This window comes from Lupinus angustifolius, unplaced genomic scaffold, assembly GCF_001865875.1.
Source record: "Lupinus angustifolius cultivar Tanjil unplaced genomic scaffold, LupAngTanjil_v1.0 Scaffold_1_499, whole genome shotgun sequence".
NCBI classification, from domain to species: Eukaryota; Viridiplantae; Streptophyta; class Magnoliopsida; order Fabales; family Fabaceae; genus Lupinus; species Lupinus angustifolius.
Genome location: NW_017715822.1, coordinates 1 through 61,948, shown reverse-complemented (window position 1 = coordinate 61,948; position 61,948 = coordinate 1). Strand labels below are relative to the sequence as shown.

The 61,948-nt window shown below is 34.5% G+C and overlaps 3 protein-coding genes across 6 annotated transcripts; 2 read left to right on the top strand and 1 right to left on the bottom strand.

Annotated features, from left to right (window-relative positions):
- Positions 1-11,411: 11,411 nt before the first annotated feature.
- On the top strand, positions 11,412-14,046 carry LOC109336950. Of its 2 annotated transcripts, XM_019573795.1 has the most exons (3): positions 11,412-11,535; positions 11,658-11,860; positions 13,578-14,046. In XM_019573795.1, exons 2-3 carry the CDS (start codon positions 11,693-11,695, stop codon positions 13,776-13,778), a joined length of 369 nt encoding a protein of 122 aa, XP_019429340.1. In that variant the 5' UTR covers positions 11,412-11,535; positions 11,658-11,692; the 3' UTR covers positions 13,779-14,046. The 2 variants fall into 2 exon arrangements, with proteins under 2 accessions (XP_019429340.1, XP_019429339.1); XM_019573794.1 differs by lacking the exon at positions 11,412-11,535 and having other exon boundaries at positions 11,548-11,860.
- Positions 14,047-31,493: 17,447 nt separating this feature from the next.
- On the bottom strand, positions 31,494-54,280 carry LOC109336951 (ABC transporter A family member 7-like). Its single transcript, XM_019573796.1, has 18 exons — positions 53,959-54,280; positions 52,789-53,173; positions 52,010-52,092; positions 51,702-51,846; positions 50,815-50,934; positions 50,615-50,739; positions 41,903-42,061; positions 41,102-41,264; positions 40,881-41,006; positions 40,715-40,798; positions 39,421-39,782; positions 38,676-38,876; positions 38,043-38,152; positions 37,862-37,946; positions 37,232-37,360; positions 37,017-37,122; positions 32,692-32,780; positions 31,494-31,890 (listed from the first exon to the last, which is right to left on the bottom strand). Exons 1-18 carry the CDS (start codon positions 54,034-54,036, stop codon positions 31,591-31,593), a joined length of 2,850 nt encoding a protein of 949 aa, XP_019429341.1. The 5' UTR covers positions 54,037-54,280; the 3' UTR covers positions 31,494-31,590.
- Positions 33,271-37,126, top strand: LOC109336952. 3 transcript variants are annotated; one of them, XM_019573799.1, is made up of 7 exons: positions 33,271-33,617; positions 33,859-33,936; positions 34,932-35,103; positions 35,458-35,669; positions 35,835-35,937; positions 36,606-36,706; positions 36,826-37,126. In XM_019573799.1, exons 1-7 carry the CDS (start codon positions 33,366-33,368, stop codon positions 36,952-36,954), a joined length of 1,047 nt encoding a protein of 348 aa, XP_019429344.1. In that variant the 5' UTR covers positions 33,271-33,365; the 3' UTR covers positions 36,955-37,126. The 3 variants fall into 3 exon arrangements, with proteins under 3 accessions (XP_019429344.1, XP_019429342.1, XP_019429343.1); XM_019573797.1 differs by having other exon boundaries at positions 33,272-33,617; positions 34,932-35,259; XM_019573798.1 differs by having other exon boundaries at positions 33,272-33,617; positions 34,932-35,259; positions 36,606-36,732; positions 36,826-36,906.
- Positions 54,281-61,948: the final 7,668 nt, after the last annotated feature.

The window sequence follows — 61,948 nt, the reverse complement described above, 5'->3', positions numbered from 1 at the left end:
ATTTATTTCAACAAAGCCGAGATGGCGAACAAAGAATAAAACCGAGTTCTCTTACTTACAAAAGGAACATAACGAAAATGAGAGTATTAATCTTTCAACAAATTGACACTGCTGTCAGGACGATTTGTTGAGAGGAGAAAACTCCCAACTAAAATAAACACCGATCAACGCTTTCAACAGAAATAGAAATATGAAAGCAGCATGGCTTTGGTGAGACAGTTAAAAGTAGAGATATCCTATTTGTTGGATATCTCAAACTTGAATATCGTTTGCTCAATTATTTTCTGAGCTATGTCATTTTACCGAAATTTTCAAACCATTCTTAAATTATTGACATAGAACTCCAATTGATGTATGCTATGAAGTTTAACATCAAAATCAATCGGACGCATATGATAATGAGACAAATGTGGAATGTTCGAGGAACTCAAAGCCCCTTTCCCTATGCAATTTTCATAACCAATATTCTTGAACATTTTGGTGTTTCTACTAATGGTGAAACCAAGGTCGCTCTAAATCTTTGCAAAAGCAAGAATGATGTGGAAGTTGTCCACAAAATGGGTTTCTCCATAGATCCCCATGATCGCCGCACCTATAAGCATCGATCTGATAGTCTGAATGCACATGCTGATCAACTAGAACCTACCAATCCTAACCCTCCTGAACCTCAACCTTCTGAGTTTCATGCTCAATCTTCCTTATCTGTTGTCATGCCTACCAATCAAATGATTATGGACGAGTTGCTTTCTCTTTGAGGCTACATCACTAGCCGGATGGATGCATTTGATACTCAGAATCAACAAATCCAGTTTGAACTTCATCGTCTCTCTTCTAAGCCGAGTAGCATGGACGTTGATCAAGACAGCTCTAAGCCTGAGTCTTAGATTGTGTCTAAGATTTCTATTTGTTTTGATGCATGTCTCTGAACATTTACTGATTTTCTGGTAGTAATCATTTCATATTGTCGGACAAAATTTGCTTTATGTTATTTTGTTGTTGTTCCTTGTGAACAAATATATGAACATCTATGTTTTATGATATGCATTGTGATGTTTATTTGATATCTTATGAATATGTATGCTATATATTGTCTTGGAATCTTGGCTTTTCTACTTTTTGATGAAGTCAAAAGGGGGAGAAAAGGTGAGAGAAGTGTATTTTCTTTCAAATTTCTTTCAAGCACAAAACTCCAAATGAAAGGGGGGAACATACAAAATAGGGGGAGCATACTCAAGTCATCTTAAAATATCTCACAATATGCTATTCTCAGAAAACTACAATGTTAAAGAAGATATTGGTTTGTAATCATCAAAAAGGGGGAGATTGTGAAGAAGATCTTTGCTCCTAACCTTGGCACGATTTTGATGAAGACACCAACATCACCAAAAAGAAGAAAAGGAAGAACACTTATGAAGACAAAGAAGACAAAGCTTCAAGACAAATTAGTCTAAGTCTAAATAGGTACTTCTATCCTATACTCTTGAATATACAATAGTAGTAATGCTCAAACTATTTTAAAAACACTTCAATTTATTCAAAACAATTTTCAAAAATAGTGTGTAACAGGTTACTACATCTAAGTAACAGGTTACGTATGTGAGAAACGAGTTATCCAACATAAAACTGATCAGAGTAATTTATTACTGTCCTTGAGTAACGGCTTACCAGTTTTAATGATGTTAAGTAACCGATTACCCACTTGCTATAATCGATTACTCTAAATCGAATTTAAATGACCAGTGGACAGAATGTTTGGGTAATCGATTACCCGCTGGTTGTAAATGATTACTGAGTGTTGTTGCACCAGATTTCCTATTTCAAAATGAAAGGTCTTCATCCCAAATGAAATATCTTCACTCCAATCAATTCCTACCTTTTCGTAGAGGCACTATGAGTGATTGGAAAGTCTATTTAAAGGCATTAAATCTCACCCCAAAAAAACACAACTCTTGTACAAATTTTAAAAGCTCTTACACACATTCTGAAATTATTTTCTACACTTTTGGCAACTAGTTCTTAAACTTTCAAAGTTGATTTTTTTGAAGTTGCTTAAAGTAAAGTGTTTCAAAGTTTACAAACTTATAAAGAGAATTATTACTAAGTATACAAAAGAGTTGATTGGATTGCAAGTTATATTACTTTCAAACTTGTAAAGGCAATCTGCCATTGTTGTACATTCTTTATTATTATTACATAATACTTTTTTTCATAAGGGTGTGATAAGAAAGGGGATTAAAATCACTTGGAAAGGTGTTTTTCCAAAAGTGAATAAGGATTAGTGAGTGTGTAAGGTACATAGAGATCTCGGGGTGAGATATTGTAATTGCAACTCATAATCTTTAGTGAATAAATCTCTTGTGCTGCAAGAGTACTAGAGGTAACCTTTGGTTGACAAGAATGTGAACCAATATAAAAATCCTTGTGTATTCTCTTCTCCCTTATCTCTTTGATTATTTATTTGTTTAATTTTTGCATATATTTTCCATTACACTTTAACTCTTGATTTTGCAGAAAAAGGATTTTGCAGAAAAAGTAACCATAATTTTAAGTCAACTAATTCACCCCCCCCCCTCTTAGTTGCAATCTCTTTCTTACAACTAAGACACTTAACCTAAGAATCTATTCTAGACAAAATTAAACACTTCTAGCACATAATCATAGAATCATGAATACAATTTATAAGAACGAAGGAATCATGCATTCAACATATATTACAAAGATAACCATATTGATCATGCAAAGGCACACAATACCATTAACCAAACTAGTTGAGATATTGTTCATCAAGAATTCCAAGTTCTCTTCTAAGAACAAAAGAATATATTTCGTGGAAGGGGCTTGGTGAAAATATCCGCTAGTTGTTTAGTGGTTTCAACAAATTCAAGTACACAGTCACCTTTTTGAACATGATCACGCAAGAAATGATGTATTATTTCTATATGCTTGGTTCTTGAATGCAAAACGAGATTCTTTGATAGTTTTATGGCACTTGTATTATCGCATTTAATTAGTATCTTTTCTAGCTTCAAACCAAAATCCATAAGTTGCTGCTTCATCCAAAGGATTTGAGCATAACACACACCAGCAGCAATGTATTCCGCTTCAGTGGTGGATAAAGCAACACAAGCTTGTTTTTTGTTGTCCCATGCCACTAAGGAGCTGCCTAAAAGGTGGCAAGCTCCACTAGTAATTTTCTTATCCAATTTGCAACCAGCAAAATCAGAATCGGAATATCCTACCAAGGATAGTGAGGCATTCCTAGGATACCATAACCCCATATTTAGGGTTCCCTTGAGATATCTCATGATTCGTTTAACATAACTAAAGTGCGATTCTTTAGGCATAGATTGATATTTCGCACACATGCAAACACAAAACATTATATTAGGGTAACTCGCATTTAAATATAGTAATGAGCCTTACCTCCACCGCTTTTCCATTTTCGTCTTTATCTAAGTAACATGAGGATGCCATCGGAGTAGACACTTCTTTGAACTTTTCCATCTCAAACTTGCGAAGTAGTTCTTTATAATATTTCGACTGGTGGACAAATAATCTGCTTTTCATTTGCTTAATTTGTAATTTGAGGAAGAAAGTAAGCTCCCACATCATTGACAATTCAAATTCTCCCTGCATCAAATCAGAAAACTCCTTACACAAGAAGTCGTTAGTAGTTCCAAAGATAATATCGTCAACATATATTTGCATTAACAAAACATGATTATCTGATTTTTGGATAAAGAGCATTGTGTCAACCTTGCCCCTTACGAATCCTTTTTATAAAAGAAAGGTACTCAGTCTATCATACCAAGCTCGAGGAGCTTGTTTCAGACCATAAAGTACCTTTTTGAGTTTATAAACATGATTCAAGGATTTTTAGTTTTCAAAATCGGGCAGTTTCTCAACATAAACATCATCTTGAATGAGTCCATTCAAGAAGGCACTCTTGAGATCCATTTGGAACAATTTAAAGTTTATGATCGATGCAAATGCCAATAGCATTCTAATGGCCTCTAACCTCATAATAGGGGCGTAGGTCTCATCATAATCAATACCTTTCTCATGTTTGTATACCTTTCTCATGTTTGTATCCCTTGGCCACTAGGCATGCTTTTTTTCGTATTATTAAGCCAGATTCATTGATTTTGTTTCCGAAGACCCATTTGGTGCTAATTATGGGATGGTCTTTTAGTTTAGGGACCAAGTCCAACACATTATTTCGTTCAAACTGGTTTAGCTCTTCTTGTATAGTTATACCCTAGTGCTCATCCTATATGGCCTCATCTACGGTCTTAGGCTCTATTTGCAATATGAAAGCTACAAAAATACAAAAATTGCGCAAAGAATAACGGGTTACCACCCCATAGAAATATCACCTATCACTTTATCAAGTGGAATATCTTTCTTGGTTTTCCACACCCTCGGCAAGCCTTGATGATCCTTGTTGACTTCTTGATCATCCTAAGCCTCATTGTCTTTTTCCAAGTCCTTAGTATACGCTTCTTCCAAAGCACCTGCAACATCATCAAACAAGACCTTTCTCTTCTCTTTTTGAGAAGATTCGTCAAAATGAATGTGGATCAACTCTTCTACATGCATGGTGTATTTCTTAAAAACTCTAAATGCCTTACAATGCATTGAATACTCCAGAAAATATACCTTCATCCACTTTTAAATTAGACTTTTCTAAAACACGTTTTCCATTATTTAAAATAAAACATTTACATCCAAAATCATGAAGATGAGATATACTAGGTTTTTGGCCTTTCAAAAGTTCATAAGTTGTTTTTAAAAGTTTAGGTCTTAGGAGTACTCGATTTATAACATAGTAGGCTGTATGCACTATATCAGCTCAAATTTATTTAGGCACTTTGATTTCATTAAGCATGGTCCTGGCCAACTCCTCTAATACGCGATTTTTCCTCTCAATAACTACATTTTGTTGAGGAGTTCGAGGAGCCGAGTATTGGTGCAGGATACCATGCTTATTGCAAAACTTATCGAACATGTGGTTTTCAAATTCACCACCATGGTCACTACGTATATATACCATCTTAAGGTTAAATTGGTTTTGGAATTGCTTGGCCATGTTTTTGAAGGATTTGAAAGCGTCGCTTTGTACAGAAAGGAAAAAGGTCCATGTAAATCTAGAGAAATCATCCATGATTACAACGTGTAGTAACTACCTCCAAAACTCATAATTTGCGACGGTCCAAATAAGTCCATATGGATAAGCTCCAATGGCCTTGTTATGGATATCACATTTTTTGAAACAAATGAGTTCTTGAATTGCTTACACCTTTAGCAAGTGTCGTAAGTTTCTTTAGTTTTGAAATTAAGTTTAGGTAGTCCATCAACCAAATCGTGAGATGATAATTTACCTAGATGTTTAATATGGACATGTGCAACGCGTCTATGCCAAAGTCAGATGTTACTTTCTTTAGATATAAAACATTTTGAAAATAATGTAGTGACATTGTCTAAATTAACCATATAGATATTATTTATACGATGACCAACAAACTTAACATTATTAGATATGCTGTCACGAATAATACAACAATCAGAATTGAAGGATACTCGATTACCTTTATCGTATAATTGGCTGATACGCAATAGGTTGTGCTTAGAGCCTTCCACATAGAGCACGTTCTCGATCACTACTTCATAGGTATTGCCAATTGTCTCAACTCCAAGTATTTTCCCTCGGTTGTTGTCGCCATAGGTGACATACCCTTTGTCTTTAAGTGAAAGATCAAGGAATTTAGATCTATCTCCGGTTATATACCTCGAACAACCGCTGTCTAAATACTAGTGTTGTCCATGTGTTTAGAGGCATATCTACAAAACAGATTATTTGCCTTGTTTAGGTACCCAAGTGATATTGGGTTCCTTTTTGTTAGTAACCAAGAGACTTTGTTCCTTTTTCACCCAAACATAAGTACCATTAGGCACACCATACTTCCTAATATAACATGCAATGAAGGTATGGCCATGAGTACCATAGTGGAAACATGTAGGCATGTGAATATGTGACTTTTTATAAATATGGACTACATGTATCCTATATGACTTTTTATTATTAGGTGGGGGTTTATATCCTATTCCTATATGGTTACCAGCATTTCTTGATTCGATAAGTAATATGTCTAGGTTATTTCTACTGTATGTGAGCTTTGCAAGTTTTCTTTTAATTTGAAATTTTGAGTTTGCAAAGTCTCGCAAGTATTGCATACAGCAGGTTGACATAAGTTATTTTTAGAGCAATCACATGAGTTGCAAGAGTATATTAAATCAAGAGTTTCATTTTCTAATTTTAGTTCATCTAACTCTTTTTGCATCTTAATAATTTGTTGTTCATGCAATAGAATTACCCGTTTTCTATCTACGTTAATCCTAGCAAGCTTTTTCAATTCCTCATGTAATTCAACATAAGCATTATATAATTCATCATAGGGAGAGAAATCATCAGAAGATGATGAAGTGTCAGAATATACCTCATTCGTATCATCCTGGCCACTCGAGCTACAAGCTTCTTGCGTTTTTACCATTAAGCATAGTTTCACAGACTCCTCCTCATCGGATGTGCTTGAAGTTGATTCCTCCTCGGGAATATCCAATATGATATACGCTTTCTTTGAATTGAAGTCTCGAGGAGTGCTCTTCTCGGATTCAACATTTTTGAGGTAAGTCGAACATTGGAACCTCATATATCTAGCTTTCCCACACTTGAGGCAAGTGAAGCGCTCCTTCGGGTTCTTGCCTTTCTTGGTTGATTCTCGCACTTCCTTCTTTTGGAACCTCTAGAATCCTCCTCTTTTCTTCAATAATTTTCCAAGTTTTCGTACCATAAATTCAAAGTTTCCGCATCCAAATCGGAGTCAGAATCGTCATCCTCTTTATCTTCTTGATCTTGTAAGGTGGTAGCCTTGAGAGAGATGTCTTTCTTCTTCCTATTTGAATCCTCGTGCATCGTCAAGCGCCCTAACTCCATCTCATGCTCTAGGAGTTTTCCAAATAATGTTGCTAGAGGCATGGAACTAGATCTTTTGATTCAATGATAGCGGTTACTTTTGGTTGTCGTTTTCTGTCAGGATAACACAAAACTTTATTAATTAGTTCACCTTTAGCAAATGGTTTATCAAGGGCAACTAAATGGTTAACTAATAAGTAAATCGTTTCTACATTTCACTAATATATTTCTTTGGTAACATGCGAAATAACTCATACTCACGCATTAGCGCATTTAGTCTGACGCGCTTAACCTCGCTAGTGCCTTCATTGGTCACTTGTAAAGTGTCCCACATTTCTTTCACATTTTGGCACTGCGAAACCCTAAAGAACTCATCATACGATAGCATCGATGTGATAATGTTTTTAGCTCGAAGGTTATGTTGAACCTTTCTACATTCATCATCGGTCCATAGACTTTTCGGCTTCTCTTTAGGTTCATCGTCCACCAAGTGTAGTGGAACGAAAGGACCATTGACCACAGATTCCCGAATATCCGTGTCAATCGCCTCGATGAAGATCTTCATGCGCACTTTTCAGTATGCGTACCCCTCACCACTGAATATCGGAGGACGGTTGATGGATGCGCCATCTCCGCCAAAAGGGTTAGTGGAATGTAGTAAAGCTAGCACTTTAGTCCTAGCTCTGATACCACTTGTTCGGTACCAGTAGGTCATAACACACCTAGAGGGGGTGAATAGGTGTAGCGTAACACACATGATGTTGTCATTAACCGATTATACCGTGTCTGAATCGATTAACGAGCTGTTAAAAACTGGTTTTCCATTATGTCTTAATCAATTAACCAATGACTTAATCAATTAACACACCATAAGTTTCATATTGGTTAGCTACTATAATTCTGATAATTGATTAACATTATACATAATCGATTAAATGATTTCTCACATGTATTTAATCGATTATATACGACACATAATCGATTATGCTATATAAACTTTAGTTTCTTGATGAATGGTAAACTACCTATATGACATGTGATCATGCAATACATGTTTTTTAAATATGTTATACCTTTAATGCACAAAACCATGTTTGTAGATGCATGAGCTTACTTATCATATAATTTCTAGATGTTATGTCTCAATTTTAGTCTTGTTCATTTTAAGTTCTTGTGAGACCCGACGTAGGTTTACCTAACCTAGACTCGATCTAAGGCAATCATCTTAAGACTTCTAGTAAAGTAAAATTAAAAAAGCCCTAAGTCTATAGATATCACCCTTGAGTCTTCGACTTGTTGTTTGGTGTAAGATCTTCAAGATTTTTGTATATCCATTGTCTTCATCAAAACCAAGGTCAACTTCAAATATGCAAGTCTTGACTCTTTGCACTTTAATGCTATTTAAGGCAAAATCTCATTTTTCAAACTTCATCTTCTCCATTTCACTTTCTCAACTATGGTAACCCCTAACATGGAAAACCACCATTCTCAACCGTTTTGAGTGATTTTTGAGTTGATTCATACCATATTTTCATTTTTAAACACATTCCAATCATCATTTTCGTGTTTAGTGGTGAAAATAAAAAACCCACAAATCTCCAAACCTCCAAAACCTAGTTTTTCTAAAACTCAATTTCATGGCTTCATCCTCCAGAAATAAGAAACAATGCACCAATGTGACTCAAGGAAGGCAACCAATCTCTGATGATATCAACACATTAGATTTGGCGCGACTTCTTGCTAACAAGGACCAATACAAAGTCTTCAAGGTGCATTTTATGCAGAGACCCATTTTTACTCCTAAGTATGATATGTTAAGCTCTTTTGAGAATAATATGTTTAAGCAACAAAGACTCTTTGAGTTTTGTGAAATGCATTGTTCCTATTATCCTGAAATTGTAAGGATATTTTACTACAATTTAACCTTCAAGAAGAATAAAATCTTCTCTTTTGCCAAAGGCAAAGACATTGCCATAGACTTCAGAACTTTAAGTTCCATTTGTGGTAATATGCCATATATAGGGACAATAGTAGAATCATGCATTCGATATGTCTTAGAAGGGTATAACAAAATGGATTTATACTATTCTGTATGTAGATATTTAGAAAGGGAAATTGAACTGCGTAAGCAAAGGTATGTCGGTGATTCTGTTAGAAACCGAAACATTTTACTTGTTGGAAATTTAAACATAGAGGACCATTTGCTTCATTACTTTCTAAGTTACATCGTGGTTCCAAAAATTTCAAATCATTCGCAATTAAATGATATGGAACTATAATTGATGTACGCTATTAAACATAATGTGTCAATCAATTGGACATTAATGGTAATGAAACAAATGTGGGCCTTTAGATGACCTTTAATGTATGAACTATTTACTTTAACTGTTTGAATGCAATAATATGTCATGTTTATTCCATTATCTTATAGCATTTGATATTATTTAAATTCATACTGTCATTTTAAAAGAATTTCTGACCTAGGCTTTCTAATCAAGTCAAATATATCTTGTCACACTTTGATATCTATATATATTGTGGTGGATGTTTGACTTTTCTTCTTTTTGATGAAGTCAAAAGTGGGAGAAAAGTTAGAGTTGTGTATTTTTTTTGTCAAAAAGGGGAGCATACAAGATAGGAGGAGCTTACTCAAAGTCAAACAAGTCATATCATATGAAGTATGCTAAATCTCAGAAAAATTCAAAATCCCAAATTTCAAAAGATGTTGGTTTGTCATTATCAAAAAGGGACAGATTATGAAGAAGATCTTGCTTCAGATCTTTGCACGGTTTTGATGAAGACACCAAGATCACAAAACGAAGAAAAAAGAAGAACACTGTGAAGACATAGAAGATTCAAGCTTCAAGGAAATTATAGATTAAGTTTTCAATATGTACTTCTTTCTTTACGCTCAATTTATATTTAGTAGCAATGCTCAAAGAATTCAAAACTATTTTCAAAAGAATTGGATAAATCTTGAAAGAATATAAAAAATGCTAAGTGACAACTTACTTGACCTGAGTAGTAGATTACTAGATCTAGGTAACAGGTTACCTGAACTGTGTGACAGTTGGTAACATATTACTAGAACTACATAACAGGTTACCTAACTAAGAAAACAGTTACAAAACATAATTGACACTAAGTAACCGATTAATTACTTTTATTAATCAATTACCACTTTGGACAACAAATTTTGGTGATTATACTGTCAGGGTAATCGATTACACGTAGTTGTTGGAAACCAGATTTTCAAATTTGAATGAACAATTTTCATCCAAAGTGAATGAGTTTCATTCCAATTGTGTCTCATCTTCATGGAAGGATACCATGGCTGGTTGGAAGCCTATTTAAAGGCATTAAGACATTCAATTCAATACACAATTCACATACAATTGATACAGAGAATTTTCACAACTTAGTAAAACAATTTAGGCACGTTTTTGCAACTTTGATTTTAAACTTTCAGATTTTTTGAAGTTGCTTCAAGTGCTAAACTCTAAAGTTTATAAAACATATAAGAATATTGTTTATTGAGTATATTTAGAGTAAAAGGACGGCATGTTATAGCAATTGTCAAATACTCGTAAAAGCAATCTTGTCATTGATTTCATTCTTCATCTTGTTGTAATCCTTGTCATCACAAGGGTATGGTGAGAAGGGGAAAGAGTTAACTTGGAAAGTTTGTTTTCGAAGGGTAGATATTTGTGAGGATGTAAGGTACAAGAGTTTCGGATAGAGAAATTGATAATGGTAAGTGTAATTAAGTTAAACAAAATATGTTATATTGCGGAGACAAAATCGAATAATATAAGAGTCAATGTTCATTCATTGTTTTTAGTTCGTTACAAACTGCATCAATAATTCTAAGGAGATGTTTGAATCATTTTTATACGATATTCTATCAAACCAAAAATAATGAAGATTTATTGAATCTTATATTATTTGAATTTGTCTCTGTAAAATACAATATTTTGTTTAACTTAATTACCATTATCAATGTTCATTGTTTAAGAGATGACACTTATATCCTACAAGAGTAGTCAGTGTAACGTATGTATATAATTAGAATTGATTATGTAAGTTAAAAAAATATGAATAATTTGTATGATTTTACTAAAATTTAGAAGATGTAAGTGTAATTTACTTTAAAAATATTATAAGAATCTTAAGATAAAAACTGTCATATTTATCGGAAGTAAAACTAAAATAACACATAATAGGTCTAGTGATATAAAGTCCACTAAATTTCTAGGATGACCAAAATGTCAAAAGTTCAATTCATGATAGGAACATTTTTATTGAGTGGGATAATCAAGAACACCAAAATAAAAATAAATCAATTTCTTACTCAAAATGGTAAAAAATAAACTTTTGGTAGTAAAAAAAATATATTTCAAAATTCAAATCATGAATGAGTTCGGATAGTAAGCCAACCGCATGGGCCATGACCCGAACCAACCTTCCATTCTCACAACGAACCCTACCACCCTTACCTCAGTTGAATTCCCCAAACACAGAACTCAAACCACCCATTGCCACACAATTCGATTCTTATACAGGTAACTCACTATTGATATATTTTCATCCTACTTTTTTCTTTTCTATTTTATTGAGTTTTCATGAAACTCTCAGAATTCTAATATTGTGCTTATTATTGTATCTTATTATCATTTCTGTGTAGAATTAATTCCCGGTTGATAACCAACAAAACACATTATGTTTGGGACAATGATAAGGTTTATTGGTAAAAAGCCGAAGCCAAAGATGAAGCCGATAGAGTTGAAAACTCCACCAGAGCAGAGACAAACCATAACTAGAGTTCTCTTTGATATTGTGAAAGAACATGGTCCCCTCACAATTGAAGATACTTGGAATCGTGTCAAGGTATCATTTTATCATAACAGTTATTTTTTTTTGTACTACTGAGGTATCCTCACCCTATAGGTAAGAAACTAATCCAGGTGTCTGACTGTCCCTTTCCACAACTGTGGCTCCCAAGAATCGAACATTTGGCCTTTTGGTCTTAGCAGTTATTTATTTGATCAATCATTTTAACTACCTTAATGGGTATGTTTGGATGGGTAGAATAAAAGGGAGGGGAAAGGTGGAATGGAATGGGAAAAACATGTTCCATTGTTTGGGACTTGTTTTTTATTAATGGAATGAAATTGAACTTTTTAACTCCGAACTCCCTTAATTCTTTGCCATGCAATTTGATTGAGTCAATGGAATGGATCTCCAAGACTCCTAAAAATAAAATACCCTGTGTAGCTTACAAGGTTTAAATAATGGTTGTGGTTGCAGTTTCGGAGGCTTATAAAACCTTCATGTTATGGATAATTGCCATTGCAATGCCATTTCAGTGACTCCAGAACCTTAACATTGCAGTAGAGGTCACAAACTCAAATTTAAAACCTTTAGCATTAGGTAGACATGTTTGAATAAGACAGAAAGATGATACGTTTATTGTATATAGTATATCTTATAAGAGGAGAGCGAGCCTTCATGTAACTGTAATGTTGTTGCCTTGTGAAATAACATTCAAATTCTGGGACTACTCAGCAAGGCTTTTTAGTTTTTACATTTCTCTACTAAACCCCATTAGGCTGCAGCCTCGTGCATTGAGCTGTCCTTGTTTCATAGAACTAAATTTACACTATGTGTAGCATTTTAGATTTTGAAGAACATATTTGATAATACTTTTTCATGTGGAGAGCCAAGTTGATGACACTTGAATCTTTGGAGGATTAATTTAGCTTATATTTTTATCTTATAAATAGAACATTACAAAATATGAAGTTAAAAAAATTACACATTTTAATATGTTCATGCTTCAAACTTACTGTTATAGTGTCATAATTAGTTTGCCATGATTATGAGTATTACTTTATACTTCTTGTGAAGTGATTGTAGGAAGGAATGAATATTATGCTCCATTGTTTATTGAATTAAGTAAACTTTACAGAAGGTTGATGCAATGTACATACTGTTTTTCCTAAACTGTAGAAGTTATTATGCCATTAAACTTTGAAACATCACTGTAGTAACTAGTAACTAATGCTTTTCACTTGGGGGCTGGAGTGGTCAGTTTTCTACGCTGGTAGCTGTGTGGCTCGATATAATGAACTGATTGTGTAAAATGGCTGAAAATGAAATCTTTCATTATTTGTAAACTGGGGAACAAAACTTTGAGAGTGAACGAAGGGAGCCCATTTCTGTAGAAGAAATGATCCTATTTGTTGTTTCTCTCAAAATTCTCACATATTCATATGTGTATTGTGAAGATGCATCTGAATCTTATAGATTTGCAAGTCTCTGCTATGTATATATATTGAGTAAACATTCATTTTTGATCTATTTTACCCTGTCGTTGAATCTCCAACTCCTATATTATCACTTTTTATCATTCTCCCTTTCTCTCTTCCTTTTACATCGCAGCATCAATTATTTTCTTTCTCTTCCTTTCCTATCTCTGGTCTCTCTCTTCTCTTTACCCCCCGACACCCAAAAATAGTGTTAAGAAGAGATACAAAAGCTTATAAATTGTTAAAATGCTTTTACTGAATGTAAAAACCTTAGTTATTTTCATCTACATTTTCAGGAAGTTGGACTGAAAGATTTGACAAGCAAGCGTCATATGAAGATCGTGTTGAGATGGATGAGAGAGCGACAGAAACTTCGGCTCGTTTGCAACCATGTCGGAGCTCACAAACAGTTCCTCTATACCACTTGGTTTACAAAGGCCAGCACTGCACAAGCAACAACAATAAGCTTTCCTGTAAAACAGAACAAACCCTCTTGAAAGTTTATGATTACTTGCCTGGGGGATCTATGTATGTATACTCAAAGTACCAAATCACAAGATGCAGATATGAATCTACATTTTTGAAATAACAAAAGCATGATTGATGTAAATTAGTTAATTTTACTCTGTCTTGTGATTTTCTTCTTTTGCTTTAATTGCAGACTCTCATTTTCTGTAGATTTTTGAACTGGACAATTACATTGTTTAAAGTTAATACCAATAAGGTCCAATATAGTTCATAGATAAATAGAGCAAAGATTTGATTCATGTCATGTGAGTGAAAAATGTTATCTTGGAGAAAGATAAAACTCATGAATGATTTCTATGCCTCAAAAAAATTAGTTTCTAATTATTGATAATGGGACTGCACAAAATATATATTAGTGCCAGACAACTTTTCAAGATGCAAAATTTTGGCTGAGTTGTAGTTATCTTATTACTTCTACAGGAATTTCCTTTAGAAATGATCGTTTTCAATACTTCATGCAATTTTAATATTAGAAGATAAGAGTAATAATACTTTAAATTGGTACTCTAAAAATATATTGTGTCACCAATTTGATCTCCAAATAAAACTTATCTTTAAAAATGTTATTTTCTAATGTAAATTTGAGATCTTTAGAAGGTTAAAGTATTATCAAATAACTTAGTAGAATGATCAATGTGGTGACATATTTAATTTCATTTTAATCTAAAAATGTACTATCATATTAGTATGTTAAAATAAAAATTCATATTTTCTCGTGATACCTATATCATCCCTTTAAAAACATGTTTTTAAGGAGGAAACATGATTTAGATGTTTTGTCACGCAAAATTATTTTCGGTAATTTGAGATTATTCTCCAACTGTAGCTAGGAATACACTTTATGCAATAAAAAATATTTTTTTGGGAGGAAACCCTTGTACATAGTAAGTGTGCTTGAGCATATGGTAACAAACAAATGAGATAGATGTGGATGATACACATCTGTTGTACCATAAATTGTACCATTGCATGTATCATTAATTGTGGATAGTCGGAAAAATAATTAATTATTAACTTTTTAACTTCAAAATATTTTTTCAACCAATCATAAACTTGTAGTATATGCAGTGACACAATTTATGAGACAACACAGTCGAATATGCTTTTATAAAAATTGAAATAAGAAAATAAGTAAGTAAAGACCTAACTCTTATTAGATTATTAGTGGATTAAAATTTAAGTAGATTTAAATCAAAGGCTATATTATATATTCTTGCTCACTTTAAATAAAAAACTCACTTTAGAGTAATTTATATGTGATATGACTTATCTTCGTAAGTTGTAAGATGTTGGTTCACAAGGATTCTAAACTTCATTGGTGGTAAATAGATGGTTTGATATTCGATTATCATTTCTCAATTAAAAAGATATTTAATGATTTTTCTTTCTTCTTAATTGATTAAAGGATGTCTTAAACGATTAATCAGTTCTGCATATAGTAGATTAACTTCAAAGCTTAATCGATTAACTAGTTCTTGTTTCTTATGAAAGTGCAATGTGTCAAGAGAGCACTTAAGCTTGCCTATGTTTTGATGAAGAGAAATGACTTAATGAAAGCTTAAAGACAACTCAACAAATCAACATGCCAAAGATTCAAGAGCTTCATGTCTAGACTAGAGTCTTAGATGTGTCTTAGTTATTGAGTCTAGGTTAGGTAAACCTAGGTGCAAATCTCACAAAGTCTAAAAACTATCATATCGTTTACATGAGACATGCCTTCTAGCTTATTATATGTTCATGCATTAATCATACATGTTATTTATGCATTTTAGGCATAACATAAAGGTAAAACATGTATAGTTGATAAGCAAAACATATATGTAGTTTACCAATTAACATCTTAATTGAAAATATGTCAGTTAATCGATTAAGTGAAGCTTTAATCGATTAACGTGAAAACAATTTTTAACAGTTTCAACAGATAACTGAAAAACAAATTTCAGTTACTCTCCAATAACCCGTTAATCGATTAACAGGCAACATAATCGGTTAACTGGATGCAAACCAACTTTTCTTTATAAACTGTATTTTCAACAGATTTCACATACGATTTAATACATTCATACATTCATATTAGAATTTTTAAGTTGCGTATTTTCATATTCTAAGTTGCGTATTTTCAACAGATTTCTATGTTTTGCAGGTATGTCTTCGAGCACATGGACAACATTGGTATCTTGATAGTGGATGCTCGACACATATGACGGATGATAGATCAAAATTCCTAGATCTATCATTGCAAGAAAAAGGGTTTATCACTTATGGAGACAACAACAAAGGGAAGATACTTGGCACCGGAACAATTGGCAATTCAAATCAGGCCATGATTGAAAATGTGTTGCTATACGTTGAAGGCATAGAACACAATCTCTTGAGTATCAGCCAACTCTACGATAAAGGTAATTGTGTATCTTTTGATTCTGAATGTTGTATAATTTGTGACAACATATCTAATAAAGTTAAGTTTGTCGGATATCATATAAATAATATCAACATAGTTAATCTGGAGGATGTCACTACTCTATTTTCAAAATATTTTATATCCAAAGAGGATGACATCTGGCTTTGGCATAGGCGTGTCGCTCATATTCACATAAAGAATCTAGATAAATTGTCAAAATATAATTTGGTTGATGGGCTGCCAAAACTTAATTTTAAAACTCAAGAAACATGTGACACTTGTCAAAGATGTAAACAAGTCAAAAACTCTTTTCTAAAATGAATGTGATATCCACAACAAGACCATTGGAGCTTCTCCATATGGACTTGTTTGGACCATCACAGGTTATGAGTTTTGGTGGTAGCTTTTATGCTTTAGTGATCGTTGATGATTTCTCTAGATTTACATGGACATTATTTCTCTCGTCCAAGAGCGATGCTTTTAAGTCTTTCAAAAACTTTGCCAAGCAAATCCAAAACCAATTTAATCATAAGATAGTATATATTCGATCCGATCATGGTGGCGAATTTGAAAACCATTTATTTGATAAATCTTGTAATAAATATGGTATTATGCATCAATTTTCGGCCCCTCGTACCTCTCAACAAAATGGAGTCGTTGAGATGAAGGTATTCTATGATGATGTTGCAGGTGCTTTGGAAGAAGCATCCTCTAAGGACATGGACCATGACAAAGAAGCAGAAGCAGAGCAAACTATACAAGATGAGCATCAGGACTTGCCAATCACGTGGAAGACCAAGAAGGATCATCCACTCGACAAAGTGATAGGTGATATAACTACAAGGGTGGTAACCCGTAGTTCTTTATGTAACTTTTGTAACTTTGTTACTTTTGTATCTAAAATCGAGCCTAAGACCATCGATGAGGCCATTGAGGATGTGTGCACTAGGGTATAGCTATGCCAGAAGAGCTAAACTAGTTCGAGCGTAATAATGTATGGGACTTGGTCTCTAAGCCTAACGAACATCCAATAATTGGTACTAGATGGGTCTTTCATAATAAATTGGATGAATATGGCTTGATAATTAGAAACAAAGCTCGCTTAGTGACCAAAGGCTACAACCAGAAGAATGGCATCGATTATGATGAGACTTACGCTCCTGTAGCCAAATTAGAGGCCATAAGGATGTTTTTATCCTTTGCATCAATTATGAACTTCAATCTCTTTCAAATGGATGTCAAGATCGCCTCCTTGAATGGAAACATTCAAGAGGAGGTATATGTAGATCAACCTCCCAGCCTTGAAAATTTTAAATATCCGAACCATGTATATAAGCTCAAAAAGGCCCTTTATGGCCTGAAACAAGCTCTCAGAGTTTGGTATGATAAATTCAGCTCTTTCCTCTTGGAAAAAGGGTTCGTGAGGGGTATGATTAATATTACCCTCTTTATTCATAGATTAGATAATCATGTACTTTTAGTTCAAATATATGTTGGTGATATAATCTTCAGATCTACTAATGATATTCTATGTAAAGAATTTTCTGAGTTGATGCAGGATGAATTTGAGATGTAGATGATGGGTGAGCTGACCTTCTTTCTTGGACTTCAAATCAAACAAAATGGAAAGCGGCATCTTCATTCATCAATCGAAATATTACAAAGAGTTACTAAAGAACTTCGACATGGAAAAGTGTAAAGAAGCTTCAACACCTATGGCATCTGCATGCTATCTACATAAAGATGAAAAGGGAAAAGCAATCGAGGTAACCAAATATCATGGAATTATCGGCTCATTATTGTATTTAATTACGAGTCGCCCCGATATTATGTTTAGTGTTTGTATGTATGCTAGATTTCAAGCTTTGCCTAAAGATTCACATTATATTGTTGTAAAACAAATTATGAGATATTTAAAAGGAACAACTAATATGGGATTATGGTATCCTAGGGATTCCTCATTATCCTTGGTAGGGTTTCCGATTCCGATTTTGCGGGATGTAAGTTGGATCGGAAAAGCACTAGTGGGACTTGTCATTTACTTGGTAGTTCCTAAGTTGTGTGGCACAGTAAAAAGCAAGCATGTGTTTCTTAGTCCACTGCCGAAGTAGAATACATTGTCGCTGGCGTATGTTGTGCTCAAATCCTTTGGATGAAGTAACAACTTAAGGACTTTGGACTTATACTAGAAAAGATTCCTATAAAATGTGATAACACAAGTGCCATAAACCTATCCAAGAATCCTGTTTTGCATTCTAGAACCAAGCATATTGAAATTATACATCATTTCTTGTGTGACCATGTACAAAAAGGCGATTGTGTGGTTGAATTTGTTGAAACATCTAAGAAATTGGCTTATATTTTCATCAAGCCTCTCGTACGAGATATCTTCTATGTTCTTCGAAGAGAACTTGGAATTCTTGATGAAAATTATCTTGATTAAAATTGTCTAAAAATGTTATTATATGCTTCGCATGATTAATGTCTTCTATGCTTCAAAATATATACTTGTTATGAATGCATTATATTTCTATTATGACTCATGATCTTGTGTGACAAGATGAAAATGTATGTGATTGATTAAAAACTGCTTGATAAAAGTTAGAAATCTTTGCATGCTTTTAAAACCCAAAAACCTCTTGATTCTGCAAATATGATGTCAGTTAATCGATTAACTATCTTTCTTAATCGACTAAAATGAGTTCTAGTAGCAAACATTTCAAATTTCACTAAATTTAATCGATTAAGATTTATTTTAATCGATTACCTTGGCTCATTTTTTCTGAAAACCTGGAATTTTTACACTGCTTAATCAATTAAATGTGACACTTAATCGATTAACGACATCATATATATTAGAATCAGAAGAGTTTTTGTCACTTTTTCAAACCCTCTCTTCCTCCTTTTCTCTGAAAATCTCAAATGCAAACATCAAATTCGAAATCTTAGCTTAATAGAAGTATTAAACCTCACCTTTACCCATTTGCGCACCTTAATTCATCCAATCAGTCTCTCTATTTCCCATGAAATCTCATTCCCAATTCCAAAACCCTAAGCTTTAGGTTCCCTCCCTTATCCTCCTTCTCCTCTCATTACTCACACTTTTAATTATCAATGGAAAAAGGACGTTCGAAGAGGTTCAAGACAACTACTCAGCGCACTCGTAGGCCTCCTAATGCTTCATCTTCAAATCCGAACGTGAGGCACGACCGTGGCGATCCCTACTACTCACTCATACTTTAGGAGACCCGGTTGTCCAAATTTATGGGAAGGAAACCCACTTACATAAGGTATGTTGATCTTACGTAGATGGCGGAATAGAATTTCGATTTTCCGCATGGTATGCAGGCTCAGGGAGCTGTAATATTTTTGGAAATTTGTACCCCGCTTTGATTAGGGAATTTTACACTAACTTCCGTTATAAGGATGGTAGATATTGGTCTATGATTTCGCGAAATCTATTAGAGATGGATAGTAGCATTTTTATGAATGTGGGTGGCTTATCCACTACTGGTGTTAGCCTAGGTGATTGTGAATGGCTTGATGATTTCGATGTTGCTGAGATATATAAATCATGTCTGAGAGGTCTCCATCTGTATGTCCAAGGAGAATTGACTAGAGCTGGTTCTTTATCGGTAGAGAATAGATTGCTTCACTATTTGATCGTGTACATCTTGATTCAGAGGAACACTAATCACACACAACCTATTGTTAATGATCTGAAATTTATGTATGTTGTGAAGGAGAATATAATGGTTAATTGGCCTGAAGAAACTCTGAAGGTCATGTATAATATCTCTACATCACAATCCAAATTGTTGCCCTACAATATTTTTATATCGAGAATTATTGACTATCTGCATATTGACGTATCTGACACCATCGTCATAGAGACTTATGATAAAGATCACCTTGTTGGTGAAAGCCTTATCCACAAAATGGGTATCTACAAGTATGGAAGTACATGGCAATACCAGGAAGATTTTACTATAGTGCATTTGGAGCTATCTGATGATGAGGATCAGGCTGGTACATATCAGCCTCATGTAGAAGCTCAGAGGGAGCCATCTGGAACTATGCCGCAGGAATCATCCTTTGGATTAGCTCAATTGGATGCCATGCAGCAAAGGCTGAACAACAATATGGACTTACACTTTCAGTCTTTGAAGGAATCCTACCATACTGATTTGGAACAATTTGAGGAGCGTCAGGTTGCTTACATTGATAACCACTATCAGGTTATGAGGAGCTTTGTCCAGAACGCTGCTGAGGCACAGAATGCGAGGTTTTGTGCAGAGGTTGAGAAGCTAAAATTCTCCATCCAGGGTGATAGTAGTCTGACCATACCTGATGACAGAGATCCTCATCTGCATCCCTAGATTATAAGGCCTTAGATCTTAGATTGCTAGATTAGAAGGCCTTAGATCTTAGATTGCCCTAGGTTTAGTCCTTCTATATGGCTAATTTTAAGGATTTATGTTGCTTTGTAATTTTGAGACATATTTTCTCTTTGCTTTCTGGATTGTAATTCTATCTACTATTGCTGCAACTTTATGACTTGATATGCATGTCATTTGAACTTCAATCATTCTGATTGTGGTTTCATTTTGCTTATATATGTCAAATATAGCATGATTGCATGTTTAATGGATCCTGACCATGTTTGGTTATATGTATATCTTATGTTTGATTGAGCCTACTGTTTCAATGCTATAATGTAAATGCTTGATCATTCCATGCTTGATTGGTTCATGTATAACCCTCCATGCCATTAAATCTGTCATATTGTTGTATTCTGTTGGTTAAATCGATTAACCTACCGTTTTAATCGATTAAATGATGGTAAATGTGTGCACTTGTTCAATTCTTTCATCAAATGGTTAATTAATTACATTCTCAACATTAATTGATTAATTACACTTAGAGTTCACTTCAAATCTCTTCTTACTTTTGACCAAAATTTCATTTAGTTTATCTTTTTGATAATGTCAAAAGGAGAGAAATGTTGTTTTGTTGTTTAATGTGTGCAGTTTGTAAATAATACTAAGCTTCCATTGACTAGCTATGCGCTTTAACTTTGAAATCAACAACCATGCATTCTGTGATCATCTTCAAGCTATGCATCAAAACAAATTTGGTGTTGAGTTTGTCATCATAAAAATGGGAGAGATTGAAAGTGCAATGTGTCAAGAGAGCACTTAAGCTTGCCCATGTTTTGATGAAGACAAAGGACTAAGTGAAAGCTTAAAGACAACTCAACAAATCAACATGCCAAAGATTCAAGAGCTTCATGTCTAGACTAGAGTCTTAGATGTGTCTTAGTTATTGAGTCTAGGTTAGGTAAACCTTTATGCAAATCTCACAAAGTCTAAAACCTATCATATCGTTTACATGAGACATGCCTTCTAACTTATTATATTGTTTATGCATTAATCATACATGTTATTTGTGCATTTTAGGCATAACATAAAGGTAAAACATGTATAGTTGATAAGCATAACATATAGGTAGTTTACTAATGAACATCTTAACTGAAAATATGTCAGTTAATCGATTAAGTGAAGCTTTAATCAATTAATGTGAAAACAGTTTTTAAAGTTTCAACAGATAACTTAAAAATATATTTCAATTACTCTCTAACAGCCCGTTAATCGATTAACAGGCAACATAATTGATTAACTGGGTGCAAAACAGCTTTTCTATATAAACTATATTTTCAACAGATTTCACATACGATTTAATACATTCATACATTCATATTAGAATTTCTAAGTTGTGTATTTTCATATTCTTTGTATGTCATATAGGCAGAGATAATTGCATGTAAGATTAGAGTGAGATAATATTATGCTTAGGAATTAACATGTCATCCATTGCATATTATCAAATGTGTTCATCATCTGATCTTGTTCTTGCATGATTCTTTCATTACAGTTTAGAGATTTCTTAAGGGTAGCAATTACATGTTCTTCATGATTCTGATCTTATACATATTCATAGTAATTGTGAGATTCTTATAGGGTTTATAGCTTATTCGTTCTTGTAATATTTGAGCTATTTTGTGTTTCACATTACTCTCTTTTTTTGTGTTGTTTGTGTAAAAAGGAAAGTCTTCTCTTGGTGTCGTACCATCAAAGAGATCAGAGAGTCTTCACCCAGACTTGGAGGTCTTGAGTTTAGAGCATACTCTTGGTTAGGGCTGGATCGTAGAAAGGTTTTCCTAGGCGATTGGGTAAGGTCAAACCAAGGTAGAGGTTTTGGGAACTCAAGAAGGTAACGTTCAAGGTCTTGTAATTGGAAGTGTGTATGTGAGTTACATTGGCTTCAATTTTAGTGAAGAAAATATTCCAGATCAGAGGGGAGGACTGGATGTAGTTTTGCAGTGGACCATAAAACGAATCAGTATAAAAACCTTGTTGCTGGTTGTTTCTTTCCCTTATCTCGTTATTGTTTTAAGTAGCTTTTAATTTCCTATTGTAGCTGATATTTCGAATATAGTATTACTGCCAAATAAAGATCATTTGTGTTCAAATATATCTGCTATATCATTTCTATATAATATGTAAACTAAAGTAGTGAAAGTACTGTTGGTTCATGAAAACTAAAAGTTGGTTCAAGCATTAAAGTGTGGGATACACTTTTAGGCTTGTTTTAAGTCCCACGAGCCATTTTTCAAAATATTCATTATTTATGGGCAGATTTATTAAATAAACTCTAAAATAAAATATGCTAAGTGTTGGTCCAAACTTGGCCAACATAATTATTATTGAAATTAAAAATGACCCACTCTAAAAGTGTTGGCTAGGCTTGATTCGGTCAGACTACACCCAGCGTCAAGCTTGGCACGATAGGCGCATGCGCCACAGTCAAAAATCATGGCCATGCCAGATTGGCCCAGCGCTTAGGCTTGACCTCGTTCAGGCTTGGTGCCTAATGCACCTGGCCCCGTGCCATAGTCAGATTTGGTGCATTGGCCAAACCCTTGGCTTGTCTCATGTGCATGGCCTGATCCATCTTAGGCTCAGTCAGAATCATGGATCAAGATGTAATTGAGCATCTTGACACCCCATTGGGTTAACTTTGGCTCACTATCATGGATCAATCATATGAGTTGTCCAAGGGCATTTTGAGCCCCTTTTGTCGTTGCCCTTGTCATTGGGCCACTTATGCCTTCAAGGCCATCATAGTCAAGTTTTGTCTCGTTGGGTATTTCATCATCCCCTCCTTCTTGAAAATATTTCGACCTCAAAATTTTTTCCCATCACCTACATCAAAAGGAGACAAATCAACAACATTAAATGTAGCACTTATACTACCATACTCACTTGGGAGCTCAAGCTTGTAAGCATTATCATGAATCTTTGCTACAACACGAAATGGACAACCCCCCGAAGGATAAGTTTTGATTTCCTTTGCTTAGGAAATATCTCCTTTCTCATATGTCCCCAAACCCAATCTCCAGGTTCAAATACCATAGTCTTTTGTCCCTTGTTGATTTGCTTAGCTACACTTGCATTCTTCTCTCAATCCTAGCTTTGACTTGGTCATGTAGTTTTTGAACATATTCAGTTTTAGCCTTCCCATCTTTGTGCTTCAAAATAGAATGGTTAGGTAAAGGAAACAAATCAAGTGGGGTTAAGGGGTTAAAACCATAAACAACCTCAAATGGAGACATTTGAGTGCTACTATGAGTTGCTCTATAGGCAAACTCAACATGAGGTAAACATTCTTCCCAAGACTTGATATTTCTTATTATTACAGCCCTTAGAAGGATGGAAAATTCACCACTTTGATTTGTCCATCCGTTTGAGGATGACAAGTGGTTGAAAAGAGGAGCTTGGTTCCAAGCTTTCCCCATAGAGTCCTCCAAAAGTGACTAAGGCATTTTGTATCCCTATCATTTACAATGCTTCTAGGTAGGCCATGAAGCCTACCTTCTTAAAAAATAAATCAGTCACATGGTTAGCATCATCAACTTTCTTGCATGGAATGAAATGTGCCATTTTAGAAAATCCATCTACAAGCACAAATATAGGGTCCTTACCCATTTTTGTCCTAGGAAGACCAAAGACAAAATCCATGGACAAATCTATCTAAGGAGAATTAGGAACTGTTAAAGGTGTATAAATGCCATAAGGCATGACCTTTGATTTAGACTTTTTGCATGTTATACATTTTGCACAATGGTTTTGCATGCCTTATTTCATACGTGGCCAATAAAAGTGTTCCATTAACATGTCTAAAGTCTTTTGGACACCAAAAGTGTCCCATTAAACCTCCTTCATGGGATTCTCTCAAAATAATATCCCTAATGAAGATTTTAGGCACACACAATTCCTTCTCTTTAAATAAAAATTCATTGTGCCAAAAATATCCATTTTTCCTGAAATATCCATTTTGGGCCAAATACGTACAAACAACATAGATTTGTGAAAAATCTTTGTCAAACTCATATTGTTCCTTGATGCATTCAAGACTGGGTAACTTTGTTTCTAAGGTGGAGAGAAAAGTATGCCTCCTAAAAAGAGCATCTGCCACTACATTGGCTTTGCCTTTCTTATGTTTGACCACATAGGGAAATTGTTCTATGAACTAAACCATTTTGCATGTCTATTGTTCAACTTACCTCAGCCTTTTAGTACTTAAGGGACTCATGATCACAAACTCCTTAGGAAGAAGATAACGTTGTCATGTTTGAAGAGATCTCACCAATGCATAGAGTTCCTTGTCATATGTGGAGTAATTAAGTGTTGGTTCGCTTAATTTCCCACTGAAGTAAGAAATTGGATGCCTCTCCTACATTAACAAAGCTCTAATCCCAATTTTAGAAGCATCACATTCAATCTCAAATGATTTAAAAAAATTTGGAAGTGCTAACATGGGTGCACTAGTAAGTTTGGTCTTAAATTTATTAAAGGCCTCTTCTTGTCTTTCAACCCATTGAAAGACAAAAAAATTCTTAACAAGCTCATTAAGGGGTGATGTCAATGTACTAAAGTCCTTAACAAACCTCCTATAGAAGCTTTCCAAATTGTGGAAGCTTCTCACTCTAGTCACGGTCTTAGGTGTAGGCCAATCCTTCATGACCTTTATTTTCTCTTGGTCCACATGAGCCCCGTTAGCATTAATCATAAATCCAAGGAAAAGCACATGATCAACATAAAATGTACATTTTTCAACATTTTCATATAACATTTCGTTTCTTAAAACCAATAAAACAACCTTGATGTGTTCGTGATGTTCTTCTAAAGTTTTTGAATAAATGTGCTTGGAGCATTTGTTAGTCCAAAGGGCATAACTAGCCATTCATATAGATCATAGGTGGTCTTAAAGGCAGTATTCCGCTCATCCCCTTCTCGGATTCTAATTTGATGGTAGCCATTTTTTAGATCAATTTTAGAGAAAGTGGTGGGACCATGCAATTCATCCAAGAGATCATCCAATCTTCGAATTGTATGTCTATATTGGAATGTGATGTTGTTGACGACTCTACAATCAATACACATTCTTCATGTACCATCTTTTTTTGGAACCAAAATTATAGGAACAACACAAGGACTTAGGCTCTCTTGAAACCATCCTTTTTCCATTAACTCACCAATATGTTTTTGAATCGCCTTGGTCTCAAGGGGATTATACCTACAGGCAAGCCCTTTAGGTAGTGATGCACCAGGAACTAAGTCAATTTGGTGCTCAATTCCCCTCAAATGTGGTAACCCATGAGGTACCTCCTTAGGAAATACATCTCCAAATTCCTGCAATAATTTTTCAACAAACAAAGGAAACTATCCTTCCTTAGAAGGGTTAGTGGTTATATAAAATTCCCTACTAAAAGTAGGTACAAAGGTTCCTTTGTAACTAAAGCATGTTCAATCTCCCCCTTTGTTTCCATATACCCTTCTCTTTTGAAAATCTCACTCATTTTGTGTTTGTGCGTACCCTCTTTCTTTTTTCACTCATTTTCTCTCCTTGTTATCTCGGATGTTCACACAAATTTTCACCCTCCTTCTCTTTTCTCTCCAACACAATTTTTCATCTCAATATCTCTTAATCCTCACTTACTTGTCTAGGTGACAAAGGAGAAAGCACCACTTTGCAATTTTGGTGCATAAAAGAGAACATGTTGGTACGCCCATCATGTATGGTTGTTTGTCATATTGTCATGGACCTCCTAATAACAAATGACTAGCCTCCATGTCCATCATATCACGTAGATGAATCCTCATATCTTCCAATGGAAAATTGGATTTCCACTTGCTTGTTAAAAAGCATTTCTCCTACCTCATTTAACCATTGTAACCAGTAAGGAGTAGGGTGTGACTTAGTCACAAGATTAAGCTTTGACATCAATCTTTTAGTAACCATATTAGCACAACTTCCACTATCAATAATCAAAGAATAAACTTTGTTATTGGTCAAACATCTTGTGTGGAAGATGTTTTCTCTTTGATTTGCCTTATGCTCATTGATTTGGCTACTTAGAGCCTCCTTACCATGAACAAATCCCCTTCAAGAACCATGGAACCTTTTTGAAACATTTAACTCAAACTCACGTGTATCATTCACTTTTTGTTTATGGAAAATGTAAAAATTTGTGTATCACTCAACACCCTTCTTAAGTAAACAACGTATAGAACCAAGAAATTTGTGAAAGAAAATCACACCAACTTTTCAAGATGGAAATATTGTGACTTGAGTTCTACCCCAAAAGAAAGAAATTTGACACTTTGGAACTTTTGAACACTTTTTTATTCTTTTGAGCTTTTGTAGAATCACTTTTGACACATTTGAATTTTTTGGATTTTTGACACTTTTTTATTTTTGTTTTTTGGACTTTGACACTTTATAAAGAAGAAAGAAAATAGACTAGACTCACGACCAAGAAAGAAATATAAACACCAAGCAAGAGACTAGCTTTGATGCTACTTTATGTGAATCCATTTTGGAAAGTTCTTATGCACGATCTATCGTGGTTGGTGTTGACCAATCTCATGATTGAATTGAGGCTTTTATAAATGAGTATGCAGAATAGTTAATTAAGTACGATAAAAGAAAATGAATTACATTTGAGGTGATAGGGAACCACAACACTTGAGTTGTTGATAAGCTAAGGTGATGTTCACCACAAGAACTTGGTTCTTGATAAGAACTTTTAATCTTGGTTCAGCCAAGGAGGTTCAGAGAATGCATAGTGCTCTCACAAGGAATTAATCCTTAATTCAATATGAATTATACTCAACTTAAATTCTTTATTTTATGGTGAATAGCATGCATATATAGGCAAACCAAACTTAACTCCCACGAAAAGAAATGGACAAGGCATTAAAGACATAATTCTTGGTGATCCAACATAGGATACCATTTGACTCATAGACTATTCCTACACATGCTTAATTCGGGTAACATATCCCATTAGCAACCATATTACATTCAAGAGGAGAATTAATGATATTAAGAACATAATGAAGAAAACATAGGATTCTTGTTGATGCTTATGAGCCCACGACTTGACGAGTTTGACTAGCATAGGATCCTTTGCCTTGTTGATGCCATAGTTTAAGACATTAATCACATGGTGAAATTCTTGTCTTAACTAAAAGTTATGGCTCCTCAGTTGAAGAATGAATGTAGTAACATAGGATTCTTCTTCCACTTGTATGCCACGTCTAGAAATAACTTCACCTTGAACACATGGAGAAATAGGAGTTAATTCACCACTTAATGAGTCCCACAACCCTGAATTGATGAGCATGGGATGCCATCTTCAAGTGTAAACATTCTCTCGGCCAAGTGAACTTCTTTGCGAGCAAAAATAGCCTAGGATTCTATTTGGACCTTTATGTCCAACAATGCCAAGCTTCCAATGGCTAGAAGTTGGTATTAAACCTCCATAAATGAGCACATAAAGGATCCAACCGGCACTTCAAGTTTCCCACGAGCAAATATTCTCCAATAGCTCTGAAAATGACTTAGGATGTTATTTGATGATTTGTGTCTAGCTGAATTATGCACCAAGGGTCTAAACATGGTGTAAAGTCACCATTAATGACCCAGTTAAGTCCCCTTCGGACATAATCATGATTCCCACAAGCATTTCCTCTCCAACAAATCTATTAGTCTTTATTTACCTGCCAAGTAATAATACACAAAGTGAGAGTACCATTAGTTCATGAAAAATAAAAGTTGGTTCAACCATTAAAGTTCGGATACATATTTAGGCTTGTTTTAAGTCCCACGAGCCATTTTTAGAAATATTCATTATTTATGGGCAGATTTATTAAATAAACTCTAAAATAAAATATGCTAAGTGTTGGTCCAAACTTGGCCAACACAATTATTATTGAAATTAAAAATGTCCAAAACTAAAAGTGTTGGCTAGGCATGACTCGGTCAAGCTACGCCCAGCGCCAAGCTTGGCACGCTAGGCGCATGCACCATAATCAGAAATCCTGGCCATGTCAGATTGACCCAGTGCCTGGCTCAACACTTGATGCACTAAGCCCCTTGTCTCGGTGAGATGCGCCTGACGCGCATAGGCCTGTGCATTAGTCAGGCTTGGTGCCAGATGCACCTAGCCTCATGCCATGGTCAGATTTGGCGCATTGGCCAAGCCCTTAGCCTTTCTCATGCGCATGGCCTGTTCCATCTTTGGCTCGTCTAGAACCATAGACCATGATGCAATTGAGTATCTTGGTACTCCCTTGGACTAACTTTGGCTCACCATCATTGATCAACCCTATAAGTTGTCCAAGAGCATTTTGAGCCCTTTTTGCTTGTGCCCTAGTCGTTGGGCCACTCATGCCTTCAAGGCCATCATAGTCTTGTTTGGTCTCCTTGGGTATTGCATCACATAGGCCTCTCCACTAAAGACGGGAGGGCGATTGATTGAGGATCTTTCATCATCTAAAGGATTTGTAGAGCCCATTGTATATATCACAATAATCTCACGAATTAGCGATTAAGTTAGTATGTTCGAACTACCTCTGATATCACTTGCTGGTTCACAAGGACTCTAAAGATATTCAATGAGTTTCCTCTATGTTTAATCGATTAAAGGATGTCTTAATCGACTAACTGCTTATGTATATAATCGATTAACTTTGAAGCTTAATCGATTAACCAATTTTTGTTTCTTGAAAAAAAACTTGTTTTCTTGATACACCAAGATGCAATGATTTAACTAATCTTGTATGCACTCTACCAGATGAATTTATGCAGTTAATATACAAAACATAACATGCAATAAACTTAACAAGATTTGAATGTCAAGTAAAGTAAATCAAATATTGCGAAAATGTAAAGAGTAAGAAAATGAGACAATGACTTTTACTCTAGTTTGATTTCTAATCCACATGCAATCTACATCTAGGTCTCTCCTTATCATCTTGGGAGATTTTCTTCACTGTGGAACAATATTTTATAACCACACTTCCACCAAGACTATCTTGGACTAAGCTTCTAATGGCTTGTCTTCACCACTTCTAATGGGCCCATCACCACTTCTAATTGACGACACCACCACTTCTAACTTCTCTACCAAGACTACTTGTACATTGAACCTAGCTTCTAATGGCTCATTTCCGCTTCTAACTAGAGTTTCTCCAACCTTTTCTGATCTTCTTGGTGATACCATACACCAAAGAGAAATAGTCAATACAATCTCCTAAATGTATACAAAAAATGATGCACCTAAATGTGTTGAATATACACACACTTCCAGAATCTAAAACCTTCCCAAAAGACTAACACAACCCATAATATAAACGTGAGATATAAGGTTTTGTAAACTTGATATGACTTGAAAATCTTGTAATACGTCTTCAATGATTCATGAAGAATTCTCCTATCTCTTTTGTGTATCAAAATAATTTTCTCTCTTTTTAGAAACACTTTGGAAAATACAATATTTGAATGTGAAAGTGAAAATCAATAATTGTGATTCAATTCCTTTACTAGCAAATGGGAAAAGTTGGTTTAAAATATAGTTATGTTTTCTGGTGTAGTTAGTCGATTAAACAGTCTAATTAATCGACTAACATTCTTTAAAAATCAAGATTCTAGAAACTATAACTTCCATGAATCGTCAACCCTTAACTTAATCGATTAACGGTTTCCATTTTACTCAACTTAATCAATTAACTCAACCTTAATCGATTAAGTGTTTTCTGAAAAAGTTACTTTGATATGTTATGAACCTTCTACATAATATGTAAAAGTATGATGCATGATTTTGAATGATGTAAGATTTAAACTTAGTTTAATGCACCAAAATTATATGATCATGTATTTATACATATGCATGTAAATCATGTATGTAAGTCTCATTATTAGTTATGATCATGTTTTAGGTTGTGCCACTTCCATTAATGTTCACCTAACCTAGACTTTACCCAATCAAACATTTTAAGACTTAAGATAATATAAAATACTCTTAGTCTTCTAGATCTTCTTGAATGCTTGAACTTTGAGCATCGGCTTTATTATTTGTTGATTTGTCTATATCTTCAAGCTTGTCTTTAAACCATGTCTTCATCAAAATCCATATGAAGCATGTTTGCATTTACATAAGAAATAATTATTGTCATAATTAACAATGTAATATTTGTCTAAATGTATCTCGCCATCATTCTCTAGATGATGAATGACACAAAATACAAAGGAAAATAAAAACATGACAAACTTGTAAACAAAATTCATATTTATTCATTCCAAAATGCATAAATAATTATAAAGAGATGTTACTTAATTACACAAAGAGAGATTTCATAATAAAATTCTATATACAAACTTATTAATTATCAATTTATTCTAACTAATATATAATTAATCAAGAGTAAATTATACTAATAACTTCTGAAGTTTAACTTAAAATTACATCGACATTTCTTGAAGTTTAATTTAAAATTACATTTATAACCATTTTTTGTTTAAAAGACACTCATCTCCCTTAAGGGATAGTCAATGTAATTAATGTATATAAATTAGGAGTGATTTGTGTAATTTATGTATATAAATTAGAAAGTAACATATGTAATTTCACTAAAACTCGAGAAGCATATATGTAATTTTTTTTTTTTTATAATATCACTGCATAAACATTAGTTATCAGCAACTATATGATTTCAATTCTTGATATTAAAACAAATCCTCTTCTTATTATAATATCGTGATTGGATCCACATATGTTCGATAAAAAGAATTACTTTCTCCTTTGCTTTGAGCATAATCAAAAAAGTTTTCATGTTCAATTTTGGAACATGAAAATGTGACTAAAGAAATGATATCATATAAATGTAAGATTATTGCTTGCACAACTTCACATATAATAAGGATTGTCTACCCCAGAATTACTCAGTAATCAGCAATATTGTGTATGAAATTTATGACAAAGTGTCAAATTCCTGAGCACTACGTGCAACCTTGATGAAGACATCTTCTAATGTGGTGTCAGCTAAACCCCAAGCAGAAACTGTAAAATTTCTTTTCGCATCGTTAACGGCCTGGAATACATTTGATATTCTAACCTCTTCTTTTGGGAGCTCAAACTTCTGGGTCCCGGAGATATGGTATATCTTTTTAGCATTTGGGGATAGCTGCAGCACCAAGTTCTCTACATCCTTTTCATGATCCAAAGATGTTGTCATTGTGAACACATAAGTTCCTCCATATCTGGCTTTCAACTATGATAAACCAAAATAAGCATACAAAAACTCAGTCTAAATGGTTTAATTTTACAAGTCTACTACACAGTAAATGAATGATAATTCAAAATGCACAAGGATTTCATATTTTCAATCCATGAGCCTTGTAATGAAAAATGAAAACTTTGAAAATAAAAGGTCTTCTGCACTATAGCCTATTCAAAATACTTTATTAATTTTTTAACTTAAATACATTTTTTTTAACCAATTCGAGAGTGACACATGTAGCACACATTTTTTTAGGATAGCAGATGTGGTCCCTTTTCAATGGGAGTACATCTTCTGTCCCAAAAAGTGTTTTACTCCATGTGTCACTTGTTGTGATTGGTCAAAAAAATACTTAATTATTAAATTTTAACTTAATATATTTTTTCTAATCAACCATAGGAAGTGATACATGTAGTGACACAGTTTTTGGGATATCCAATATGACACCCTCTCAATGAGAACATATATTTTGTCCTAAAAAGTGTGTCGCTCCATGTGCTACGTTTTGTGGTTGGTCATAAAAATACTTAAGTATTAAAATTTTAACTTAAATATATTTTTCCAACTAATCAGAGGAAGTGACACATGGAAGTGACATACTTTTTAGAATGGCAGATGTAGTCCCCTTTTCAATATTCTCTTACACTTCATTATTGTATGAAGTTCAAATGGGAACTACTAAATAGAAAGTAGAGTCATGTGATTTTGTGAATCTCAAGATGATACTCTTCTATTAGTGTGTGTTGTGAGCATTGCTATATTCATAAAGCATATATCACTTGAGCAATGTACCTCATTTGGATTTCCTATGCACTGCAAGCTACCACCAACAAAAATTCCTAATCGATCACATAGGACTTCTGCCTCTTCCATGGAATGTGCTGAAAAACGCATGCAAACAACCTTTATCAAAATCCATATGGAGAGAGAGATAGAATAGCTTCATATGAAACCAAATAATTAAAAAGCTTATTTATATATATATATATATATATATATATATATATGCCCATTTAAAAAAAATTAAGTACATCAGTTAATTTTTTATATATAGAAGCACCCTTATTATTGAGCACAAAGGGAAAGAATTTTAATAATAAAGGGTAATTCCAAAAAATATACTTAATTGTTAACAAATTTAGTATTTACTTAGTTAAGGTTAGTACCAAAAAAATTTAGTATTACTTACTATATTAACCAAAATTATTAATTCACGTAAAATTATTATAATAAATTTCTTATGTGTAAAAATCTCTCAATAAAAAGTTATTAGTATGAACGAAAATCATTCAAATATATTATATCCATATTAAATTTAAGCACATCATTTATAAACCACATTTGGTAAGTTTGTTGTTCTTCAACTTTATATATAGGCTCTCTAATTAGACAATAAAGTAGACACAAGAAAAGGGTCATCTAAAAACAATTCTATTCAACAAATATTCAACAACAACAAAATTAAAATGCTTCATATGCACATTGGCGTTGGATTTTGTTGTATTAACCCGACAACACAACCCGACCCGAAAAACAAAACCCGAATTGCTTCATTCCATTTTCGCCACCGGCGAGTGTCGCCGGCGATCCTTGCATCTTCGCCGGAGAATAAAAACGAGAAGCGGCGACTGATATGCACCGCCGACGAGCTTCACCGCGTCTCTGTTTCCAACTCCGATTGGAAACTCGCTCTCTGGCGCTACCTTCCTTCTCCTAAGGTATTTTTCTCCATTCCCGCAAGTTCTTAACTTTGTGTTTTTTATTGATACCCTTTTTCCAATGCAATGATTTACATTCTGGGTTTCTCTTAAATTCACTGTTTTTATCGTAAAATTCATAAAAATGAGAAGAATAAAGGCTTCATTTTTAGCATATTTTATGCTAGTTTATAGAATTTTTAAGGTGGTTTTGTTAGTCTTTTTCGTAATGGTTTAAACTTTTGCATGTCTTTTGTTTCAGGCTCCATTGAGGAATCACCCGCTTTTGTTGTTATCAGGGGTTGCAACCAATGCTATTGGCTATGATCTCTCCCCTGAGGTGAGTTTGTTCCCATTGTATGATTTGACATGCCTGCATAAAGTGTTAGGTAGCTTTTGGCGAGGGAACAAAAAATTTCCACCCCTTCTGGTGGATCTAAAATGCTTTACAAGGTTTTTCGATTCTTGGGGGTAACACTTGGTGGGAGGAGCAGCCACGTGAATTAGTTCTTTACCCATATTGTGAGAAGGGTGAGGTATACCTATGGTAATACCAAAAGAAATGTTTTTTTGCACTAACAAGGGTATCCCTCACCTTTTTGGTAAGAAACTAATCTCTTTCGGGGTTCGTGGCAGCCCCTCACAACAAGTATCGCTTCCGGAAATCGAACATCGACATTGGGATTCCAGTGGGCCTTACACTACTAGACAAACACATTGTTGGTAGTACCAAAAGAAATGCTTTACTATTTAATATCTTGTGTGTAAAGTTCTGACTATAAAATACACAAAACACAGAGCAAAACCATATGTTTTATGAAGATCTGTGCAGCTCTGGCATGTCCATCAAATGCTAAATTTGTGTAACTGAGTAGGATGTATTAGCAAATCAAATGTTAATTATGGGAAGTAATTATGTTTGTTGATTAATTGACTTCGGTAATTATTTGTTAATTAAATATGCAATGGCTATTATCACTGTCGGAAGTTTTTTTTGTTCACATTGGAAGAGATATACTTGCATACACTTATGTAACAGATTGTTGTACGGACAGAACAAGATGGAACAAGATGTTTTGTTTTGTACTCTTTGGTTCCACCACTTTTTAATATATTGTCCTGTTTTGTTATATTTATAAAATACACCAAACGTAGAATATATTTCATGTTTTGTTCCATCCTGTTATGACATGTAGACCAAATGCTACATTGGTGTACCTAAATTGGACTCATTAGCAAATCACATTGTTAATTATGGTAACTAATTATAGTTACCATTTAATTAATTATTCTTGTTTTCGGCCAATTTTAAAAGTGCGTGTTTTGTGTGTTCAGTCTTCATTTGCTCGGTACATGGCGGCACAAGGATTTGATACATGGATTCTTGAGCTTCGAGGTGCTGGATTGAGCACTCATGGAGATAACTTGAAGGAAGATGAGGAATGCCTCAAGAATTTATCAAGGATAGACTCTGCAGTTAATGATGGTCAAAGCAGTGCTTCTTCTGGTAGAGTATGGGAATTGAAAAACTTCGGTGATTCTTTTGAGTCAGAAATTCCTCGCATGAAAATGATAGGATCAGAGGTATATGAGGAACTGCATATAAGAACAAGGCTGACAGATATATGTGCAAGAATGTCTGACAGGGTTGCAAGCATCCTCGGTGGGTTTACTGAAGTAATCTTAATTTGTCTTTTTAACATCATATGATTATACATAAAGGGCGGCCGAGTACACGACACTCCTACCTAGTGCGGTCTAGGACGACAGATGTACACAGCCTTATCCATGAGGCTCCCATCATATGATTATAAATACACTAACAACATGAAAATATGACATTTTTTTACATTTTTTGAAGGGGGGCAAAACTCTGCAATCGGTAGCCAAATCAAGGATTTCAATCACAGACTTCAAACTATTTTTGAAGGTCAACAATTGTTCCCGGCACAGATTTTAGGCATGCAAGAGCGTTTTACTGCCACTCTAGAAGGATTTCAGAAACAAATTGAGATGATTGTCAAGTATGATTGGGACTTTGACCATTATTTGGAAGAGGATGTACCAGCCGCGGTGAGGTGACATCCCTTTGTGATGCATGATTTTTTATTTGGCCAAAGCTGAACTTTTTGATTTTAATCTTAATATTTATTCCACTAAGTGTCAATCTAAGAATTTCATATGATCTAATTAAATATGTTTCTCAATCATTTATTTCATACTAATATAATACATTAGGTGGACTACATGAGGGCTCAATGCAATCCAAGGGATGGAAAATTGCTGGCAATTGGTCACTCAATGGGGGGTATCTTGTTGTATGCAATGCTCTCACGTCGTTGTAAGTTCCGCTAATCTGTTGTTTTATTCCCGGTGCAACTTCTGTAATTGTGGGTCAGTAATACTCTGCATGTAAGACTTAGTTGACAGGTTTGTCCAAAAAAATTCAAATTCGGTTGCTTTTTGGTGCAACCTTGTTTACACAAAATTGGTCATGGTTGCTTTGTGTATTTCACTTTCGATGTCAATTTCATATATTGTAACCGTTAATTAGCATATTAAATATTACTTAGCTACAACCTTCTAATTTTATTTGGCTGCATTAATTACATGGTTCTACAGTTTTCATTAATTAAATGAAAAACTTATCTTTAATTATAGACTAAATCAGTTATTTCGCAATGATGCATGAAAGAAGTGCTTCTGGTGTTTTCTGGTTTCCGCATCTAGTTTAATGGCCATAGTTTGAAGGACATTATAAACTTACTGAGATTGAGCATCAATTATGTCCATTCCTATTAAAACGAGACAGATGTGTAGCATTTGGTAATATAAATAACTCTTGCCTAGCATGTTATCTCTCATTTTGTTCCCGTGAGAAATTTTCGGGACAACTTGTGATCCTGTTTAGAGTATAAACCAGATTGTTGTGAAGGATCCTGTTTGCATATTATTTCTGGGAATTAATGTGTTGATCGATGTTTCTTATTTGCTACGTCAATATGTCAGGTTTTGATGGAAAGGATTCTGGGTTGGCTTCGGTTGTTACTTTGGGATCATCACTTGACTATACACCTTCAAGATCATCTTTCAAGTTGCTTTTACCACTGGCAAGTGATAAAAGAAACTGTTTTTGGTGACAGTTGACAACATCGATTTATCTTTTCTTCATGCCAATGATGTCTGATGTCTCTAAGCTAAAGATATTAGAAAATTATTTTCTTTGCAGGTTGAGCCTGCTCAAGCTTTAAACATTCCAGTTATTCCAGTTGGGCCATTGCTTGCTACTGTTTATCCTCTCTTAAAGCATTATATATATATATATATATATCTAAATTATATGCAGCAAGCAGAATAATGGATATAAACATGCAATGAATTGTATCTGTGCTCTAAAAACCATGAGTGATAGTAGATTACTGGTGAGAATGATTGCACGATCCCGTTTTGCATGCTTAATAACATTCCATAAGAGGTTTCTTGATGCAGGATCTAATCCAGTGCTTGGCTCATCCATATAAACAACCTTGGAAAAAATTGTCATTGCAGAATTAGAAAATGAAATATGGGTCTTATAAAATTAATTCAAAAAACAAAGCTCTACAAAAGGGATTCAGTTGGAAAGAGAAACATACTCTAGGATCCCCGATTAATGAAATTGCGACGCTGAGCCTCCTCTTCATTCCTCCACTGTATTTTCCAGCTTGTTTATCGGCAACTCCTCCATGAAAAAGGTTTACAGCTCTCAAAGATTCTTCCACGGCCTGCAACATTGGATTAGGAGCTTAACTTTTACTGCAGTCTTGTGAGCTAAATAAATGCAAAACAGAAAGTTGTTCGATATGTTTTGCGCTGCACTGCACTAATCCAAACCCTCTTAATGCACTAATTCTCTTTCTTTCCCTTCAAAACTAAACTCGCAAACAGGCCATAACAGAAATGTAGGCCATAAATAATTGACAGGCTATTGCTCTGCACCTCTCCCTTCACTGTTGACAAGTATAACCCCCATCCCCAATAAAATAAAATAAAACCAGTGGTATTTTATATACTTTTGTCATCACAACATGTTACACAAGAACTGCAACTCACTAAACAATTTGAAAATACTAAATGTCCAATGCATTTGTCATTGAAGGGCAAAAATTTCAGAAAAAAATAGGTATATGACTGGCCAATGGTCTCAGTTTTCTTGTTTCTCCTTCAATAAACACAATCTCACAGTATGTAAGAATCTCTCAAGTTTTGTTCCAGAATTAACTTACATCTGTTAAGGCTGAACCTTTAAGATTCTTAAGTCTGCCGTAAAAGAGTAGGTGCTCTCTTCCTGTCAGGGTTTCCCAGAGCAAGCTAAAATATCATAAGAATATTCATGAAACTTCATGATTGTTAAAAAAAATTAAATTAGATAGAAAAATCATGACATTTTCGGAAATTCTAACTTACTCATGTTGTGGGCAAACACCCATGCTAGTATATATTCCATCCATATGAGTTCTTATGTCCAGACCATGAACAAATGCAGTACCAGAGGTTGGCTTTGTCAGACCAATCATCTGTAAGCATAATTACACTCGTCAGGTTTCTTGATTGAGAAATTAGTCAATGGAAACACAAGATTTAGTATAATTTCATCATATAGTGAAGTGAATCAATCAGAGAGACAGACATCTTTATGTAAATTCTTACATCTCTAAGCACAAACTAATTAGTCACTTAATCATTGATCAAGAAAATATACAATTTTCAAGGTAAAAAAGGACAGCTCAGTGCACGAGGCTCCCACTTGGGGTTTGAGGAGGGTAAATGTATGTATCCTTACCCCTACAAGCAGAGAGGTTGTTTCCAGGATTTGAACGACCTCATGATCACTAAGCAATGACCTTACTATTGCGCCAAACTCACCCTCTATACAGTTTTCAAGGTACTTAGAAATTATTTTGTCCTCTTTTGTGACCTCAAGCAATTGAATATACCCTTTAGATCCATCTTACACTTTTGATGTGGTGAAAGAATGGGTCGGGGCAAAAGTAAATGAATTTTCAGAAAATGTATATTTCTGAATTAATTTTCACTGACCATATGGATGAAAGAAGTCTTTCCAGCACCATTGGGACCAAGCATACCAAAGCATTCACCTTGAGGCAAAGCAAGGGACAATCCACTCACAGCAATTTTCTCTGGGTTACCATCCCTCCCAGGATATACCTTTTTAAGGTTGTCGCATACAATTGCATGATTAATAGTTGGTTCAAGTATTAGCTGCTTCACCTTCTCCCTCTGAAGAGAAAAAGAAGTAAAAGTAACACGTTATACATGAAAGTAAGACAAACTATATCGAGTAAGTGCGACACATTTTAACACAACACAAAAGTGGCTACATAGAGCTCTTCCGGTGAAACATGTACTGTTAAAATTTATGGTACCGGTAGAAACTAATAAAGTCTAGTTTTCAGTCTATTACAACTGCCAAGCCTTTTTTTCCGCTGGATAGGTGGATCAAACAATGTCAAAAACAATACATGGATATAAATTTCAGTTTACACTAATCTTATATTTTCCCCTATAAACAATATATAGTGTAAAAATAGAAGATTGTGATAAAGAAAGTTATTTGTTTTGCTAAAGAACTCCTTGCCCAATTAATTTTTTCACCTAGCTACTGTATATTATACTGTCACTCATCATCCATGCACCATTATCACATAAATTCATGAAACCAAAAGGTAAAATACACCTTCTGATTGAAATTAGATTATTAATTTTTGTAAACTGATGATGAAAACATAACTGACAAAAATCATTCAATAAATGCAAAACTCACCTCTTGACTGACATCAGGTTTCTCCATCTGAACAAAAACCTTATGTCCCTGATTTTTGATACTTGGCTTCCTAAAGGTTGGATGAGGTTTTTTCTGAAACGTTTTCAAGAAATGCAGAGCGCTTTTCCGGCTCGCAGATGAAAAAAGCTGATCGATGTAATAAGCAACAAAAAGTGCCCACACCCACTCAACAAACATGATAATTAAGACCTCTTTCATACCATTCGTGCTATCACTCAGATCTCCCCACCGCATACCATGAGTCCCCAAAGTATCCCCGGTAAAGGAAGACTGTGAAAACTCATATAACCCACGATATAAAGCAAACCCAGGATACAACTCCATAACCATGATCCACCCTCCTATAGAAACAGCACAAGCAATCAACATACGGCAAGAAAGGTTAGAAACTGTCAACGCATTGGCAAGCACCACACAAAGAGGAGCAACATGAAATTATAGTAGATATAAATTCTAATCACAACGATCATATCAGTCCATCCTAATGTATCAATTCAAGATATTGAGATACTACATCGGAAGGGTAATGGCCGAATATAGTCCAAATAAAGCTCGGGATGACTTTAGGCCTAGCTATGTCATTTGTAAGGGATAAACATCACATTGTTGATAAAGTAATCGCCTAATGATCAAAACCATCACACTACTACTCTTCCAGCAGTTGGTGTTATCATTGATTACCGGAAATCAAAAAACAACAAAAACTTCACAAAAAACTTGATCTGCTGGCTAGATAGGCTACTAGAACTGGGGTGAATGGACAAGGTACTTGGAGAAGGTATAAACTGATGCTTGCAACAGAATTGGACATCTTTTATAAAGGGAATTAGGCTACACTGCTACAGCTGTCCTTCGGTCGGAAATTGAATAGAACCAGGTCTCTGGCAAGTCGAACAACACCGTGACCAGTGGGACAATAATATGTTAGGAAAGGGGAGGAGGATACTAGATGACAGTTTATGTCACACTCAGTCATCAACTAGTGTATTTCCTTCTGCAATGTTTTGCTAAAGAGATTAAAAAAATTTACAGACTTGTGACTCAACCGGTGAATGATTATTATAAATTGTTCAAAATTAATTGAGAACACACAGTTTTGGTAATGAATATTGCTATATTAGCATTGTCAAAAATATCACCAATGCAGAAGACTACCCAATTCTGTAAAGCATCCTTCTAAAGATATTTCCTTTAAACTATCCAGATCGAATTATATATTTGTAAACCATATGAATGACTCAACTGGATATCATTTCTCAGTCATTTGACTTACTCGGAAATGATGTATCTTGAACAAAAATTTGGAAAAGAAAGCCAGCCAACAACCCACTTCCAAACAAGCCTATATATGCAGTTACTGCATATAAAAGAACAAGTGTCAGTCGTCAGATATGAGAAGAGAAAATATTATAAACAGCATAAGACAGCTATCATCTAACCTGTAGCAGTCTTAACATTTGAAAAAATGGAAGACAATAGAAATGCCCATGAAATTTGTAAATTTATATAGATGAAATAAAACACTAATTGGATGGTATAGTCATTCATTGTGAAGAATTTTAACCCTGAAATGAAAAGGTTACTTGAATTAAAAGAAATGGAAATTGCCAAAAAAAAAAAAAAAAACAGGAAACGATTTGCTGGCTGGATGCATTCTTACCTATGACTGAGCCAAATATCACAAAACACAGCATGTATACTACAGATAATGCAAGAAAGTAACCATATGAAATCAACCAATATGGCCCATCACCAAGACCATGCATTTTCATCATGGTTCTTAATTTTTGTTGCTTCTCATATACTAGCGATATTAATATAACCTACATCAATAAGAACACATGTGGAACAGTTAAACATACTAGAAAATATATTCTTCTGTTTTAACACAAAAAGATGTTAGATAACATTGTTGACCTTGACCTCCAAACATGTATTGTTCTGTGCGCAAGAACCCTTATCAAAAGAGAGGTTTTACATGGTTACACACACAAGGTTGGATCCAGAAATCTTTGAAAGGAGGGGCTGTATGGAAGGTATATATATATACACATGTGTAGCAAATATATTTTTTTATGAAAAATACTACATGTATAAAACTATTTGTACAAAATATATGCAAAAGGGGAGTCAAAAATATATTTATGTATGCATAAGGTATATATTTTTAAAAATGTATTTTTATTTAAACTACTACATATATAGCTAATTATACAAAATGTATGCAAGAGGGGGCAAGGGGATGCACCCTTGCTTGCCCCTCCTTAGATCCGCACCTGCACACATATAAACATAATACACGGTGAAGTAAGAATGCAGGTCGTATTTAAAACTAAATTTTGCCAATAGAAACCCATTCTGCAATCAATGCCAGTACTGTCATCTCATTTCTGCCAACTTCAATTGTTACAATCAATTTTATTCATTGCAAATATATATGTTCACATACTTAAGTACTTACAGGGAAAAGTTGTAGGATGACCCATGTAAAGAAGAGAGGACCTAAGAGAGAAGCCAAATCAAACTTATTTGGGGTCTCAAGTTTTGGCATTTCCTTTATAAACTCAAACAACATTTTGTTACCAGGTCCCAGTAGAAACTGAATGTAGGCATTAGATACCTGAAAGCATATAATCATAATCTGTCAGGTGCAAAAAACTTAGACACAATTTTATTATTAAAATTAAAAGTTAGAAAATATATACAACAACCAACATTTAGTGGCACTAGGTAAGGTCAACTATATGAACAATGTCTTATTGTTCTATCATAAATCATGTCTATTAATAAAGCATTGATCTCTAAATCTTTTCTAATTGTTTCGCCTACGGTTTTTCTTGGCCTCTCTCAATACTCCAGAAATAAAACTAACTTCCATTTAATCTACTCTCCTTATAGGAGCTTCTACCAGTCTCCTCCACACATGTCCAAACTACCCAAGGCATGATTCTACCATCTTCTTTACAATACAAGCTACCCCAACTTTCTCCATAATATATTCGATCCTAATCCTATTTTGTCTAGTGTCCACTCATCCAATACACATTATCATCTATGCTACATTGAATTTATTCTCCTGTTGATATTTTTTCTCATCCAACATTCAGTCTAACATTGCGAATCTTGTAGATGTGCGATAAAATTTCTCCTTAAGCTTGAGTGACACCTTTCTATCACATATAAGACTTGATGCACTCCGCCATTGCATTCACCTCTTTGAACCCCAACAGTATACATAAACCTCAATTTCCTCATCGTAGTGTATGATTGACCCAAGGCCAAGATATTTAAATATAGTGACTTGTGGTATGATATGATCTCCAATCTTTACCTCAACAATAGGATTTTTTCATTTCTCACTAAACTTACACTCCATATATTGTCTTACTTTGACTTATAGGAAAGTCATTTGCTTCTAAACTTTGTCTCCATATTTCTAGCTTCCCAATTAATTCATCTCTCTATTCTCCAATTAGGACGATTCATTCTCAAAAGACCATGCCTTGTGGCAACGATTTTTGGATATGCTCAATAAGCACATACAAAACCAATATAAACATGTAAATGCTCGATATTGACCTTGGTGTAGTCCTATAGCAATAGAGAAGTTTTGAAGGCCCCATCTTGTGTTCTTACGCTGGGTTTGATCTCCATCAGATATATCCTTGATTGCTCTAACGTAGACAAACTGAACTCCTTTCTTCTCTAGAGATTTCCACAATATCTTTTTAGGCACCTTATTATACCCCTTCTCCAAATCAACAAAATATGTTTAAGTCCTTTTAGTCCCTTCGGCATCCCTCCGTTAATTGTTGTAGCAAGTAAGTTGCCTCCAAGGTCGACATCCCCGACATAAAACTAAGTTGTTTTTCAATAATGTGTGTTTCTTGTTTCAACCTCTACTCAGTTATCCTCTCTCATAGCTTCATAGTATGGCTCATGAGTTTAATCCCTATATGATTTGCACTGTAATTGGTATTGGATCAAAATTCTCCACTTGAAATTATCTTTCTTCAACAATTGTATATCGCGTTTAGCTATATTACCATAAACTCTCACAAATCTCCAGTAATAACTGGTTAATCCCAAAAACCATCTCAATACTTTAAGGTCTCGACGAACTGGCCATGAGCTCATTGCTTCAATTTTCTTGGGTCATGCAGCCACCCCTTGTGTAGAAACAACATGTCCCAAGTACTCTAGACTTGGCAGAGCAAAGCTACATTTCTTTTTACTGACCAGCAATCCATTCCCTTGTAACACTTTCAGAATAGTCTCTAAATGTATCAGATGTGATTCAAGACTAGGACTGTAAGCAAGTATATCATCGAAAAAGACTAGGACAAACTTTCTTAAGAATGATCGAAGTACCTCCTTCATCAAAGCTTGAAACATTGAGAGTGGGTTTGTCAATGCAAAGGGCGTGACCAAAAACTCATTGTTAGAACTGGATTTAGAAGATTAGGAATAGAAGAAGAAGAAGAAGAAGAAGAGAGATTGAAAATCAATGGTCATCTTGAATTGTATCTAATTACAAGATTGAAAATCAATGTGGAAATTACACCTTGAGAAGTAAATCTCCCTAGAGTAACTGATTTCCAAATCAGTTACTTTCCCTCCCAATTCTAACTATCTGAAAAGATAGTTCTTCTAACTCAACTAAGTTCTATTTATACCTTTCCTAACTAACTCAATCCCAGCTTTATTACAATATTAGCCCTTCCTTACACTTATGGCCTATTCCTCCTAACATACACATGTTTAATAGGAGGTTTATTTCTATTCCTAACAAACCCCCCCCCCCCCAATAGAGCCACCTTGTCCTCAAGGGGAGAAGTTGGAAACTTCTCTTACAAGACAGCAGCCATTGTAATTTGACAAATTTGTCCACTTGATCAATACTCCAACTTGTCCTTCTTGAGTTTCCCTCCAATCCCTCACCTCTTCTGGTTCCACTTCTAAGTCAAACTCTTCATTCAACAATGCTGGAAGTAGTTGAGGATTTTGATTAGGTTTGAGAGCTTGTTTCAACAATGACACATGAAACACAGGATCTATTTTGGCATGCTCAAGTAGTTTCAACTTGTATATTGTGCCTACCCTGCTAATTACTTGATAAGGCCCATAGTATATAGCAGCTAACGTAGAAAAAGGTCAAGCAGCCAATGATTTCAGCTTATAGGGCTGAATCTTAAGATAAACCCAATCCTTTTCTTTGAACTCAACTTGTCTTTTGTGTCTATTAGCTTGCTTCTTCATTTGATTTTGAGCCTTCAATAAATTTTGTTTCAACTCCCCTAAAATTAAATCCCTTCTTCAGTTCTTTGTAACAACTGATTTGCCTCCTCTACTTTAGATGGAAACTCCTCAGCAATGATTACATAGGTGGATCCCTGCCATAGAGAGCCTTGAATAGTGTCATGCCTGTTGAACTATGGTAGGTGGATTTATACCAAAGTTCAGCCCAGGATAACCATTGCATCCACTGTTTAGGCCTTGACCCTACAAAAAACCTCAAATACCCTTCTAAACACATATTTACCATCTCTATTTGACCATCAGTTTGGGGGTGGTAGGAGGTGTTAAGCTTCAACTGAGTGCCAGCCATTCTAAATAATTCCCTCCAAAAACTGCTTATGAAAACTGTATCCCTGTCTATAAAAAGAGGGAAAGCCATGTAACTTCACTACCTCCTTAACAAACAAGTCAGCTACCTCTTTGGTAGAGTAAGGATGGCCCAATGCATAGAAATGGGCATACTTTGTGAGCCAATCAACCACCACAAAGAAAGTGCCCTTACCTTGAGATTTAGGAATACCTCCAATAAAATTCATTGAGATACCCTTCTATACTTGAGTGGGAATTGGTAGGAGCTGCAACAATCCCCCAGGGGTTAAAGTTGAATGCTTATTCCTCTGGCAGATATCACACTCCTCCACAAATCTCTTGATATCTCTCTTCATCCCTACCCAATACATACAACTTTCTATCCTCTTATAAGTTCTGAAAAATCCAGAACATAACACTCCTTCAAAATGTTAGGAATTCTATCAGATTTGCTGGCCAGTACCAACCTGCCCTTGTTCATTAGAAACCCCCCTTGTACTCAAAACCCTCATGAGATTCTGATGCAATGAGAAGGTCCTGAATGACCTGTCTCCATTTGGGATCTTGAGCCACTTTTTGAGTCCAATCTCCTTGTCAGTCACTGAGACTAAAGATAAAGCAACATACATCTCCCACCTAGATAAAACATATGCTACTGAATTCTCCTTTCTTGGCTTGAATTGGATCTCAAAATCCATCCCAATCAGTTTTACAGCCCATTTAAACTGTTCTTCTGTAAACAACCTTTGGTCAGTAAGAAATTTGGGACTCCTTTGATCAGTTTTAATGATAAAGTGTCTTTCTAGCAAATAGTGTCTCCACCTATGCACTGTCTGAACCAATGCCATCAACTCCCTTTCATAAACAGATTTTTGTTGGGCTCTATAGAAAAAACCTTGACTCCAGAAAGCTAAAGGCTTCCCACCCTGCATAAGAACAACTCCTATTCCCTTGCTAGATGCATCTGTTTCCACCACAAAGGTTTGAGAATAATCAAATACTACTAACAAGAGTAGGCTAATCATGACAGCCTTCAAAGCCTCAAAAGTTGTAGTAGCTTCACTAGTCCACTTGAGCCCTTCCTTCTTCAATAACTCAGTAAAGGGTTTAACAATCAAGCCATAATTCCTAACAAATCTTCTATAATATCCAGTGAGACCCAAGAACCCTCTCCACCCTTGAATGTCCTTTGGTATGGGCCAAGAACACATAAGCTTCTACCTTAGACTGATTTGCCTCCACTCCTTGTCCTGAAATCACATGCCCTAGATACTCCAATCTCCCTTGGCCAAAAGTACACTTCTTTTTATTGGCCTTAAGTGAATGGTTTTGCAACACTTCTAGCACCCTTTGTAAGTGCTCCACATGTGTATAGATGTCTTTGCTAAAGACTAGAATGTCATAAAAAAATCAGGACAAACTTTCTGAGAAAAGGCTTTAAGACTTCATTCATCAAAGCTTGGAAAGTGGAGGGTGCATTGGTGAGACTAAAAGACATCACCATAAACTCATAGTGCCCCTCATGAGTTCCAAAAGCAATCTTCTCTATATCTTGATTCCTTATTCTAATCTGGTAGTAGCCAGATTTCAAGTCCAACTTAGAAAAGACCTGAGTCCCTCCTAACTCATCCAAAAGTTCCTCTAAAATTGGAATGAGAAATTTGTTAGGAATGGTTATTTTATTCAGGGCTTTGTAGTCCACATAGAATCTCCAACCTCCATCCTTCTTCTTTACCAAAATTATTGGACTTCAATAGAGACTTATACTTGGCCTAATGATCCCTGCTTGTAGCATCTCTGTTACCAATTTTTCAATTTCAACTTTCTGGTAATGAGGGTATTTATATAGGGTTTGAGATTAGGTACGTTGGCCCCTTCCTTTCTTGAGGTAAATGGCATGATCATGCCCCCTCCTGGGAGGTAAGGCTTCAGGATCAGCAAAGACCTCATCAAACTGGTGCAAGACTGCTCCTAATTCTTCTGGAACAACAAGAAAAGAAACTAGAGTAGCTTTTGATTCAGTGCAATGCAACAACAACCCTTCCCCCTTATCCTTCAACACTTGCATGAATGCTCCACAAGAAACTTGAGTCCTTGCCAAAGTTGGATCTCCTCTGATGGTACGGACCTCCCTTCCCCTTCTTAAAGTCAGTTCCATCTTACAAAAATTAGCCCTCACTTCCCCTAACCCAGCTAACCATTCCAAACCCAACACAACATCAACCCCCTTTAACTCAAACAGGTAGAATTCTTGAGTGAATTCCAAACCTTGCAACATAAATCTCAACTGAGCACATTTCCCTTGACACTACACCTTATGCCCATCCCCTACCTCAATCACATACCTTGGACTGACTTGAGTCTCCAATTTTAACTATTCTGCTACCTTTGAAGAAATAAAATTGTGGGAAGCATCACAATCAATGAGGATAACCACCTCTGTCCCCTCCAAGATTTAGTAGAGGTTAAACTAGCCATAGCCCATAGAGACAGTTGTAGTGAGTGCATATTAGCCACCATAGATTCCTCACTATCCAATTCCTCCTCCTCCTCTTCCTCCTCCTTCAACAAAATCATCCTAAACTGCTTATTCTTACATGTATGGTCTCTATTATATGGCTCATCACACCTGAAACATAACTATTTTTCCCTCTTCTCTCTTAATTCAGCTCTAGTTAAGTGTTTGAATGCCCCTACTCCTACTACTATCAACTGATTGTGCACTACTCATATTGACAGAGGCACTCCCAACAGAGAATTGGTTTGGTTTCTTTTCTATTTCAGGCTTAGATTCAACAGTTATAGACCTACTAGGAAAACTGGATCTAGTAAAGCCTGCAGACCTAGTATAATTGATATTGCTCACCTTCCTTTGTAATATTACATTTTTTCCTATCATAAGGGCTTTATGAATTACATCAGTTAAATTGGGATGCTCATACAACCTTACTTCAGCTTTAACCTCCTCCCTTATTAGAGTAGTCCAGTTTTTAGTAAATGTTGCTCAATTAAATGTATCTGGGCCCTTTCCTTTACTGTTTCCATTCTTATTGTATCTGGCCCATTTCTTGGTCAAGATACATTATACTTTTAGTTTTCTGCTCTTATAAATTAGAGCATGTAGCTATTGTTTTCCTATTACAATAATAACAAATACATAACAGATTCACTTTTCTCTCTCTCCTATTATTCTTTCTTCTTCTTCTCGTCACTCTTCTTCTTCTCTCTCGGTAACTATCTCTCTTTTCTTCTTCATCTTTAAATTCAAACATCCCTAAGCCCATTCAATAAAATTCCTTTGACAAACTCTGGATCAATCTCCTTTAGAGCTCCCATATACCTTTCAAACTCTTCCACATAATCCTCCGCTGACCCTAGCTGCTTCAATGCCAAGAGCTTCTCAAAAGGGTTCGGCACTTTGGAAGGCTGGAACCTCCTGACCACAACTAGTTTGAAGCCCACCCAGGATGGTTGAGGGTTGCACCTGTTCCACCAGTGACATCAACTGAGTGCCTTCCCTTCAAGAGCCATTAATGTAGCCTACATCTTCTCCTCTTCGGTTACTTCTTTTAACACGAAGTATATTTCCAATCTATGGGTCCACCCAAAAGCATCATCCCCTAAAAAAATTGGGATCTCTAGCTTCCTCCATCTCTCTCTGCCTCGATTGTCCCTTACTTCATGCTCTTCCCCAAATTCACTTCCTTCATCACGAGCATTAGGAATCCTAGCTCTGGTGGTGAGTTGAGCCAGTGTTTCCTCCAACCTTTTCATCCTTGCTTCATCCAATTCAATACGAATCCTCTGTTCTTCTCTCTCCCTTCTCAGCTCCTCACATTCCAAAACCCACTCTTCAGCATTTCTTGTCATTCCTCTTGTGGAAACCATGTGCAACAATTCTTTTCTCGTAAGTGTGAAATCAGGGCACCAGGATGGTGCCTTGATATCAGTGTTAGAACTGGATTTAAAAGATTAGGAATAGAAGAAGAAGAAAGATTCAAGATCAATGGTGATCTTGAATTGTATCCTATTACAAGATTGAAAATCAATGTGGAAATTACACCTTGAGAAGTAAATCTCCCTAGAGTAACTGATTTCCAAATCAGTTACTTTCCCTCCCAATTCTAACTATCTAAAAAGATGGTTCTTCTAACTCAACTAACTTCTAGTTATACCCTTCCTTTCCTAACTAACTCAATCCCTGCTTTATTACAATTTTACTCCTTTCTTACACTTAAGGCCTATTCATCCTAACATACACATGTTTAATAGGAGGTTTATTTCTATTCCTAACACTCATAATTCCTCATGTGTCTGGAAGGCAGTCTTTTCAATATCCTCTGTCTACATCCTCATTTGATGGTAACCAAACTTAAGGTCCAACTTTAAAAATGCTAGCAACAGCCAATTCAACTAACCATTCCTCAATTACAGGAACGGGAAACGTGTTAGGCACTGTTATCTTATTCAGAGCCCATTAGTCCACACAGAAATGTCATCCCCCATACTTCTTTTTGACCAAAATTACAGGACTTGCATAGGGACTAACACTACGCCTGATTATTCCAGCCATTAACATCTCATCTACTAGCTTTTCTATCTAGTTTCCAGGAAATGTGGATATTTATAAGGCCTAATGTTTGGTGTAGAAGACCCCTTATTTAAAAGGATAGCATGACCATGGTCCCTATTAGGTGGTAGCTTTTTTGGACCATGAAAAATCCCTGCAGAGTGTTGCATTAATCCCTGCACTTCTGCTAGTACAGCTGCTCTAGTGCCCCCATCTTCTAACCTGAATTTCACCATATAACCTCTGTCTGCCTTCAAGTCGGTTAACAGCGTTTTAAGGAATTTTTCGTCCTAGATAGAGTAGGATATCCCACTATGACCTGCTGCTAGTTCCCAGATCCAATTGTTAAAACCAACTTACCAATATTAGCTTTGATCTCTCCTAGGCTGGCCAACCATTCGAAACACAACACCAACTCTCAGCATAGGCTAGAAAATAGCATGTAGTTATTTTATATACAGCTAAGTTTGTTTCATAATGTTTTATCAATTGTCAGAATAATGGCAAGGGATGCACAATGATAGGCCAGTGAATGTTTATTGTAGGGAAGATAAAAGACAGACCCAGTAATTCTGTCTTATATAGTTGTTATTCTGTATGAGGCAGTTATGTTTTATGGTATTTGTAGGAGCCAGTTAAGGGGTCATTTTGATGTTTGTGGTGCTTTGAAGGAGAAAACTCTGTTATGGGGAAACCCTGTGAAGTTGGGATACTATTCTTCAAATCTGGTATGTAAACCAGATTATTCTAATAGAATATAACAGTTTAAGATTTGTATACTAACAGTGTAAAGTTTCTTACACTGTTATTACATCATTCACCATTTATGTGTATTACTTTTATTTAAAAGTCGATAATGGTTAACACCTGAATGGTTAATGAAGTGCTAATACTGTAAAAACTCTTACAATGTTAGTGCATAAACCATTTTCTCTATAACTATTACATGTGTTCAATTCTTGAGTCTAACACACAACGAGAAGAATTTATATATACCATATTTACAGAACGAGGAATCCGAGCCAATGCAATAGGACCAGAGCCAGTATTATTTTTGTAGGTTGAGTTGTACCATATGCTGACATTAAATTTATTCCCATTTGAATTTAGAAAATCATAACCTGTCAAGACAATATAAGAATAAGTATTGTCTTCCACACTATGCACATTGAAATAAAATGATAGTAAGTACCTACCAGCAGATATCTCGTTGATCTGTCTCCCTGTGTTAGATTTATAATAACCTTTGTATAGCTCATTGTTCACCTCCGATGAACTATTACGCCATAAACGTAACACCTGAGCACATTTTACCTCTAGATCCGGTGGAAAGAAAGAAGTTTGAATTAGTAACTAAACTCAAGATATCATAAGCAAGGCTTGAGCATAGCCAACCTAGAGAGCAAAATGACTATAATGTAAAAAAGACTGATTCACTGCATGCAAACATATTCAAATTAATTTGTGGGAGGCACTTTTATTGGGTACAAGATTACTATCATTGTGAATGTGTTCCCAATGCATCAAAAAGTTCAAATTCTAGTTTTTGACAAAGTAAACATGGGAATAACTGAACAAAGAGCATTGTAATAACTTATTTGAAAAATGTACAATGATCCTATAGCTAAACATCCTCACTGGCAAAGTATATCATCTCCGACCAGTCAACCTGTCATCATCAAGCATGGACCAGTCTGGCACAGGAAACATATGGCCATGTGAACATATCTGTTCAATTATAGCCCCTCACCCCACACATAAACAGACAGGCAACCATACATGGATAATGACTTTGAACGAGTGTTCGACTTATTTCGAAGGCACATTCTTAGTAACGGCCTGTGTGTCTTGTGTTTTTTATATTATTTTCATAAATTAAAGTTTGTTTGGTTACATATTCCACCAAGAAAACAAGAACTTCAAATATTTAGAAACAGATGGAAAAAAAAAATACCTGTATTTTTTGTTATCTGACTATTTTAATCATGTATTTTCTTCTTGATTAAGAGAGGAATTTCACAATGGATTATCAACTTTCATCACATCTTACAAGAAACATTGACAATACAAGAATGTCCTTTACCTATCTGCATACTAATGGATGCTAACTGGACAGGAATGGAGAATGTAGAGTTCTGTCTGCACTGACTTTGTAGAAGATAAATCGGAAGACCCGAAAAGAAAGAAGGTTCAAAAAAATTGGAGTATCCTGTCTTTGTTGCTGATCCCTATTATCATTTTGACGGTGGCATCAGCATCCAAGTTAACAAGGGAAGAATCCAGTAAGATAATATTTTCACAAAAAGACAGTCACAAGCAAAATGAATTTAATTTTGAACTTCAAAAAATTGCCAATGACTAAATTACTAATGATGAAAGATATTAACTCACCAGGACATTTAATGCCATGCTACCGATAATATCATCAGAGATATTTACAGTCAAGGTGCTTGGGAGCATATTCTGATACAAAACTGTCAAAGGGGAAACGCAGGGTTAAGACATCTAAAGAAGTAAACCCCCAACAATGCCATAAATTGAGGTAAAGCTGTGCTTAAGAAAAACATGTCAAGTAAGAAAATGAAAGATTTGATAGGCAACATAATTGCTAGTTATTCTCAACTCCAATTTAGTCTCTGACTTCATTTTTGAGTTAGTGGTCAAACATAGAAAGAACCACCATTTCGGTCCCTGATCTATAGGCACCAATCATATAAGTCTCTGTCTCTCTGATTTCATGAAATAATGATTTTCGTCCCTGAAGTTGTATGCACCACCAGTCATATAGTCCCTAGACCTAAGGACCTATTTTACTAATCGACCATAATTTTAAGGACTAATATGACTAGTGCCTACAGTTTCAAGGACTAAAATGATAACTTTCTAAAATCTGAGACTAATATAACCAGTATCTACAAATTCAGGAACTGAAATAGTAGTCTACACTGGAATATATAAAACCCATATTGTGTTAGACCTTCATGTATTTCAGTGTACAAATTTTGTAAATATTAGGTGCAACTTGATACATGGACTAAACTACAAGTAAAGTATAATTTCAGGAAAGGAACTTGATACATGGAATAAACTACAAGTACCATTTCAGGCAAGTTGCTTATTTACTAAGAAAAGGAAGAGAATCAATTTAATCTAAGGGGATAAGTACATACTTTGTCCAAAAGACATATTATTGCCAGTGAATAACATAGTGATAGGACATGAGCCATTCCTCCTGCAGGACTCATCTGGTAAATCCGAAAACGGAAGAAAATCCGATTTCACAGCTCGATGTTGTGGAGCCGGCACTTGCATCAAAGGAGGCCATTCTGGAGGATGTGGAATGGGACAGGTGCCGACTTGATTCAAATCTGAATACTGAATTCCACACTCCTTCTCAAGGCACTTATCCCCTTGTGTCTTGGTACAAATACATCCACACTTGTTTTCAGGCTTATCCAATATTTGCTTTTCAATCAACTTTTGGAGGAGAAGCAGTAACAAACACAATACAAAGGGGAACAATATGAGCCGAACATTGGTCTTTACATTTCGTTTCTGCAAATAAGATGAATTTAGTTTTGGATAGAACTTAATTGCGAGTCCTGCATTTTCATATTGTTTCACTATACATATGATACGTGTTGAATAATTAGTTAAAACGCAGCATAGGGTGTGAGGCTCCAAGGTAGCGGAATGTACAGAGATGTACACAACCTTCAGATATGGTGAATAATTAGTTGATAGTATAAAAATCCTAATATTAATTATGGTTATTGTTGGGATCCATGACCAGAGATCTTTGACCACGGGTGAGACTCATTGTTACCTGTTCATGGGAGAATAAAGAACCACTTATCAGTGAGACGCCATTGATGGGGAGAATGTGGAGGAGTGACCGGTAAGTATGTGGTACTCACACTTAAGAGAGAGATTGTTGGATATATTCAGGTGTGAAGTCCCACGCTGGATGGAATAAGTAAAAGAATTTATAAGCATAAAAGACTTGTGAAACTATAGCCTTAAGGTTTTGGTTTAAGGTACCATGTCTCACTTGTTGGTTGTTCTTCACTATTCCCATGGTTTGGCAACAATGGAACTCCCTTGTTCTCGAAGCTCGCAGGGTCCTAAAAGATATATTAACCTCAATCCTGAGAAGGGTAGGGAATTAAATAAAGGCTTCAGCCTTGTACAATATCTATGATCCATCATAGACTTACACAGAACCAAATTAACATTTTCCTATTGATTCTATATAAAAATTAAACTATTTTCTAAGTCTAACGAAGCATGAGAAACATGAAACACGTTTACTGAAAACAAATTAGAGTGGTAAAGGTTACCTGGTAAGTTAAATTCTTCCTAAGTAGAGCGTTTGCTTGAGTCCAGAAGAACGTGTGTTCATTCGGTGAATTTCTCATGTGTCGTATGTTTTTCTCTTTTTCCCCTTTGAATTTTGTTATTAACTAAGCCAACACAGCACAAAGAACCTTAAATTAGATACTTGTCGGTGACCAAAACAAATTCTGTTATTTTAGAGAATGGTAACTTGAATGGATCTTTGCGTTCGCTCGCTTATGCACTTTGAAATATGAAACGCAAAGTTCCCCGTTATATTGATGTTGATATTCCAAACTCAAACCTCAAGTCACTTTGTACATATTATTCAGCGTAAATCCAATATATGATCTAATTAGGTTGGGTATCGATTTTTGAGGGAGGCTATCAACCAATTATGATTGGTCTGTGCACACAAAAACAAATTTTGAATTGCATGAAAACAAACTTTTTAGGGAAAAAAATAGGGCAAGACATTCCTATCAACTCAGGATATCCCATGAGGGACATGCACCTCTAGTAGGAATGCTTTGTACAATTTTTTAACCATGAACTAGGGTTTTAAGGCAATAAATGTAAAATTTTGAATATGTCATTATTAGTGTGTGACATATTTTATGATTGATCCTGTATAATCATTAGTTATATTATAATACAATATATTATGATTCTCATTTCTTATGACAATTCTTTATGAAGATTTTTCCATACTCATAACAGTTACAAATATAATAATTTTAAAGTTTTAAAAATAGTTTTATTGATATTTTTATGAGTTTTTTTGACATTTTGAAACAAATTCTGAGTATAAATCAAGCTCGAAACACGTAGGCAATGCTAACACTCACATGTTTTTAAATTATTTTTTTTTGGAGAATTTGTAGACTTTGTTCTTTCTTTAAAATAGTGTCTAATGTCATTGAAAAAATAACATAATTTTTTAATGTATAAGATTTGGTGTATAACAAGATTTTAAAAGATATTATTATTTAATGATATTTCAAGAGATATATTAATTATTATATTGTAAGAGATTTTTTATTGATTTGTGATTTTTATAATTCCTCAATATGTATTTTTGTTATAAAAAATTAGGGTGTTACGTTTTGGTACTAGAGCAGATTGGTTCATTTTGAACTGTGATATAAGTCAATTACATCTAAATTAGATAGAAGCCAGATGCAATTTAATGTCAAAATTAGTATTAGTAGGTGTATATCATTTTTTTAATGTGACGGTAATGATCATTACTACTTGGAAAGGTAATTAGCTACCCCAATATTATTGTTTTGTGGTAGCATTGGTTGGATTTTGTCTTAAATTTATAGCCTAACAAAACGTTACAACTTGTGGCTTTCACATACCATAAGTTCATATTTACGTTGTGTTTGTATAATCATTCTATGAATAGTATTATATGTGTGACAGTTTCCTTAATATTACCCTTAAGCGAGAACTCGGGTTCAAGTCTTGTGAATGGAAAAAATGCTTGTTGGGAGAGTTAGCCCCACATACCTGTGGATGTTCTTGGCTCGGACAGGATTGTCTCCGATGCAAGGATACATGTGGGAAACCAAAAAAAAATTCCTTAATATTAGTGTAAGGGTAAAGTTTTGTCATCCTATTTGGATAAATAAAGTAATCATTTCAAATATTTGTTTGGATACTAATTATATGATTGAGATTTTCATTTTTTTATTTTGTTTGTGTTTGTTACAAATTTTGACACCATTCTTCTTAATCATTACTATACTTATAGCTAATTGCAGCGAATTTATTAATTATGGTGAAATTAAAAAATAGGATTGCTTGATTTATAATTTGCTGAGGGTAGAATTTGTGCAATTAAAAAACTGCCATAGGTGATATCACCTTGTGTTATTTTTAAAACTCTCTACTCTTATAATGATCTACCATTAGCTTCTTTGAGAGACATTAGTGGTTATTTTTAATTTTATGATAGAATGAAATGATTATTTCATACTTATCTTCTACTTCTCAATTACAAACTTTAGATTGTTATTTTACTCTATGAATCTAACTCCCTTAAGGAATATTTAAGTTTTAATTAATATGATGAATCTTCTATTGGTATTATTATCAATAGGGTGTAAAAATTCGGTTCGGTTCGGTTTTTGATACATTTTAGTGACCAATCGATCAAAAACATATGGTTCGGTTCTACTCAATTAATCCCAAATTTAACTATAAGAACTGAATCGAACCGAACTGCTGTTGAATGGTTCGGTTCGGTTCCACGGTTTTTCCATTTACTTTTTTATAAAAAATCTTGCATAAAATTCAAAATGTATTACAAGAGGTATTGTTTATCTATAAAAATAAGTTGGAATAGGAAACAATTTAGTAACTAATAACATATATAATATTAACTTAATAACAATTTAGTAACATATATAACACTACAATTCACACAAAAATTGATAATTTAAGCTAGAAAAATGGTTGAAGAATTTAAACAATAATAAAACATTATTCTCTAATCCCTAGTATATATTTTTTTAATATGCGGTTCGGTTTGGTTCCAATGGTTCCTAAATTTCTAAAATCATAAATCGAACCGAACATAAACAGTTCCTTAAAAAAATAACCGAACTGAACCACAAAACCGAACCGAACCACATTTTGCAGTTTGGTTCGATTCCATCAGTTTTACGGTTTAAACCGGAACTGCTTACACCCCTAATTATCAATGCATATGTAATGTTAAGGAATATTAAAGTCTGAAGTAATAATATAGATATATTCTTAGTATTATAATCATGTTTTTGTGAATTTAAGGAGATTAAAGTCTTAGTTAACATGAAGAATCTAGATTTGATAATATGATTAATGCATGTGCAATTTTTTTCTACATCTTTGTTAAAATCAATTTGTGATTACTCTGATAAATGTTTGAAATGTGTATTTCTACATTTACATTAAATTCCAAAGATATACATTTTTACCACCTCAACAAATTTAAATGTTGTTAATATATTGAAACATTTTACTTCTTATAGGTCGGTTATAATTATCCCTGCAAATTTGAATAATTAATGTAATTATTGTTATGATTTCTTGGACTTTTTTGTTCTTTCTTTTGTGTTAGTTGCTGATTAATTATGTATAGGGAAATAAAATTATGGGAAAATTACCTTCATGTTGGATTTAAATATTTATATTGTTTGGGAAAAAATGGTTTTTCTAATACTCTAGTCTTGTTATGATGATGCATCCGGCCACTCAGTTTCCACGATTAGGAAGAGGTAATGAAAACGCATAACATTCTGATCTTTTCCAAAACATTATAGTCAACACTACTTTTTGCCGACAAAACTCAGAAAACCATCGGTATGTCCAACTTAGGTGATTTTAGTATTTGAACCAAATTTCAGGTTCAAGAGTAGTTTACTACTCGAAGAAGAATTTTCACCTTGTCCGTACTAAGACGTTCATTAATAGGGTAGATTACTTTATGCCTCACAAGAGATTTTCATGCTCATACATATCTCTACGTAGTTCTTAGATAAAAAAATAGGCAATAGGGAATCAAGATTTACGTAATTCTTGGATAAAAAATATTTTATTGGTTGCATTGATTTTTAATTATATAAAGGCAAAGAGATAATAAACAATGTCAATCATAGTATGTCATCCTCACCTGAAAAGAGTGAAGTAGTAAGTCATTGTTCAGTCTCATGTCTCAACTCAAGGAGGGATAAAACTTGATAATGATCTTATCCGCTCTTCTAACCTTTAAGGATTTTATATTATAAGATCGAAGCAAAGTTCAACATTTATTATCATGCGCCTATCCACTTCAAGATATGGAAGTAGCATCCGTATGTTTATTATAGTGTTTCAACTTTAAGGAGTGGAATGTAAGATTGTAGTCGTTATCATTATTTTAATCAATATTACATTTTTATATAATTTAATATTTAATTAATTATTCTTTTATATAGAAAAATGAATTATTTATACTAACATGTTTATTATTAATATTTAAATATTGTTATAATAATTTATTATTTAATTATTACCATGAAAGAGTAATATTTATTTAAAATAGAAATGAAATTAATAATCAATGTAATAAATAAATAAATAAAAGGAGGAGTGAGGCAGATGCTTACCTCATCTGACATCCGTACACATGTGATGTGTACTGATTAAGAGTGCCAAAATCTAGAGAAGGCGCAACCGTATGAAATGTGACAACGACAAAGCGAGACACTCAAAGTGACACATGTGACAAGCGCAAAAACTCATTGTTTTAGAGCATGCCACGTGTTGGCGGCTATCAGGCATAATGACGCAAGTCTTGTTCAAGTGATGATATGTGGCAGTACTAGCTGAAGACTGTGGGATAGGGAGGACATGTGGCGAGTTCTGGAAGCGACGTGTTAACGTTGTAGCTAGTGATGGCTGTTCGCTCTTCTAATTTTAAAGATTTTTTTATTATAAAGTTAAATGAAAGTTCAATATTTAAATCATCCGTCTACCTTTCAAAAGATGAAGTTAGCGATCCTATATCTCGTGTCCCAACTTGAAGGGGTGGAAGATAAGATCTTAATCGCCATCGTCCCTTAAATCCTTATTACTTTTTGATATAATGTAATTTTAAATAATTATTATTTTAATTATTTAATTTGAAAAGTTAATAATTTTATACTAACATGATTATTATTTGCTAATTTAGTTATTATTTTAACTATTTATTTAATTATTACCATAAAACAAATAAACAATATTTGTTTAAAATAAAAAGTGAGGTTAACAATAAATATAATAAATAAATAAAAAAAGAGGAAGGATGTAGATGGTTACCTCATCTCACGTTAGGAGACACATGTTAATTGCTTCTTAGGTGCACGACAACCTAGAGACAATGCAAGAGTATGACACGTGAAAGTAGTAGATGTAGTGACACAAAGTAACAAATCCTACAAGCGTGAAAAGCCATCGTTTCATTGGTCAACACTTGCAGGTGGTTGTTGGGCGGAATGACATGTCTCGTTTAGGTAATGACACATAGCTTGTGTGGCAGTGCTATCCAATGGTAGGAGGAAAGACATGACAAACGACAGCTTTTGAAAGCAACACATGTCGATGTTGTAGTTACTGAAAACTAAGGTTCATGAGTCGATTACACCTTAGAGAATGTATTAGCACCCTGAAAACTAAGATTCATTAGTAGCATGGATCAATTTTCCCAATATAAAATATCTCTAGAGTGATCAAGAGAGTTAGTGTATTTTAAGATGGACTTGAAATCAGGTTACCATCAGAATATGATTAAGACTGAGAATATAGCCAAGATAATCTTTGACGTACTATAGTTGTGAGGCCTTTTGGGTTGACTAATGTAAATTTTGTATTTATAGGCTTCATGAATAATGGATTTCATGAATACGATATATACACCCTTCAAAATAAGTTTATAGTGTTATTCATATGTCAGTTTTTGGCATAAAGGAGGACCCACTAGGAGCATAAAGAATATTTCGCTTTACTTTTGTAAATCTTATGAAAGAAACGATTGCATGGTAAGTCATTATTGGAAAACAAAGCTACCAAGCAGAAGCAAGACAACAACAACAACAACAACAATAGTTAATCGATTAACTATAGGTTAGAAAATCAAGTGGAGCATTCACTCAACAATTCTCGTAATTTGCACGTTTTACACATTTAATATGTTGAAATTATTTTACAACATGTGTTTATTAGTTTGTTAGAGAGTTAGTTAGGTTAGTTGCATTGCTTGCTTTACAAGGCATTATATATAAACAACACTTTCTTGTATCATTTTTCAATTCAATCAATACAATCAAAATATATACATTCTATACACTCTTCCATTTTTTTGTTACATCACAATATGGTATCAGAGCCTTCATCCTGAAGGCTTTGGTCACCGCTGCGCATTCTCTACAATAATTATTATCTTTCTCTTCCAAGATTCAACAATGAATCATTGTCAACAATTCAACATGAAGGGGAGAAGTTTGTGAAGAGAGAAGATCGAAGGAAGAATGTGATGATTGATGAATTCAACATTCTTGGATATCCTTATTGAATAGAACAACTCTTTTACTTCTCTGGTCCGTATTGAGAATTGAGAATTCAATGGAAGAAGATCAATTATTGGTGAAACAAGAATACATGTGCAAATTCTGTAGACACAAGAAGAATTGGATCATACTAGACAAAGTAAAAACAAGAAGCTGAGATCAAGTTGAAGGAGGAGATGGATGCTAAAGAGGAAGCTGTAGAACTGGTTGAGGAGCTACGTCATTCTAAGGAAGCAGATGAAACCAATAATAAGAGGAGGCTTGAGGCTTTATGGGTGAAGATTGAGATAAATTTCCAACACTACAAGGATGATGTACTAAGAATTGAGCAGGAACTTTCGCATCTTCAATCATGTGTTAAGTCCCCAAAGTTTCAATCAATTGCTTCATCTGGAAATAAGTCTAAGGGTCCGGAAACAGAGACAATTGTTATTCCATGCAAGATTCAAATTAGGATACTTATTAGTGCCATACAAGATTGTGATCATGCTTTGAACATTATATAACCTATTGTCAATGTCCTGTTTGTAAAGGATTGATTAAAATGCTGTCAATAAAATGTATAAAATTCACGCCAAGAAAGTGAATACTATGTAAGATTGAGATGACAACTAAGAGGGGGGTGAATTAGTTGTTAAAACCTGTGACTGATTTTTCTGCACAATTCAAGAGTTAATAGCAACGAAAAAGTTATGTAGAAAAATAATCAAATAAATGTAAAGAGATCAAGGAAAAGAGAGTACACAGATGTTTTTAGACTGGTTCACCTTCTTGTCCACCGAAGGCTACGTCTAGTACTCTTGCAGTACAAGAGATTTCTTCACTAGATATTAAGAGTAGTAATAATAATTTCTCACCCCGAGATTCCCTTGTATCTTATTCACTCTCTAACACCTATATCACTCTTTGGAAAATACCCTTTCCAAGTGACTCTATCCCTTTTCTTATCACACCCTTGTGAAAGAAAGTAACTCAATACTTTGAATGAAGAAAACATTTAACAATGGCAATGAATTGCCTTTACTAGATTGTGAAGTTATAAACTCTTTCAATCCAATAACTCAATGTATACTTTAGTACTAATGCTCAGAAGGTTTGAATAACTTGCAATAAAACTTAAGGCAACTTTGAAAAACAAGTTCTGAAAGTTATGAACAAGTTGCACCAAGTTTAGAACAACTATTTCAGAAAATTGTAGTTTGTGTAAGTGATTTCAATCTGAGTTGTGTTATGTATTGTGTGTATATGAAATGAGTTTCAATGCCTTTATATAGACTTCTCAATCAACTAGAATACCTCTATGAAAAGGTAAGAATTGTTTGGAATGAAACCATTTCGTTTGGGTTGAAAACTGTGTGGTTTGAATATGAAAACTGGTGTAACAACTCTTAGTAATCGATGTAATCGATTACCCAACAAGTTTGTCCAACTGCGTAATTGATTTTTACAGACAATAATTGATTACTCAAAAGGTGTAATCGATTATCCAATTGTTCTGTCCAACTAGGTAATTATTTATCGTGTTGTGTAATCAGTTACTCACATGGTGTAATCGATTACCTTGATCAATTTTTTTTGGAAAACTCGTTTCTCACTCAATTAACCTGTTACTTAGTTATGATAACATGTTACTTAGTCACAGTAACCTATTACTTAGATCTAGTAACTTGTTACAAAATAGTTTGAAAATCGTTTTCATTTATACTTGTGATTATCAATTTTCTTTTAAAATACTTTTGAGCATTACTACTAAGTATATAGTTTATAGTATAAGGATAGAAGTACCTAAAGACTTGATTCTAAATTCTAGAAGCTTTGTCTTCATTGTCTTCATAAGTATTCTTCATTTTCTTCTTTTATGTGATGTTGGTGTCTTCATCAAAACCGTGTCAAGGTCAGCAGGCAAATCTTCTTCATA

Bases quoted from the DNA above. Each gene is read 5' to 3' on its own strand.
- LOC109336950 (XM_019573795.1), top strand. From the start codon at position 11,693: ATGTTTGGGACAATGATAAGGTTTATTGGTAAAAAGCCGAAGCCAAAG. The intron at 11,861-13,577 runs GTATCATTTTAT...CTACATTTTCAG, and splicing joins ATACTTGGAATCGTGTCAAG to GAAGTTGGACTGAAAGATTT.
- LOC109336952 (XM_019573797.1), top strand. From the start codon at position 33,366: ATGCTTCATATGCACATTGGCGTTGGATTTTGTTGTATTAACCCGACA. The intron at 33,937-34,931 runs GTGAGTTTGTTC...TTGTGTGTTCAG, and splicing joins GCTATGATCTCTCCCCTGAG to TCTTCATTTGCTCGGTACAT. The intron at 35,938-36,605 runs GTAAGTTCCGCT...TCAATATGTCAG, and splicing joins TGCAATGCTCTCACGTCGTT to GTTTTGATGGAAAGGATTCT.
- LOC109336951 (XM_019573796.1), bottom strand. From the start codon at position 54,036: ATGAGAAATTCACCGAATGAACACACGTTCTTCTGGACTCAAGCAAAC. The intron at 40,799-40,880 runs GTTAGATGATAG...TTTTATATGCAG, and splicing joins AAATGTTAAGACTGCTACAG to TAACTGCATATATAGGCTTG. The intron at 38,153-38,675 runs GTCAGTGAAAAT...TTATGCTTACAG, and splicing joins AGACTTCTTTCATCCATATG to ATGATTGGTCTGACAAAGCC.